The sequence below is a fragment of the Aotus nancymaae genome, unplaced genomic scaffold (genome assembly GCF_030222135.1).
Source record: "Aotus nancymaae isolate 86718 unplaced genomic scaffold, 86718_ANA_hifiasm-v0.15.2.pri h1tg000011l, whole genome shotgun sequence".
Taxonomy (NCBI): Eukaryota; Metazoa; Chordata; class Mammalia; order Primates; family Aotidae; genus Aotus; species Aotus nancymaae.
This window is the reverse complement of record NW_026988422.1, coordinates 41,248,958-41,318,092: the sequence shown is the minus strand read 5'-3', so window position 1 is coordinate 41,318,092 and position 69,135 is coordinate 41,248,958. Positions and strand designations below refer to the sequence as shown.

The 69,135-nt window shown below is 49.3% G+C and overlaps 3 protein-coding genes, 1 long non-coding RNA gene and 1 other non-coding gene across 8 annotated transcripts; all 5 read right to left on the bottom strand.

Annotated features, from left to right (window-relative positions):
• Nucleotides 1–1,870: 1,870 nt before the first annotated feature.
• IVD (isovaleryl-CoA dehydrogenase) lies at nt 1,871–19,236 on the bottom strand. Of its 4 annotated transcripts, none has more exons than XM_012462500.2 (12): nt 19,025–19,236; nt 17,086–17,175; nt 16,822–16,873; nt 13,347–13,516; nt 12,726–12,819; nt 12,392–12,528; nt 10,478–10,574; nt 8,667–8,760; nt 8,166–8,247; nt 7,460–7,564; nt 7,280–7,352; nt 1,871–4,899 (listed from the first exon to the last, which is right to left on the bottom strand). In XM_012462500.2, exons 1-12 carry the CDS (start codon nt 19,166–19,168, stop codon nt 4,766–4,768), a joined length of 1,272 nt encoding a protein of 423 aa, XP_012317923.1. In that variant the 5' UTR covers nt 19,169–19,236; the 3' UTR covers nt 1,871–4,765. The 4 variants fall into 4 exon arrangements, with proteins under 4 accessions (XP_012317923.1, XP_064230919.1, XP_064230918.1 ...); XM_064374849.1 differs by lacking the exon at nt 19,025–19,236 and adding an exon at nt 18,814–19,003; XM_064374848.1 differs by lacking the exon at nt 17,086–17,175.
• Nucleotides 19,237–27,440: 8,204 nt separating this feature from the next.
• Nucleotides 27,441–38,387, bottom strand: KNSTRN (kinetochore localized astrin (SPAG5) binding protein). Its single transcript, XM_012462503.2, has 9 exons — nt 38,200–38,387; nt 37,901–37,995; nt 34,392–34,524; nt 33,687–33,734; nt 32,099–32,204; nt 31,784–31,877; nt 30,032–30,093; nt 29,564–29,638; nt 27,441–28,269 (listed from the first exon to the last, which is right to left on the bottom strand). Exons 1-9 carry the CDS (start codon nt 38,385–38,387, stop codon nt 28,141–28,143), a joined length of 930 nt encoding a protein of 309 aa, XP_012317926.2. The 3' UTR covers nt 27,441–28,140.
• On the bottom strand, nt 32,775–32,881 carry LOC135274334 (U6 spliceosomal RNA). The gene has a single exon (XR_010342180.1). It is a non-coding gene; the product is annotated as a U6 spliceosomal RNA (small nuclear RNA).
• A 3,740-nt stretch (nt 38,388–42,127) lies between the features above and the next one.
• On the bottom strand, nt 42,128–61,132 carry DISP2 (dispatched RND transporter family member 2). The gene is made up of 8 exons (XM_064374854.1): nt 61,014–61,132; nt 55,485–55,814; nt 55,175–55,204; nt 54,890–55,013; nt 54,486–54,601; nt 54,169–54,296; nt 53,742–53,839; nt 42,128–52,403 (listed from the first exon to the last, which is right to left on the bottom strand). The coding sequence occupies exons 1-8, from the start codon at nt 61,130–61,132 to the stop codon at nt 49,143–49,145; spliced, it is 4,206 nt and encodes a 1,401-aa protein (XP_064230924.1). The 3' UTR covers nt 42,128–49,142.
• Nucleotides 61,133–62,986: 1,854 nt separating this feature from the next.
• On the bottom strand, nt 62,987–68,452 carry LOC105724142 (uncharacterized). The gene is made up of 2 exons (XR_010342044.1): nt 68,339–68,452; nt 62,987–66,458 (listed from the first exon to the last, which is right to left on the bottom strand). It is a non-coding gene; the product is annotated as an uncharacterized LOC105724142 (long non-coding RNA).
• Nucleotides 68,453–69,135: the final 683 nt, after the last annotated feature.

The window sequence follows — 69,135 nt, the reverse complement described above, 5'->3', positions numbered from 1 at the left end:
TCCCAGCACTTTGGGAGGCAGAAGCATGAGGATCTCTTGAGCCCAGGAGTTTGAGCCCAGCCTGGGCAACATGGTGAAAGCCTGGTTCTACAAAAAATACAAAAATTAGTCTGGCATGGTGGTTCATGCCTCCAGTCCCAGATACTGGGGGGCTGGCAAGGGGGAGGGCTGAAGCCAGAGGATTGCTTGAGCCCGGGAGGTCAAGGCTGCAGTAAGCTGAGATCATGCCACTGCACTCCAGCCTGGGTGACATAGTGTGACCCTGTCTCAAAAATAAATAAATGAATAAAAATCCTGGCCATTGTCTGAGTTTGTATCCTTTAACTTTTTTTTTTTTTTTTTTGAGATGGAATTTTGCTCTTCTTGCCCAGGCTGGAGCAACAAGCCTCAGCCTCAGCCTCCCAAGTAGCTGGGATTACAGGCATTCACCACCACGCCTGGCTAATTTTTTATATTTTTAGTAGAGACGGGGTTTCTCCATGTTGGTCAGGCTGATCTCGAACTCCTGGAGTCAGGTGATCCACCTGCCTTGGCCTCCCAAAGTGCTGGGATTACAGGTGTGAGCCAACGTGCCAACCCCTTTATACTTTTTGTTAGAAATGACCATTCTTGTCCAGGCACCATGGCTCAAACCTGTAATCCCAGCACTTTGAGAGGCTGAGGCTGGTGGATCACTTGAGGCCAGGAGTTAGAGACCAACCTGGCCAACATGGTGAAACCATCTCTACTAAAAATACAAAAAATAGCCTGGCATGGTAGCACATACCTGTTATCTCAGCTATTTGGGAGGCTGAGGCATGAGAATCGCTTGAACCCAAGATGTGGAGGTTGCAGTGAGCCGGGTTGCGCCATGCACTCCAGCCTGGGTGACAAAGTGAGACTCTTAAAAAAAAAAAAAAGGCCTTGTATGAAATGATGATAACAGAGGATAGCCTTCTCCTGCCCCCTTCCCTTTAATGTACTTATTGGCTAAAACAAAACGTCGTTGAGTCCTGAAATCCCAGACTGGGAGCCTTGGAACCAGAACTCCGGGCAAAGGCCAGAAAGACGGGCTCCGCGCGTCTGCAATCCTGTGGTCGGCCGGCAGGGGGCAGGCAAGCTCCATGCGGCACCTGAGCTGGGTGGGTCTGGTGAGCCAGTGCTGCGCTCCAAGAAGTGCGCTGCCGCGAGGGAGAGGGTCAGAGGAAGGACTCTGGACCCACCCTAGGTTGGGGGTCTCGACAGATGACCACCCGGGGCCTAGGTCCCAGCTCCTGCCCGGCAGGTGGTGGACTGGGCACCCCTCCCCAGACCACATACTGCGTTTACACCAGCTTTAGTCCATCCCGCCGAGGGCAATTCACCTTACCGGTCTTCTGGAAGGGGGCCTTGCGCGAAACCTTGCCTCCCGCACCGGTTGTGCAAAGATTAAGGAGCTCAGACTTGAGAGGGTTACACGGTTGTTATCATTAGATTATATGGATTTAGAATTAGGACACAGACTCCTGGGGAAGCCCGCTCTAGGACCCACATGGTGGTCGCCGTTGTCTAGAATCACCTGCGGGGATGCGATTAGGTCTGGGGCAGGATCGAGGAACCTGCATTTTTCTTCCTGGTTGCCAAATTCTGATAAGGGGTGTGCTCAGACCATGCTTAAAAAACATCCCTAGGTTCTGTTGCCCTTCCACAGGGCGGGCAGCATCAACAGCAGCACTCTGTCCTGAGAGTGTGACCTGCCTAAAACTGGAGTGGAATAAGAGGCAGCCGCGGCGGGAGCAGTGCTGGCAGCTGTGCTGCAGATTTGCCCAACGCGTGTAGACAACCAAACACACCCACCAGAACCAAAGCAGACGTGCCCCTTGCTCTTCCATTTACCACGCAGGCTACATGGTTCATTTTGGTTTTTTGCTTTTATTTTTAAAACATTTCTCTTTTGCGTCACACACAGAATCAGGAGAGCAATCACCTCCCCAAGTCGGCAGGGCTTAGACAAACTGGATGAATTCTGCCACATTGTATCTTAGTGTGTGGTCGCTCCAGCCACACACTAAGCCAGCGAGATGGCCCTTTTAGTCACATTCATCTCCAACACAGCAGGGGGCAAGACAGGGATGTGAAGGGACTGCCTATGAGCCCAGGATTTTGCCCTCAGGATGGGACTGAACTAGGGTTGGTGAGGAGCTAACCCCACCTGTGGAGACTTAAGCTGGAACAGCACTTGGCTGCAGGCCGGGACCAAAAGCCAGGATAGGCGCGGCTGGGCTGAGACCCAAGAAAACCAGTTCCCTCTTACAGGAGCTCAGGAGTCTAACAACCCAGACCCATTCCCTTCTCAGACCATCCTCTATCCAGACTCCTGTATAGTGGGGCCCCAGGTTGGAATTCTCAGAACACCCACATTTTTGACACTAGCAGATCTGGATTCTAGTTCCAGTTTAGACCTAAAGAAAGCCAAATTGTGTTGATCTTTTTAAAAACATAGAGGTGGTTTTCAGAAATTTGTAAGCTTCCTTCTGCTGTATGAACTTACCACTCTGGGCTCCCTGCTTCCTTGAAAACTCACTGGGAGATCTGGGAAAGGGAGGCTGAGACCTCTATCCTAAGGGCTGATTTTACCTTCCTGTCTCTCATGAAAGGACGGGCTGGAGGGCATGAATAGGGCCTGGACCAGCCACTCTCCAAGGACACAAGCTGAATCCAGACAGGAAGCAGTGGCGAACAGATTGTTTCTCCCCAAAAACACTGGTTTAGAAGCAGAGGGTTTGCTTCGCAACGTATTTAATACAAAATGGCAGCAGTCACTCTGCAGTTGTAACAAAATTAGCCATAGGGTGTCTGGAGAAAGGTACACAGGCAGCCTCAGCTGGAGTCAGGCCAGCCCACTCAGGCATGCTCGGGTAGGGCCTGTGCCTGCTGCCCAGTCAGCTGTGGGTGATCACATGGCCAGGACTGGATGGTGTCTGTGGCAGGGCAGTGCACAAGGGTTCAGAGGTGCTCCTCAGGAGGAGCCAGTCTCCAACAGCACACAAAAGCACGCTGCCTTCTGCTTTGCCCCACTGCAGATTCTTAGCAGCACGTGTGTTCATTTATCTTTCTTTTTTGAGACAGTCTCGCTCTATGGCCCAAGCTGGAGTACAGTGGTGCCATCTTGGCTCATTGCAACCTCTGTCTCCTGGGTTCAAGCGATTCTCCTGCCTCAGCCTCCCGAGTAGCTGGGATTACAGGCGAGTACCACCATCCCTGGCTAATTTTTGTATTTTTAGTAGAGACAGGGTTTCACCATGTTGGCAAGGCTGGTCTTGAACTCCTGAGCTCAAGTGATCCACTTGCCTCGGCCTCCCAAAGTGTTGGGATTATAGGCGTGTGCCACGGCACCCAGGCATCGTTTTTAAATTTTAAATTATTATTATTTTTTGAGATGGAGTCTCACTTGGTCACCCAGGCTGGAGTGCAGTGGCACAATCTCAGCACACTGCAACCTCTGCCTCTAGGCTCAAGCGATTCTCCTGCCTCAGCCTGCTGAGTAGCTGCAATTACAGGTATGCGTCACCATGCCTGGCTAATTTTTTTTGTATTTTTAGTAGAGATGGGGTTTCACCATATTGGCCAGGCTGGACTCAAACTCCTGACCTTGTGATCCACCTGCCTCGGCCTCCCAAAGTGCTGGGACTACAGGCATGAGCCACCACGCTCAGCCCATTTACTTTTATGTTTAGACACAGGGTCTCACTCTGTTGCCCAGGCTGGAGTACAGTGGCCTCATCATAGCGCACTACAGCCTTGAACTCCTAGGCTCAAGTGATCTTCCCACTTTGGCCTCCTAAAGTGCTGGGATTACAGGTGTGAGCCACCATGCCTGGCCAAGCACATGCGCTCACATGCTAGGAGCTGCTGTCTCTAGAAACTGGAAGAAACAAGGGCTAGGCTTTTTTTTTTTTTTGAGACAGAGTTTTGCTCTCATCACCCAGGCTGGAGTGCAATGGTGCAATGTTGGCTCACTGCAACCTCTCCCTCCTGGGTTAAAGCAATTCTCCTGCCTCAGCCTCCCAAAGTAGCTCGGATTACAGGTGCCTGCCACCACGCTCAGCTAATTTTGTTGTATTTTTAGTTGAGACAGGGTTTTACCATGTTGGCCAGGCTGGTCTTGAACTCCTGACCTCAAGTGATCCACCCACCTCGGCCTTCCAAAGTGCTGGGATTATAGGCATGAGTCACTGTGCCTGGCTGGGCTAGGCTTTTTGTATTTTTTTTTCTCCCAGAAAAGAGGCTGCAAGTTAAGTATGCCTTATCCAAAATGCTTGGAACCAGAAGTGTCTCAGATTTCAGTATTAGGGATATTCAACCTGTACCCAGTTCTAGTACCTGGAGGGGGCCATGATTCTGCTGTGCTTGAGCAGAGAGATCTCCCTGTCAGAGGCCTCACCCAAGAAGAAGAAGTGGGTACCTGCTTGCCCCCAGGTGCCTACCCTGGGAAGTGGGCTCGAAAGTTAGAGAGCAAGGGCACAGAGTCACCAAAGCCCATCCGAACAATCCCCCGACAATATGCTTCCTGCTGAGTCCATTTTAAATTACAGAACACTAGTCCTGGCACTGGCCTGGCTGTGAGGCCCATGTGCTTGGCAGCCGTTATGTAGAATGTTGTAGAATGCAACCTCATCCAGAGGCCAGAGGGTTGACGCAAGAAGAGCGGCTGGGCAGGAGAGCCTGCTGCGGGCAGGGTGGGAGAGCCGCCACATCTATACTTCCCAAGAAAGGCCTCTAGGTGCAAGGAAAGGGGGTCTTGGGACTAGTGAAAGTCCGCATTGAAGGCTCTGCCGATGACCAGCCGCCTCACCTCGCTGGTTCCAGCCCCTATCTCATACAGCTTGGCATCTCGAAGAAAGCGGCCCATGGGAAAGTCATTGATGTAGCCATTGCCACCTGCAACCAGGGTTTGGGCAGAGAAGAAAGGAAGTGACTGACAGTGGGTGTAACAAAGAGCAAACAGAAGGCCAAGTATATAGAACAGGCCACCGGAGGAGAGACGAGCAAAAGGGAGCGAGAGGGAGGGGTTTGGGGAATACACTAGTCCCTCCTTATCCTTGGGGGATACATTCCAAGACCCCAGCGGATGCCTGAAACTGTGGACAGTACCAAACCCCATATATATTTTCCCTATACATACATACTTATTAGAAAGTTTAATTTATGAGTTAGGCAAAGTAAGAGATTAACAATAATAATGCTAAAATAGAACTATTATAACCACATGCCAGCATCACTACTCTTGCACTTTGGGGCCACTTAGTAAAATACGGGTTACTTGGACACAGGCACGGTGTTACTGAGATGGCTGAATGGATACCCTAGGTGATTACCAACAGGCAGGTGGCCCACACAGCATGGATATGCTGCACAAAAGGATGACTCACTACCAAACATGACAGAGGAGCATGGCACAACACTCATCACGCTTTTTAGGATGGCGTGGACTTTAAACTTATGAATTGTTTATTTCTAGGAACTTCCATTTAGCTTGCTTTTTTTTTTTCCTGAGATGGAGTTTCGCTCTTGTTGCCCAGTCTGGAGTGCAATGGCACAATCTCGGCTCACCGCAACCTCTGCCTCCCGGGTTCAAGTGATTCTCCTGCCTCACCCTCCCAAGTAGCTGGGACTACAGGCATGCTTCACCACGCCTGGCTAATTTTGTAATTTTAGTAGAGACAGGGTTTCTTCATGTTGGTCAGGCTGGTCTCAAACTCCTGACCTCATGTGATCTGCCCGCCTCGGCCTCCCAAAGTGCTGGGATTACAGGCAAGAGTCACTGCGCCTGGCCTCTGGCTTTTTTTTTTGAGCCGGAGTGTTGCTCTTGTCACCCAGGCTGGAGTACAATGGTGCGATCTCCGGTCACTGCAACTTTCACCTCCTGGGTTCAAGCGATTCTTCAGCCTCAGCTTCTCGAGTAGCTGGGATTACAGGTGCCTGCCACTATGCCTGGCTAATTTTTTTTGTATTTTTAGTAGAGACAGGGTTTTAGCATATTGGCCAGGCTGGTCTCCAACTCCTGACCTCAGATGATCCACCTGTCTCAGCCACCAAAGTGTTGGGATTATAGGTGTGAGCGACCAAGCCTGGCCATGCTTTTCTTTTTTTTTGAGATGAAGTCTTGCTCTGTCACCCAGGCTGGAGTGCAATGGCGCAATCTCAGCTCACTGCAACCTCCGCCTCCCAGGTTCCAGTGATTCTCCTGCCTCAGCCTCCCAAGTAGCTGGGATTACAGGCACGCACCGTCACGCCCAGTTAATTTTTGTATTTGTAGTAGAGACAGGGTTTCTTCATGTTGGCCAGGCTGGTCTCCAACTCCTGACCTCAGATGATCCACCTGCCTCGGCCTCCAAAACTGCTGGGATTACAGGCATGAGTTACCTCGCCCAGCTCCATTTAGTATTTTTGGACCTTGGTTGACCACAGTAACTGAAACCATGGAGAGACAAGCCGAAGAAAAGAGGGGACTCCTGTGCCTTGTTGGGGGTAGGGTGGGTAAGAGGTTGTGGCTGAAAGGCCACCCAGAGTGTTGAGGATACCAAACAAAGAAATGGCGGAGCCACTGACAGACATGGCAAGCAGGGACGAGAAGACGCTGGCATAGCAGCTCGAGAATTCAAACCTCGGCTGCCCGGCTCAAGTCTGTGCTCTTAACCACTGCACTGGATGGAAACAAGGCTGGTCTACCTGAGACATCTCCCTTTCCCCATTTCCTGGTGTCTATGAGACCGGGCAGGGAGGATGAGATGGGGGTGTTGCCAAAGGCAACAGCAACTCCTGGTCTCTAGCAGTTTTCTCATTAGCTTTCCATTTCTTCCTTGCAACTGGGACAGAAAGAGCCTAAAGGTGCCAGCTCAGCTGGGCCTAGCATAAGCACATAGTGAGAATTGGAGAGGCAACTGCTTTTTCTTTTTTTTTTGAGATGGAGTCTCGCTCTTTCACCCAGGCTGGAGTGCAATGGTGTGATCTTGGCTCACTGCAACCTCCACCTCCCAGATTTAAGCAATTCTCCTGTCTCACCCTCCCAAGTAGCTGGGATTACAGGCATGCGCCATCATGCCCAGCTAATTTTTGTATTTTTATTAGAGATGGGGTTTCTCCATGTTGGCCAGCCTGGTCTCGAACTCCTGACCTCAGGTGATCCATGCGCCTTGGCCTCCCAAAGTGCTAGGATTAGAGACATGAGCCACTGCGCCCACCCTGAAACCGCTTTCTGAAGCAGCTACAGGCCCCACGAGCGAGGGAGCCCTAGGAATGAGGAGTGGGGGCCACTCACCGAAACACTGAATGCCGTCCAGGGCTACCTGTGTGGCACACTCAGCTGAGTAAAGAATCACACCTGCACAGTCCTACAGGAGGAAGCTCGGGTCAGCAGGGGCCTTCGAGGCACACAGACAGCAAGGCCCAGCAGCCGGCTCACTGCCCCTGCCTCTCCTCCACTGAGGCCGGCCCTCACCTTGGCAGTGCAGTGGCCCTCATCGCAGGCCTTGGCGACATTGTAGACATACTGCCGACACGCCATGAGGCGGGTGTACATGTCAGCCATCTTCCCCTGCATCAACTGGGCACAAAGGGAGGTCACAGGTCAACATGGTGGAACACTCTCCCAGTTACGAAAAGCAGGTCAGCAACGGCAATAAGACAGCCAAGGATGAGGAAGCAGGTGCATGGAGAGGAGATGGGATTTACCCAGGATGGCGGAGATGGATAGGCAGATGTGGGAGTTAGCATGGCCAGAGAGTGGCTGTTCCACGGCCCACACTGAACCCTACAGTGGCCATCACTGCCTCTGAAAGGCATGGCTCCCAAGGCACCATCTACTGCAATGCTTATTACCTTCCAGCAGCTTTTTCAGACCAGAAGGTCTAACTGCAAATGTCAACCTCTTTCCCTTCTGCCCCCCACAACCTGCATGCTTCACTCTCCAACCTCACAATATCTAGTTCATCCACCTTACACAGGAATCGAGGTGGCAATGTGACAAACTTCCTGATGACTTCCAGAGCCCAGCTGCACACTGAGGAAAACTGCATTCCAAGCAGTCAAGCTGAATTTGCTAGAGAAGATAGTAAACATCCACGGTGCTCGCCCCACTTCCTCTCTCTTCAAAGAAAACTTTAGCCCAGTTGAAGAGCACATGTCAGCAAAAGCACTCAGCTCACCTGGAAGTGGCCGATCTTCTGGCCAAAGGCTTCCCTCACGTGCAGGTAGGGAATGGTGTGGTCCAGGACCGCTTGCATGAGCCTACCAGAAAGGAGAAAGGCCCCATGAGCACCTCCTCATCCCACCACCAGGTGCAGAGGCAAAATGCTAGTGTGGGAAGGCCAGAGTCCCAGGGAGGAGAAAAGCAGCTTCAGAAACTCTTGCCACAGTTATGGCCTTGACCGACCACAGGTACAGGGGGCATTAGAGCCCAGATGTCGTTTCACAGCTGAGTAAATCACCCCCTGCTCCTCAGGCCTTTTGTCTGTCACTTAATGATGTTTCCCTGCGGTGGGAAGAAATTAAACACTGGAGGAGGAGGTTCTTTTTGTCTCCCAGGAGAGTGCAGGGCCAGGAGATGGCTCCCTTTGGCTACCCAAGGGGAAGGCTGCTGCTGCTCATGGTGGGTCACCCACCAAGGAGGACAACAGAGCCCAGCTTCCCCCAAGCCTCACACTTACCCAAGAGGCCCCCCAGCCAGCACCAGCCGCTCCAGGTCCAGCCCACTCATCAGCACGTAGACGCCCTTATTTTCATGGCCCAGGATGTTGGCAGCTGCCAGGATAAATGCTGGTCAGAGGGAGAGAACTGTGCACAGCCTCCTCACTTTTATCAAAGGTACTAGATTTGGAAACATGGCTCTCAAGTAAGGCAAATATGTCAACTGACCTTCAACTAAGGTTCCAGGTGAAAGAAAAGGAGCAAGTGTACCCCTTCCAGTCAGAAGTGGAGCTACCAGGACCCCCACCCCATCCACAAGGCCAGCCACAAAGCCCAGGGTTGTTAGATCTTTCCCTTCCCTCTCTGAATTCCCTTGGACAGGAAAGAAGAAAAGCTAATTGGTCTAGAAGTCGCCCAACCCCTCCCTGACTCTTTCTACACAGGCACCTATAAAGAAACCAGAGAGTTACTCTTTCCCCCAGGTAGAGTCAGCTCTGATCCAATGTCAGCTCCCTGCAGGGTAGTCCATGAAAGCTTCTTTGTCCAGGAGACAGGCCATTCAGAGCTAGTGACAGAAGCTGCTGAGCACCTCTCCACCCAGTAAGCCAGGACATGGGATGGTCTTGGAGGTGTGGGCAGGAAAATGAGTTGACACCACTGACCTGTCTTTAATGCTCACTGAATTCTTCCCTCCAAAGAAGGAGCTGAACAGATCCCCTTCCCTGGATGCTCCTTGTAATTAAAGCACACTTTTCTGGGCTGTCAGATTATGGGCATTAGGCATAGTATATGGCTGAGGAAGACAGCTAACGTGATCAAATCCATGCCCCTGGTCAGGCATGGTGTCTCACGCCTGTAATCCTGGCACTTTGGGAGGCCAAGGCAAGTGGATCACCTGAGGTCAGGAGTTCGACAGCAGCCTGGCCAACACGGTAAAACCCTGTCTCTACTAAAAATACAAAATTAGTTGAGCGTGGTGGCACGTGCCTATAATCCCAGCTACTCGGGAGGCTGAGACAGGAGAATCATTTGAATCCAGGAGGCGGAGATTGCAGTGAGCCGAGATCGCACCATTGCACTCCAGCCTGGGCAACAAGAGTGAAACTCCATCTCAAGAAAAGAAAAATTAGCTGGGCAGGGCGGTGTGTGCCTGTATTCCCAGCTACTTGGGAGGCTGAGGTAGGAGAATCGTTGAAATCCAGGAGGTGGAGGCTGCAGTGAGCCAACCTCATGCCATTGCACTCTAGCCTGGGTGACAGGGTGAGACTCCTCAAAACAAAAAAAAACCCTAAACAACAAATCCATGCCCCCGGTCTGGTTAGTACATGATGGCTGCACTGGTTCTCCCACAGCGCTCCACCACGTCACACTTCGGTTCCTTAGGAGAGAAAATACTCACACCCAAACAGAACTGCCTTCTCTTCACTGAGTCTGACTTCCATCAGTGGATTCAGATGTGTTTTTATAGCATCATTAATACTAAAAATGAATAACTCATTTAAAAAACTTTTTTACAAAAATATGAGTTGATGAGTTACATGCAGCGGACAGGCAAAAGAGAGAAGGACTGAAGCACATCAGTGGGAAAGGGTAGGTCTGACCCTTCTCCTCTGGCTACTGAATACAGACCTCATGCGGAGTGTGCGATGCCAGTCAGGCATGCTGCTGCAGGGATCCTTCCTGCTTGCAGGAAGGAGTGCTGTCCAGCAGCCCCAGCCCAGCGCCACAGTGCCGAGCCTCTCTAACCCAGAGGCTTTCTCAGCTTGAGAACAGCCACATCAGCCTGGAAGGGGGTCAGGAGAGGGGCTCACTGATTCTCGGTGCTACTTACCAGGAACCTTGCAGTCTTCAAAGATGAGCTCACAGGTGTTAGAGCCCCTCATCCCCAGCTTGTCCAGCTTCTTAGAGGTACTAAAGCCGAGCATACCCTTTACAGGAAACAAAGGGTGGTCCTGGTTACAGATTAGCCCCAAGGGGGCCTGGTAAAGGAAAGAACCCCTGGGAAGAACGCATCCACTTTCCTATCAAGTCCCCGTACCTGCACGGCATGGCAGCATCCCAGTCCCACGCTCCCCTCAGGGCCTTCCGGTGCTACTAACACCCCAGACTGATCCCAGCCTCCTCTGCTGCTAGCTTATGTTCTCCCCAGTTCTCACGGGGACAGTTCTTTCTCAATCATATGCTCAATTCTCTGAGCCCTCCTGACCCCACTGGGCCTTGTTTCCCTCCCCCAGGGGACATTATTTTCAAGACACTCTCACCAGCCCAGTCAATTCCCTTATCCTCTGTTGTTCTCCTGTCTGTACCCAAAGGGATCCCACCAGGGCTGAACTGAATCACCTCTGTGCTTTGACCTGGACTACTGGGTTGCAGCGTGTTGGTGCCCAGCAGAGTGCTGGCACATGCTGCCCTTCGCCTGTAATGAGAGTGCCCTTCACCCTGTAATGTAGGCAGAGTTATGCAACCTTGAGATTTCCAAACTCAGCCGGGCACGGTGGCTCATGTCTGTAATCCCAGCGCTTTGGGAGGCCGAGGCGAGTGGATCACGAGGTCAAGAGATCGAGACCATCCTGGTCAACATGGTGAAACCCCGTCTTTACTAAAAATACAAAAAATTAGCTGGGCATGGTGGCGCGTGCCTGTAATCCCAGCTACTCAGGAGGCTGAGGCAGGAGAATTGCCTGAACCCGGGAGGCGGAGGTTGTCGTTAGCTGAGATCGCGCCATTGCACTCCAGCCTGGGCAACAAGAGTGAAACTCTGTCTGAAAAAAAAAAAAAAAAACCCAAAAAGATTAGCTGGGTGTGGTGGCGGGTGACTGTAATCCCAGCTACTTGGAAGGCTGAGGCAGGAGAATCACATAAACCTGGGAGGCGGAGGTTGCAGTGAGCCAAGATTTCGCCATTGCACTCCAGCCTTGGCAACAGTGCAAGACTCTGATTCAAAAAAGAAAAAAAAAAGAAAGATTTCCAATCTGAGCCAGGTCCCCACTGCTCCAACCCTAGACAGCTACTTTCCCCCCGTCTCTATGGAGGGTACCACAGACCTTTACAATATTCACTCAAGAAACTCTCTGCCAACTCCCCGACCCCTGTGACCCCAGCCTTTTCAGGGCTCTGGCTTCCTCCTGATTGTTAGGCAGGTGGTTCTTGCACCATCACCTGTAACCCATCCTTATCTCTCTTGCTCCCGCTTACCACTGTGTTCTGTGAACTCTTTCCCACACATCTCAGTTCCTACCTCCGTTTTCCTTTTTCTTTTCTTTTTTTTCTCCTTCTGACAAAAGATTTGCTGTTTTTTTATTCCTAAAAACAAACCCGAACTCCCAACTTCTCCTCTGAACTCCTGCTGTGCTTCCTTCTCACTTTTGCTGTCAAGGCTGCCGCAGATGCAGGCTCCGCTTGCATCCCCCGCACACCTCAGTCTCCCGTGGCCACGCTCACCAGGTCCACCAGTGGTACCCTGACTGTCACATCCCGACCTCCTTTCAGTCCTCCCCTTCCTAGACCTCCCTGTGTGGCCTGGCGCTGAGGATGGCTCCACTGTCTTCGGAAGTGAGCTATCTGCCCTGGACTCCCTGGACTTTTTGGTCACCCTCCTTACAGTCTGCTCTCTGCCTCACCCCACCTCTGGGGACCTTGCAGAACACATAACATTGATCACATTTGAGATCAGTGGAAGGGGCCATCTCTGGTACCACTGTCAGGAGGCAGAAGCCTCCCTGGCCCTGCACCCACCTATACTCACCTTCTCCACAATGAAGGCCGTGATGCCCCGAGAAGCCGGCACAGCAGCCAGATCTGTCTTGGCATAGACAATCAGGATGTCAGCATCAGGGCCATTAGTGATCCAGAACTTGTTGCCATTCAGGATGTAGTGATCTCCTAAGGGCAGGTTGTTGGCTATTTGCTCAAGCCATCTTGGCCTGTCTCAGCCAGGCCATAGAACTTCTGCTGCGTAAGAAGCTGTCCAGCTCTGAAAAAGTTCTGGAAACCCAGCAGGGGCCACCCCAATTGTTGCTCCCTCACCCTGATGTCTGTACCTCTGCCCATTTTGGCTCCCAAGTCAAGAGTGGCCTTACCTTTCTTTTCCGCTTTGAGCTTCATAGAGACAACGTCAGAGCCTGCATTGGGCTCACTCATGGCCAGGGCTCCAATGTACTCACCACTGATCAGCTACAAGGAAAACCCCCAATAGACCTTGTTATAACCTTGGAGTACCCTAGACCACTGATACTGCTTCTTCCTGTCCACATTACACCCCTTCAAACTTCTCTCTCAGACCAAGGTATCAGTAAAGTCCTAGAAGTCTCTTCTAAGAAGCCTGATGACAAGGCTGAAAATACTTCTCCTTTTTCCATTCCCTTTGCAAAGGAAGCTAGTCCTACTCTTCCATTTCTGTGTCCAATGCAAGAGTTCTGGTCCTATTTTTAATATTTTTGGCTCAAGTATTTTAAAGTAATCCATGGCCCCTTCCTTGAACTCTTGACCTCAGGTGATCCACCCACCTCGGCCTCCCAAAGTGCTAGGATTACAGGCGTGAGCCACTGCGCCCGGCCCCATGGCCCCTTCCTAACCACATTTGGTTCATGGCAGCATGCTACAGAAAGCAGGTCTGACTGGCCCCCACCAAGGGGAGAGGGTGTCTTTCAATTGGCGGTTGCACTGTGAGATTAGCATGTATTTAACTTGCATTTCCTCACCTTGGGGAGATACTTCTCTTTCTGGGCCTCGTTCCCATTGCGCACAAGCTGGTTGAGGCAAAGGTTGGAGTGGGCACCGTAACTGAGCCCCACTGCTCCAGAAGCTCGGGATATCTCCTCCATCACCAGCACATGCTCCAGGTAGCCCAGGCCAGAGCCGCCATACTGAACTGGGAGTGGTGTGGTACAAGGGAGTGGAAAAGGCAGCCCAGATTAAATTGGGACATTTGTAAGAATCTTACATTTGTTGGTAGAAGGGAAACACCTTGTAGCATCTATTCCAAAGTCCACTAGCAACATGAATAGGCTGATGACACGAACCTGCTTACAAGCTCACTGGACTGGTTTTGCCTGCTGCTGCCGGTAGGCTGAGGGGTGGTTCAGAAGGCAATCATTGCAACTCCTGCTTTATCCCAGAGAGAACTCTTGATGTAGATACATGAGCAACTTGAGCACCCACTACTCACAAAGTTACAGAAATGCAGAGGCAGATGAATAAATGAAGAAAGAGGGCCTGGAGTTTAACAGAGGAAAAACAAAGGCATCGGGGTAGGGGTGGAGTCCAAAACACCAGGAACAGATGATACAAAGCCAGAGGATGTGATGTGTGTGCAAAAGGCTAAGGAAGGTGAATTTTTTTTTTTTTTGAGATGGAATTTCGCTCTGTTGCCCAGGCTGGAGTGCAATGGTGCAGTCTTGGCTCACTGCAACCTCTGCCTCCCGGGTTTAAGCGATTCTCCTGCCTCAGCCTCCCAAGTAGCTGGGATTACAGGCACCCTCCACCACGCATGGCTAATTTTTGTATTTTTAGTAGAGACGGTGTTTCACCATGTTGGCCAGGCTGGTCTTGAATTCCTGACCTCGTGATCTGCCCACCTCGACCTCCCAAAGTGCTGGGATTACAGGTGTGAGCCACCGTGCCCGGCCAGGAAGGTGAGATTTTATAGCATAGGGCTGAACCCAAAGAAGAAGGACTGGTAACAGGACAGGAGAGCCACAGCCTCAGGGAAAATCTGGAGGTGGACTGTGCAGCAGACGGCAGATGAGATGCTGGCAGAGAATTTAAGAATTCCTGCCAGAGTGTTTTCCTTGGCAGCAGATCCAAACTCAAAGTGGGTGGGTCACCTGATACCACCCCCAGCCCTGCTGATGGGGTCAAGCCTAGCAAGGTCCTATGCACATGTTCACTCTGACCAAGAAGTCGGGCTGGTCCTAGACTCTAAGGAAAGCTTGATCTGCCCCTACAACTGCAGGAAGGAAAGCCTGAAGGCAGGTGACATTAGAAACAGCCACCAGGACATCATGCAGAAACCAGAACTAGCATTGTCTTTCTTTTTCAGGTTCCCCCTTGAAAGAGTTTTCATCTGATTTATTTTCTTTTTTTTTTTTTCCAAGAGCAGGGCTCTCACTCTCTTGCCAGGCGAGGGTACAATCATGGCTCACTGCAGCCTTGAACTCCTGGGCTCAAGCGATCCTCCTGCCTTGGCATCTGGAGCTGCTGGGATTACAGGAGCCCAGTACCACACTTGGCCATTTTCATCTGATTTCTAACTGCCTCTTTCTTCCATAAAATACAGTCTGATTCAGAAGTATACTGTCTGCAGGGAGTGGGGCACATAAACCCCCAAAACACAATAGGAGAGTCTTGCTTAGGAGTGCCCAGCAGCCTTTCCCCCAACACTTTTACATTAAGATGGTCTCAATTAATCTTTAAGTGTTTTCATTTTATCATCATCTATGATGAAACTTTCTAGGAGGTAAGGAGAAGTATATTTATTGGGTTCCACTCCTACTCTCATGCCCAGGGTGAATACAGGCCCAAGCAGGGTGGGCTTTCTCTCTTTTTATTTTTTTGAGATGGAGTCTTGCTCTGTTGCCCAGGCTGGAGTGCAGTGGTGCAATCTTGGCTGACTGCAACCTTCGCCTCCCAGGTTCAAGCGATCCTCCTGACTCAGCCTTTCAAGTAGCTGGGATTACAGGTGCTTGCCATCATGCTCGGCTAATTTTTTGTATTTTTAGTAGAGATCGGGTTTCACGGTGTTAGCCAGGATGGTCTCGATCTCATGACCTCATGATCTGCCCACCTCAGCCTCCCAAAGTGCTGGGATTTTAGGCATGAGCCACCACACTCGGCCCACAGGGTGGGCTTTCTAAGCTTTGGCTGGTGAGGCCACAGGCTCATCTCTTTACTGTGTACCTCAAGCCAGGCTGGGCCTCTTTCAGATTCAAACTAGATATTCAAACTAGAGGCTGCCAGTTCCCTGCCTTCTCCCTCCAGAGAGCCTATTAAACACATCACCTGACCACCTCACCTGGAAGCCTAGACAGACATCTCTCTTCCCTGCCCACCCCTCTCCCCCTCCCCCTGCCATCTGCTCCCAAATGAGCTCTAACCTGTGGGCAGTAGAGGACACAAGCAATCCCCACAGGGACACACCTGCCCAAGTGTTCCTGCCTAGAAGCCACTGGTAGGGCAGAGCTTACAGGGATTAGGGGAGGCACTAAGGCTGAGGTACTATGAAGACAATCACTTGATCCAGAGTTTTCTTTTTTCTCTTTTTCTTTTTTTTTGGGGGGGGACAGGGTTTTGCTCTGTCGCCAGGCTGGAGTGCAATGGCGCGATCTTGGCTCATTGCAACTGCCGCCTCCTGAGTTCAAGCAATTCTCCTGCCTCAGCCTCCCAAGTAGCTGGGACTACAGGGGCCTGCCACCGCGCCTAGCTAATTTTTGTATTTTTAATGGAGACGGGGTTCACCATATTGGCTAGGCTGGTCTTCAACTCCTGACCTTGTGATCCACCTGCCTCAGCCTCCCCAAAGTGCTGGGATTACAGGCGTGAGCCACCACGCCCAGCCTGATCCAGAGTTTTCTAAACTTCCCAAATCACCTGGGGGAACCTATTAAGTATGCAGAGTTCAAGAGTTGGACTGATCCTGATCCAAGTGAGCCACGCTAACCTAATTAATCTCTCTGCCTTCTCCACATCACTGTCTAATGACATAGAAGAGTGTCCTCTTCTCTGGGCTGACAGTTAATGGGTGCTTTCACAGGTCCAAAGGAGGCAGTTCTGGGTTTTTTTTTTTTGGAGATGGAATCTTGCTCTGTCAACCAGGCTGGAGTGCAGTGGTATGACCTTGGCTCACCACAACCTCCGCCTCCGAGATTCAAGCAACTCTCCTGTCTCAGCCTCCCAAGCAGCTGGGATCACAGGGGCCTGCAACCACAACCCAGCTAATTTTTGTATCATTTAGTAGAGACAGGGGTTCACCATGTTGGCCAGGCTGCTCTCAAACTCCTGACTTCAGGTGATCCACCCACGTCGGCCTCCCAAAGTGCTGGGATTACAGGCATAAGCTACCACGCCCGACCCAGTTCTGGGTTTAAGCACAATCTTTCCCTTCCCTACCTGCTTCTTTTGGGAACTGTCTTAAAGGGCACATAAGAAAATTTCTCCTTAGGGAGACACTATACTCACCAGGAGCTGTGATGCCCAATACGCCCAGGTTCCCCAGCTGCTTCCAAAATTCCTGCCAACAGAATGGAGTGGAGCGGAATGAGTGTTGAGGGGAAGGCAGACAGTCACATGTGGCTGGAACAATGAGATCCAAACACTTCAGAGAGAGGGACTGCATTCTTAGGGAGGCTTCATTTACCACAAAACTGTGTGAGCTCTTCCAGGCAGCAGCACAACTCAGCCCCACTCCCAGACTGCCCCCACTGCCCGGGCCTCCCAACTCACTCGCAGGTTCTTGAACTCATTGCTGCGATCAATCTCCTGAGCCTTGGGGGCCAGGTGCTCCTGAAGGAACTTAGCCATGGTCTGACGAAGCTAACAGGAGAAAGGTAAACAGATGCCACTGTGGACAGCATCTCCATTACCAAGGGCACATTCAGGAGAAAAGGCCACAGTAACTTCACCAAACAGCATAGGACTGAGAGGCCTCAGTACTTTATGCCTCCTCAGAGATGATCTTCACCCCTCTTTCTTAAGGTCTTCGGCCTAGAGAGCTTGATGGTACTTTTTAAAACATCACTCCCCTACATAAAAATCAATCTGGCTGGGCACAGTGGCTCACACCTGTAATCCCAGCACTTTAGAAGGCCGAGGTGGGTGGATCACCTGAGGTCGGGAGTTGGAGAACAGCCTGACCAACAAAGAGAAACCCCCTCTCTACTAAAAATACAAAATTAGCCAGGTGTGGTGGCTGTAATACCAGCTACTTGGGAGGCTGAGGCAGAAGAACTGCTTGAACGTGGGAGGCAGAGGTTGTAGTGAACCGAGATAGCGCCACTGCACTATAGCCTGGGCAACAGGAGTAAAACTCCATCACGAAAATAATAATAATAATAATAATAATAATAATAATAATAATCAGGCCAGGCGAGGTGGCTCACACCTGTAATCCCAGCACTTTGGGAGGCTGAGGTGGGTGGATCACAAGGTCAGGAGTTCAAGACCAGCGTGGTTAATATGGTGAAACCCTATCTCTACTAAAAATGCAAAAATTAGCCAGGCGTGGTGGCGCATGCCTGTAGTCCCAGCTACTCGGGAGGCTGAGGCAGGAGAATCGCTTGAACCTGGGAGGTGGAAGGTGCAGTGAGCCAAGATAGCACCACTGCACTCCGCCTGGGCAACAGAGCGACTCCATCTAAAAAAAAAAAATCATTAAAAAAAAATCATTCCACTAGTTTGCACTGTGCCAATGAAACAGAAGCTCCTCAACCAGGCCTGCAAGGCCCTGAAGGAGCTGACCCCAGCTGACTCTCCCAGCTTCCTCAGCACCTTCCCACCTCCCACCCACTGTGCTCTAGCTGCACTCCAGGCGCCTCCAGATCCACAGGTGTCAGGCTCTTTCAAGGCCCTGAACCTTTGACTAAAAGGGACTGAATACTCAGAGAGATTACAAACTCCTCTTGGCAGGAAAGCTTGAGAATAGGGATTGAACCCTTTCTGCCTGAAGTGGTTCACCGAAGCTCTGAAACATAAACTGTGAAGTTGCTGAAAGGCTCATAGTTCCACCAACTAAATCCAGACTCCAAGCGAAGCCTCAGGAAGGAATCTGGTTCCGCTCGATTTCTAACTTCTTCTTTTCTACTTTTTATGAGATGGGGGTCTGGCTACGTTGTTCAGGCTGATCCCAAACCCCTGAGCTCAAACAATCCTTCCACCTCGGCCTTCCAAAGCGCTAGGATTACAGGCGTGAGCCATGGCACCTGCCCTCTAACTACTTCTTTCAAGTACTTGTTGAACTTTGTGCTTTAACCCAATGGGGTGAAGAGCGACAGGAGATCTCACTGTGGCTTTTTAAATGAAACCCTCTAGGTGTTTATACAAAAAAAGACTCCCTGGTGATTACGAGGATCACCCAGGTGTGAGACGCATACTTCAGTGTTCAGGGGTAAGTGGGCTACTACATACAGATTGAGGACCCTTGTACCACAAGCGGTAGCCTGGTCAATCACCCACCAAAACGCCATCATGCTCTCAGGAGCTCTCCCAGCCTCGACTCCTCTCTACTTCCAGCAGTCCTGCCTTGCGGTCGCAAGTCTTCACTCCACAGACGAGGCTCCGGAGGCCCCGCGCCCTGCCCTCGAGCTAGCGCTCCCAATCGCCCACAGGCAAAAAAGCCACGGCTGGAAGGAGGCCTTGGGGCCAGGAAGGGGGTCAGTCTCCTCACCTGCTTCTGCTCCTCGCTTAGCCCGTTGATTGCATCGTCCACGGGCAAAAGCGAGTGGGCCCGCTGGGAAACGAAGCTGGCAAGCGACGGCCGCAGCCTCCAGCTCCCAACATGCCGCCCCAGCAGCCGAGTCGCAGACGCCATTTCTGCCCCGCACCAGGAACGAGAAATGCAACTGAGTGAGCTCTTCCAGCTCCACCAATTCAGGCTTCGCCTCCCCGCTAACCGGCGAGGGGGTGGGTCTGTAGCAGCCAATCACCTTCCGCGGTCCGCCGCAGGCGGAGCTGCCCTTCGGCCTCACCGGAGCCAATCAGCCGTGGTCGCCCGCCAGATTCCAGCCAGTGCAACAGCATCAGGCCTTGTGGGCCTGCCCCGACCGCTGGAAATACTGGCGTGCTCCCTAGGGTGGGTCGTTCGTGTGATAGACGAGCAATTGTTTTTTCCTTTTTATCTCCCTGCGTTGAAATAGTAGCCCCTAACTGCGGAAATCTCTCTGTGGGAAAGCGAAGTGTGGAAACAGCAATCAGAAAACTGCCCACGTGCCTAGTAAATTACTCAAGCATCTCTGGAATAAACAACGGGAAAGTAGTGCTTGCTCTGATGTGTACACTGATTATAACTTAGTCCAACTTGCTTTATTATATAACAAGGTTTGTAGATTTTGATTCATGTTTTATGGGAAAGGGGTTACTAAGTGGTAGCTGCCTTCCAGGTTGGAGATGCTCCTGGATTTACAGTAGGGTCACTTCTCGATAAACCCATCATAAATTGAAAATACTGTTGGGCGCAGTGGTTCACACCTGTAATCCCAGCACTTTGGGAGGCTGAGGCGGGCGGATCACGAGGTCAGGAGTTCAAGACCAGCCTGGCCGACACGGTGAAACCCCGACTCTACCAAAAATACAAAAAATTATCGGGGCGTGGTGGCAGGTGCCTGTAATCCCCGCTGCTCTGAAGGCTCAGGCAGGAGAATCGCTTGAACCCTGGAGGCCGATGTTGCAGTAAAAAGAGATTGTGCCACTGCACTCCAGCCTGGGTGACAGTGCAAGACTCTGTCTCAAAATAAATAAATAAGAAATATGGGTATAAACCTAAGAAAAAATAAGAAAATACCAAACTTATTATTTTAACTAATTTTATGAGGCCAATATAACTCTGATACCAAAAACCTTACAAGAACCATTACAAAAGAAAATTGCAGGCCGGGTGAGGTGGCTCACGCCTGTAATCCCAGCACTTTGGGAGGCCAGATCACAAGGTCAAGTGATCGAGACCAATATGGTGAAACCCCATCTGTACTAAAAATATAGAAATTAGCTGGGTGTGGTGACACACGCCTGTAGTCCCAGCTACTCGGGAGGCTGAAATAGGAGAATCACTTGAACCTGGGAGGCAGAGTTTGCAGTGAGCTGAGATCATGCCACTCCACTCCAGCCTGGCAACAGAGCAAGATTCGATCTCAAAAAACATTTTTTTTAAGAAAGACACCCTTGAACAAGATTTCATGAGCTTCTGGGTTGAACACAGAGGGCATGGAAGCTCTGCACACCTTTCCCCATACATTGCCCTATGTATTTCTTCCATCTGGCTGTTCGTGTGTACCCTTTGTAATATCCTTTATAATATGCCAGTAAACTTAAGTGTTTCCCCAGTTCTATGAGCCACCCTAGCAAATTAATCGAACCCAAGAAAGCGGTAGTGGGAATATTGTTTTTTTGGCTTGTTAATCAGACATATAGGTGACAATCTACTTGTGATTGGCATCTGAAGTTGGGGGCAGTCTTGTGGGATTGAGCCCTAACCTGTAGGGTCTGACTCTAACTCCAAGTAGATAGTGAAAGAACTGAAATTATATTTTTCTGAGACAGAGTTTTGCTGTTTCCCAGGATGGAGTGCAATGACGCCATCTTGGCTTACTGTAACCTCTGCCTCCCAGGTACAAGTGATTCCCCCATGTCAGCCTCCCAAGTAGCTGGGACTACAGGTGTGCGCCACCACACCTGGCTAATTTTTGTATTTTTAGTAGAGACGGGGTTTTGCCATGTTGGCCAGGCTGGTCTGGAACCCCTGACCTCAGGTGATCCGCCCACCTTGTCCTCCCAAAGTGCTGGGCTTACAGGCAAGAATTGAAATTAACATAGAACACCCAGTTCGTGTCTGCTGGAAAATAGTTTGGTGTGTGGGGAAAAAATTCCCCACATCTGGTCACAGAAGTATTCTGTGTTAAGTGTGTGAGATAAAAAAGTCTTTTTTTCTTTAATGACCAAGTGGGATTTATCCTGGTTATGAAAGTATCAAAAACCAAAATTACAACAAATTTAAATATCTTAATTGGCTTTATTTCAGATTCTAGTTACTTTTCTTATAAAGGGAAAGCAGAGAGGACTTCCATATCATGCCTCTAAACCTGGTCTGTTTCAGGATTTGGCTATTTCTTCTCCTGATTTCTTTATTTTTATTTTTGACACCACTATCCTGAAGGCATCTTCTGATTTTTTGAAAGGTCAGTTAAAGATCTTAGTCTCATATACTAGCATGACAACTTATGTTAGAGTAAAAGAAAAAAAAAAATCTTAGTTTGAGCTTTGTGGCATGGACCTTCAGCATGAGTGGCTCCATGATGATTTAGTCTGCTGGGCCTAGTGCAGTTCAGTTCAAGCCAGTGGACTCCTATAAGTTTTATGTAATGAAGGGTTCAAATTCAATCAATGTAATTCTACACATTAACAGAATGATAAAAACCACATGAACACATCAATAGATGCAGAAAAAGCATTTGACAGAATTCATCTTTTTATTATAAAAACTCTCAGCAAAGATATAGAACTACCTTAATCTAATAAAGTATATCTATAAATAAACTACAGCTTATACTATACTTGGTAATACAATGTCGAATCACTTTCCCCTGGAGGTTGGGAATGAGACATGGATGTATACTATCACCACTGTGCTTTTCATTGTACTGGAGATTCTAGACAGTGCAATTAGGCAAGATAATAAAGAAAATAGAAATGTACAGTATATAGATATGTGAAGGAAGGAAAAAGCATAACTCATTATTTGCAAATGATATGACCATGTATGTAGGAAATGTTTTAAAAAATAGAAAATAATCTATTATAAGCTATTAAAATAAATGAATTTAGCAAGATAATTGTATACAAAAACACTATATAATAGGTATTACTAGAAACAACACTTGGAAAATAAGATTTTAAAGATATAATTTGGGAGTCTCTCTGAACCTATTCTTGTTTGGGAGACAGCCTGATTTAAATAAACATATTTAAATATATAAAAAATATATATTTAAATATATAAAATATATAAATATATAAAATATATATTTAAATATATGTATTTTTGTAAATTATATATATACATATAATTTACAAAAGCAGTAAGAACTTCAATCACATGAGAATAAATATAATGAAACATGTGCAAGATCCCTACTCTGAAAATTATGAGAACATTGGTGAGGGAAATTAAAGACCTAAATAAAGAGTTATACCATGTTAATAGATGATTGGCTCAGTATTGTTAAGATGTCAGCCCTTCCCATGTTGATCTGTAGATGAACTATAATCCTAATCAGTATCCCAACAAGGCTTTTAAAAATAGAAACTGCAAAGCTGATTTTAAAATGTATATGGAAATGCAAAAGACCTAGAATAGCTATGGCCAGATGCAGTGGCTCACGCCTGTAATCCCAGCACTTTGGAAGGCTGAGGCGGATCACCTGAGATTAGGAGTTTGAGACCAGCCTGGCCAACATGGTGAAACCCCATCTCTACCAAAAATATGAAAATTAGCCAGGTGTGGTGGTGGGCACCTACAATCCCAGCTACCCAGGAGGCTGAGGCATAAGAATCGCTTGAACCCAGGAGGAGAAGGTTGCAGTGAACCGAGATTGCCCCACTGCACTCCAACCTGGGTGACAAGAGCAAAACTCCATCTCAAAAACAAAATAAAACAAAACAACAACAAAAGACCTAGAATAGCAAATAAAATTCAGAAGAAGTTGGAGACTTAACACTACCAGAAACAGATGTTTGATAAATATATGTATATATATTAATATGCCATGGTGTTGGTGATAGAAATCAATGGAATGGAATAGAGTTCAGAAATAGACCCACACGGCCGGGCGTGGTGGCTCACGCCTGTAATCCCAGCACTTTGGGATGCCAAGGTGGGCAGATCACGAGGTCAAGAGATCAAAATCATCCTGGTCAACATGGTGAAACCCCATCTCTACTAAAAAATACAAAAATCAGCTGGGCGTGGTGGCGCGTGCCTGTGGTCCCAGCTACTCAGGAGGCTGAGGCAGGAGAATTGCTTGAACCCAGGAGGCAGAGATTGCAGGGAGCCGAGATTGTGCCACTGCAGCCCAGCCTGGCTCCTGGCAACAGAGCGAGACTCTGTCTCAAAAAAAAAAAAAAAAAAAAAAGAAAAGAAATAGACCCACACATAGAGTTGCCTGATTTATAATGAACTCTACATTACAATTCAGTAAGGAAAAAAATGGTCTTTTCAATAAACAATCCTAAGGCAATTAGATATGTGTATGGAAAAAAAGGAACCTTAAGTTATATATTTCATATCATACAAAAGATTAGAGAGGTAGATAATAGACCTTAATATGAAAGGTAAACAATAAAGCTTTGGGCAACAAAATTAGGTAAAAACTGAATAACAAAGTATAAAGTAAAAGCAAAGTACTGCATATTCTCTCCTATAAGTGGGAGTTGAGTAGTACATTGAGTACACATGGACACAAAAAAAGGAACAACAGACCCTGGGGCCTACTTGAGGGTGGAAGGTGGGTGGAGGGTGAGGATCAGAAAACAACCTATCAGGTTCTATGCTCCTTACCTGGGTGACATGCAATTTGCCCATGTAACGAACCTGCACACGTACCCCTGAACATAAAAGTTGAAAAAAAAAAAAAACAAAAACAAAGTAAAAACATGCTCACACAGGTCAGGTGAGGTACATGATTACTCACACCTTAATCTCAGTACTTCGGGAGGCCGAGGTGGGCGGATCACCTAAGGTTAGGAGTTTGAGACCAGCCTGGTCAACATGAGGAGACCTCATTTCTGCAAAAATACAAAAATTAGCCAGGCACGGCGGTGTGCACCTGTAGTCCCAGCTACTCAGGAGGCTGAGGCAGGAGAATCACTTGAACCTGGGAGGCGGAGGTGGCAGTGAACCAAGATTGCATCACTGCACTCCAGCCTGGACCACAGAGTGAGAATCTGTCTCAAAACAAAACAAAACAAAACAAAACAAAACAAAACAAAACAAAAAAAACAGGGCCGGGTGCAGTGGTTTATGCCTGTAATCCCAACACTTCAGGAGGCCGAGGCAGGCGGATCACGAGGTCGGCGGATCACGAGGTCAAGAGATTGAGACCAACCTGGCCAATATGGTGAAACTCCATCTCTACTAAAAATACAAAAATTAGCTGGGTGTGGTGGCATGTTTCTGTAGTCCCAGCTACTCAGGAAGCTGAGGCGGGATAATCGCTTGAACCCAGGAGGCGGAAGTTGCAGTGAGACAAGATGGCGCTACTGCACTCCAGTCTAATGAGACTGTCTTAAAGAAAAAGAAAACAGCCGGGCACGGTGGCTCAAGCCTGTAATCCCAGCACTTTGGGAGGCCGAGGCAGGTGGATCACGAGGTCAAGAGATCAAGACCATCCTGGTCAACATGGTGAAACCCCGTCTCTACTAAAAATACAAAAATTGGCTGGGCACGGTGGCGCGTGCCTGTAATCCCAGCTACTCAGGAGGCTGAGGCAGGAGAATTGCCTGAACCCAGGAGGCGGAGGTTGCGGCGAGCCGAGATCGCGCCATTGCACTCCAGCCTGGGTAACGACTGAAACTCCGTCTCCAAAAATGATATAGCAGATAGTTCTCACTCCCCTTGAGAGTGAGCTGGAATTAGTGATCATTTCTTTTTTTTTTTTTGAGATGGAGTTTCACTCTTGTTACCCAGGCTAGAGTGCAATGGCGCGATCTCGGCTCACCGCAACCTCCGCCTCCTGGGTTCAAGCAATTCTCCTGCCTCAGCCTCCCGAGTAGCTGGGACTACTGGCACCTGCCACCATGCCCAGCTAATTTTTTTTTGTATTTTTAGTAGAGACAGGGTTTCACTGTTTTGACCAGGATGGTCTCGATCTCTTGACCTCGTGATCCACCCGCCTCGGCCTCCCAAAGTGCTGGGATTATAGGCGTGAGCCACCGCGTCCGGCCATTAGTGATCATTTCTAAAGAGAGTCTGGAAAGAGAACACTAAGTTTACAGTGGGGAAACCTGGCAAACATTGCCTTAACCAAGTGATCAAGGTTAACATCACTAGTAACAAGTCAAGTTGATATTATATACCTGTAATATGACGTGTTGCGTATACTTTACTTATGTGGTATTCTTTTCTAAAACACAAAACCACAGTCTAATCACCAGAAAAAAAAATCAGACAAACCCAAATTGAGGGATATTCTACAAAATACCTGACTGCTACTCCTTGAAATGTCAAGGTCACGAAAAACAGACAGACTGAGACACTGTCATTGGCCAGGGAAGACTAATAACTAATGACTAAATACACTATGGCATTCTGGATGAGATCCTAGAACAGAAAAAGGACATTAGTAGACAAACCGATGAAATCCAAATAAAGCCCCGAGTTTAGTTAATAATGATCTACTGGGCTGTGTGCGGTGGCTAACGCCTGTAATCCCAGAACTTTGGGAGGCAGAGGCAGGCAGATCACCTAAGGTCGGGAGTTTAAGAACAGCATGACCAACATGGAGAAACCCTGTCTCTACTAAAAATACAAAAAATTAGCTGGGTGTGGTGGTGCATGCCTGTAATCCCAGCTACTCAGAAGGCACTGGGTTAGGTGCTGGACATAATTCTCTTTCATAATAACCCAGCAAGACAGGTATTACTGGTATGAACTTAGTTTGTTCATACCAGGTTTTTTTTTAAGACGAAGTCTTGCTCTGTTGCTCAGGCTGGAGTACAACGGCGTAATCTCGGCTCACTGCAACCTCTGCCTCCTGGGTTCAAGCGATTCTCCTGCCTCGGCCTCCTGAATAGCTGGGACTACAGGCGCCTGCTACCATGCCCAGTTATTTTTTGTATTTTTAGTAGAGACAGGGTTTCACCATATTGGCCAGGCTGGTCTTGAACTCTTGACCTCCTGATCTGCCCACCTCGGCCTCCCAAAGTGCTGTGATTACAGGCATGAGTCACCACCTGGCCTGTTCATACCAGTTTTACTGGTATAAACTTAGTTTGAGAGAATTGGCCAAAGACCAGTTTTTAGTGGATAGGCTCAAAACGTTTGAGACATAACCAGCTTTGTGAATGTCTGTGTTGGAAGGCAAACAATTTTGGCCCTTTAGCTCGGGGGGGTGTTATTGGCTTCACTGTGTGGCTCTGGGCAGCCTTAAAGATGCTGAAGGATGGGGGTGGGAGCGTTTGGTGAAGAAATTAAGAGGTGCAGAAGGAACCGGAGATGGCCAAAGCCAAAATCAGCCTAGTTCAATTTAGAAAAAATTTGGCCATCCCTTTGGTAAGCCAGTGGGGAGACCGTCATGGACTTCAGGCCATGGACTAAAGGATAAATGGGACCAGGCCTAAGACTGGCTGTGCAAAGCAAACAGCAGGCAGATAACCATGCTTAAGAGTGCAGAGAGAGCTGGGCGCAGTGGCTCATGCCTGTAATTCCAGCATTCCTGTAGGCCAAGGAGGGCGGATCACTTGAGGTCAGAACTTCGAGACCAGCCTGGTCAACATGGCAAAACCCTGTCTCTACTAAAAATACAAAAATGGCTGGGTGTGGTGGCACACACCTATAATCCCAGCACTTTGGGAGGCTAAGGCAGGCAGATCACTTGACGTCAGGAGTTAGAGATCAGCCTGGCCAACATGGTGAAACCCCATCTTTCCTAAAAAACAAAAATTAGTTGGGCATGGTAGGGGAGGTGCCTGTAATCCCAGCTACTCAGGAGGCTGAGGCAGGAGAATCCCTTGAACCCAGGCAGCAGTGGTTGTAGTGAGATGAGATCATGCCACTTGTACTCCAGCCTGGGTGACAGACTAAGTGAGACTCTGTCTGGAGGAAAACAAACAAACAAACAAAAGACTCTGGTCTCAGGAGTTGTTGTAAAAAAAAAAAAAAAAAAAAGAGTACAGGGAGAACACAGGCAGCAAGTGACCACAGACCTGGTGAAACCACTGCAACAAATGGGCAACACCATCAGGAGAAGACAATGCTCCTGGGAAACAGGGGGACTAGCCACAGGGCCCTTAAAGAGTAGAAGAAAAATATTCTAGATTAAGTTAGAATATCTTGGACTTGATAACTTAGTTCAATAATGATCAACTGACATATATAGGTTAAAAGGCTCTTTTCATTCCTCAATATTAGAGTCACAATATTTACAGAAGTATTTATTTTTTAAGTAGCACTTAAAAAAAAAACAGAAGTAATTTATATTTAGAAAGCTCCAAGATGTATTGTTTCATGTAGGTGTTATTACTACCGATACTTTCACCCCATTTGTTAAGCCCAAAACACTTCAAGCAACTTCAAGTTCATAAATTAATAAGGAGGCACAGACTCCAACCAGGATTAGACAGAATGTGTTCCAGGTTAGAAGGGGACAGCATGGCTCAATGATGTCTCCCATGGAACACTTGTGCTCTACTGTAATGAAGATTTTCTTCCCGAAAATCTGAATGTGACGTTTTAGATCATCTGGTTGTTGGTGGTTAGTAGTCTCCTGATTCTAATGGTGTGCTGGAATCAGGTGGTTGCCTAGAAGGTCAATACAAGCTCTTAGGCGCCCCCACTCTTATAGGCCTCAATTATCCACCTGTGAGGCTCAGGAGGGCTGAGCAACCTGAAGGTTGAGAAAACTTGATTAAATGAGGAATGGTCATTTCAGCATAAACTGTACTTAATTCTAGTGTAGAAACTGTTTTCATTCTGAAGATGGTGAGTCCCAGAAGATTATGGCCAAGAAGATGTCCTAAGTGGCTTCCTCCGAGAGTTTATGCCCAAGAGGGAGCCATCTGGCCACTTGCTGCTGCTTACATTTCTAATAGCTGTTCCATTTCCTTAAGGGCTGCTGTTAAATCATTTACTTGATTGTTATATATGGTTTGCTGTTCTAGGAATCGGACTCTTTCTTCTTTCATATCCAACTTTACCTTTAAGGCCTGCATGGAAAGACATTCCAAAAGAAAACAACACATACACAAAACTCTTGACTAACAGGAAACACAATACCCACACCAGAACATTATGGTTCTATTCTACCGAGGAAGACCACTGGAATATCAACAAAGACTGTACCTTCTATTTTAGATTTTGTTTCTATGTGCTGGTTTTAGGAATTGTCCCTCCAGTAGTAGAGAAGGCCTAGACTCCTGTATCTAAATTGGAGCAATGAAATCCTCTAGGTTTGGTACAATATCCATGATTCATCCAAGCAATTCAAAGCAGTCCAGACCAAAGAATCTGTTTCTTACTACAGGTCTTCTCCTTGAGTTATCAAGTTTCTATAGAATGGAGAATGGTCTCCATTCTCAACTCTGAGCAACCTACTGTGTTACACATTGCCTCATGCCTTGGCAATGTAAATATTTCTAAGAGGCCTCAGTAACAGAAAAAAAAAATAGTGGAAAAAACTGGTAAAATCCAAATGAAGACTTGGAATATAGTTAATAGTAATGTACTGATGTTGGTCTTTTTTTTTTAAAGGTTTCTATTTTTAGAGACACAGTCTCACTGTCACCCAGGCTGGAGAGTGGCGTGGCATGATAACAGTTCACCATAGCCTTGCCCTCCTGGGCCCAAGTGGTCCTCTCGCCTCAGCCTCCTGAGCAGCTGGGACTACAGGTATGTGCCACCACATATGGCTATTTTCTAAATTTTATTTTGTAAAGATGGGGTCTCGCTATGTTTCCCAGGCTGGTCTCAAACTCCTGGCTTCAAGTAATCTTTCCACCTCAGCCTCCCAAAGTGCTGGGATTATAGGCGTGAGCCACCACACCTGGCTGATTTTTTAGTTTTGACAAAGGTACCAGGATAATGTAACATGTTACTACTGGGGGTTGGGGGAGGGAGCACATCAAGAAGGATAGCTCATGGAGGCTGGGCTCAATATCTAGATGATGGGATGATCTGTGCAGCAAACCACCATGCACAGGAATAAAACACACACAAACTTGCATATCCTGCACATGTACCCCTGAACTTAAAAGTTAGAAATTAATTGATGACATTATGCTGATTAGATCTAGTAAACAAAAAAAAAAAAAAAAGAAAGAAAAAACAGAAATTTAAAAAATGTTACTATTAGGGTAAATTTTCTGTATTAACTTTGTAACTTTCCTATAAACCTAAAATTATTTAGAAAGTTTATTAAAAATAAATAGAAAAACAGGAAAGACTCCACCATAAATCTACCTATCATAGTAGGAAATTGTCAGGGTGATGTCTGCCTCTCACCTGTAACTCCTCCATCTGCTTTTTGGCTGTTTCATTAAAAAGCTTCAGCTCCTCTTGCAAAGTTTCTAACAGCAACTAAGAGAAAAGTACAAGGTTGTAAACAATCTTCATATAAAACCAGAGTTGCATTAGATCATGGCTAACATCCCTTCCATACAGTTCTCAGCAAAGGAGTCAGGGGAGAAATTTGGTAAAGTGTAGAACAGAGGAACCAGAAAGCTCTCTCTACATATTTACCTATTATGTGTTTCAAATTTTCAATTCAGACTCACTTAAATTTGCAAGCACAAAGCTACCTTTCGAGTAAAATATGCTATTTTGAGTACATGTCCCATTTTTCTTTTCTACCACCACAGATAATCGAAGGCTGTTTCTTAGGGTTTGCGGAACATGCAGCAGAGACCTTCTTAGGTTTACAGAGCCCCACAGTCACTCAGCCCTTTTGCCCTTTCACACCCATGCCCTCACCATAGAGTCCGTATGATCAGTAGCGGATTCTTGTTGTGATGCCAGGGTCTCACTACCTAAAGCTGATGAATACAACAAAGTCAACTTCACTTAGGGAACTACACACCTTAAACAAAAGAAAATAAAAACCCTCCGTAGACAAGTACAGGAATATTCATGAGGGGAATTTCTCTAAGTGTCTGATCCTGGACTTTCTCCCAAGTTTTCACCTTGGCAGGGTCACCCACACCTGCCCTATAGAACTGTATTTTAATCTCCTTTCAATCTAGGTTTGGATATGGCCAAAAACTCAGTATACTTTCTCCTTAGGTCAGTGGAAAATTTGTCCAAAGGAAATGTGTAGGTTGGATTTTTTTTGTTTTGTTTACAATTCACAAAGCTATTTTAAAAAGCCTTTCAGGCCTTAACAAATTATTACTTTTGGTAACATCGTATGCATGTAATAAATTAAAATCATGCAAAATATTTATGGTGTCGGGTATGGTGGTGCACACCTGTAGTCCCAGCTACTCGGGAGGATTGCTTGAGCCCAGGAGTTGGAGGCCAGCCTGGGCAACATAGCGAGATCCCATCTCAAAGAAATAAACAATGTTATATTTAAAAACATATATATTTATGGTGACTATAATATCCTAGGCTGGGCATGGTGGCTCAGGTCTGTAATCCTAGCACTTTGGGTAAGCCAAGATTGCACCACTGCACTTCAGCCTGGGCAACGGAGTGAGACTCCAACTCAAAGAAGAAGAAGAAGAAAAAAAAATATCCTAAACAGTAACCTAAAGATTAACAAGTACCATTCAAATTCAAAGTCAGTATTCCTTAATACAAAAAGGCCTGGCCCCCTTTCCTGGGCATTCTCTGGCTCTCTGACTCAGCCTGAGGCCCTCTTTGGGCAATTCCTTCTTCTGCTCTCTTTGCTACAGATTCTTTTTTTTTTTTTTTTTTTGAGATGGAGATTCGCTCTTGTTGCTCAGGCTGGAGTGCAAAGGCACGACCTTGGCTCACTGCAACCTCCGCCTCCCAGGTTCAAGCGATTCTCTCTCACTCCAGCCTACTGAGTAGCTAGGATTACAAGCATGCACCACCCTGGCTAATTATTTGTATTTTTATAGAGATGGGGTTTCTCCATGTTGGTCAGGCTGGTGTTGAACTCCTAACCTCAGGTGATCTGCCCACACTGGCCTCCCAAAATGCTGGGATTACAGGTGTGAGCCACCAAGCCTGGCCTTAGAGTCTGCTCTCTGAGGAACAGGGTCAGAACAGTAGTCATATTTTAGTCACTGTGATTCTGCTGATTAGCCAGGTTTAAGAATGCTTGAAATAGTATTTTCTCTCTCTTCCCACTTGGAAAAGTTACTAGTATGCTTGAAAGGAAGAAAATGTTCAAACAAAATGTTTCTTTCAAGCGTACTAATAACTCCCAAATGGGAAGAGGCAGAAGATGTTCTCCCTTGAAAGGAACAAAATGTTTCTCACCAATTTTCAAGGCATATCTGTTGGGACTAAATGAATGGCATAAAGTGTTCAGGTAAGAAAGAGATAACCCTCTCCCTACAATCATCTGAAATTCTGTTGTCCAGGCAAAAATCAACATCACATGAAAACAAACAGAAGCTCCCCAAAATCTTTAGGGCTTTACTAAGTAACCCCTGTACTTACTGGTCTAACTGATGCCATGCTGCCAAGATCAACCCAGGAAGGGGCACATCCATCAATTCCTTCAAAGGCAGCTAGCTGTGTGCTGTCTCTTACCTGGATCGAGGCCCTTGCTCTCCAAAATTGCCAAACAATTGTCCCGAAACTTCTCTAGCAGCTCTACCTTCTGGGTCAGGTCCTTCAGCTCTCCCTATTGGAGTACCACACAGACGGATCAGGAACTGTTCCACTCCCCAGGGGTGGTCACCCTTTCTTGCCCTTGCTCTTGGACAGGCATGGCAAAAGCCTGGCTTTTTTCTGCTCTTGGGCAGCTGTGCATTAACAAGTTTGCTCACCCATGGGGCCATCTATCAGGATTCCATGCGCATCGCCCAGTGGCAGCTGGTAACAGAGCTCTAGTGGGTCTCCTACCTGAGTTTCAGTCAACTTCTGGTGCAACTGCTTGTTGACGGCTTCTAAGAGCTGGTTCTTGTCCTTGAGCTCTTCCTCTGATTTTTGCTTACTTAGTGGTTTGTAGCTATAATAATAATTATACATACATGAAAAGATAAAAGGGTTAGGAGTATGGCCTAGAGAGTTATACAAACATGTTCTTATCCTGACAGTTACTTAGTGGTGTATGACCTTCACTGAGTTGCATAACCTCCTTGAGGCCCTGTTTCCTCATTTTTAGAATTGGGACAATACCCACATATAAAAATATTACCATTATGAATAATAAGAGAGAAAACACGTGCATTTCTGAGCCCAGTAGCTGGGCTAATAGCTAATAAAATATTCTAATTATTAGTCTATCATCTAATAAACTCTAATATCATCAATATTAGAGTTTTCTTAAAGTTCTCAGTCTTTCTTTCTAGTATTTTGTCTTCAAAAAAAATTTTTTTCCATGTCCAAAATGCGTATTAACGATATATTTGCACACAACATTCCAAGTGTGACTGTGCTCCGTTTGCACTTCATGTATCTCCTTAGACAAATATTTTTGTAATGAAATCACAATTTCGTTATTGGGTGTCACCCATTTTTGCTTAATATTTCTTTAGTGCTAGATTAGCAGATACTGAAATTATCTTCGCAGACTGTGTAAAATATGGAACGCTTCACGAATTTGTGTGTCATCCTTGCGCAAGGGCCATGCTAATCTTCTCTGTATAGTTCCAATTTTAGTATATGTGCTGCCGAAGCGAGCACAAAACATTTTTTTTTTGAGTCATAGTCTCGCTCTGTCACCCAGGCTGGAGTGCAATGACGTGATCTCGGCTCACTACAACATTTGCCTCCCAGGATGAAGCAATTCTCCTGCCTCAGCCTCCTCGTAGCTGAGATTACAGGTGTGTGCCACCATGCCCAGCTAACTGTTGTATTTTTAGTAGAGATGAGGTCCCACCATGTCTCCCCAGGCTGGTCTTGAACTCCTGACCTCAGGTGATCTACCTGCCTTGGCCTCCCAAAGTGCTGAGGTTACAGGCATGAGCCACCATGCCTAGCTGTCTTCACATCTTTTAAGACGTGCCCAAATAATAGATCTGGAACTAAAACCTATTTGTATAGACTTTTCTCCTTATTATTTCTATTTTTGATAGCACAGCACTTGCAAGCTAGTCTCTGAGAGATGAATCCTTCTCCAGGATTTCACCACCACCACTAGAATCTTCATCTCGAGATCACTAACTACATGCAGCCCTTCCTCTCCTGAAGGCTTCACCCTTCTGTTGATGGGCCATAGCTAACTGTGACTTCCAGTCAGCAGGGGTCCAGGCTTGGAGTCCAAAAAGCTCTTGCCTGAGACTCAAGATAGTAGCACCACTGATTCTTGTGCTGACAATGGTTCTTACACCTAGCTGTGCCTCACCCCTGAAAATTCCACTCAGGTTCCTGGGATGGAACCCAGATCCTAACATATTAAAAAAGTCCCACTAGTGATTCTGACGCAGAACCAAGCATTGAGACCCACTACCCTAGAATAGTGACCAAGCTGATTTACCCTGATGCTTACCCTTTTCTGACATTCCTTCTGGTGGCGGTGTCAGTAGCTTTCATTTGCCTAAGAGGGCAGAAAGAAAGAAATGAATCAGAGACTGACAGTACTGTTGTTAAGTGTGTTGTGAACAGGCAGAACAAGGAGCATGAGAGTCTCAGCAAAGAACCAGAGATGAAATACAAGGAAAATAGCACAGGCTTGAGAGTTCTGAGGGGCTATGCCTACTGTTTCAGCAGACTACTGAAAAGGCTTATTAGTAGCAAAGGGGCACTCCCCCGACTACCCCAACAATCTGATAGAGCTGCTGCTCTCAAGATGGCATGGCTATCTCATGTCAGCCTCACTCACCTGGTAACTGAATGCTGGCTGGGGACACACACACTACATTAGGGCTGAGATGTGTGGTCAGACCAGCAACCTAGGATAACAACTAGTCCCCACCCACCATGACCATCTTTGGTGTATGACCACAGAGCTGCCACTCACACACTCAGAGCAAGTGATGAAACAGGAAAGAACACCTGTTATCATAACCCTGGCTGTGTCTCTTCAGAAAGATCAACACAGAGTTCTGGCAGAGCTCAGCAATGCTGCACTGCTCTGGACCACAGGCCAAAGGTCAGTTGTTTGGGAGCCTCCCCAAAACCCTGTTTTCTAATTCTTTGTATTGAGCAATTTCTAGGAAGATGTTCTAACTGGATATTAATGATCTGTTCTCACCCATTCTCTCGTCTCAGTTTGGTGATTTTTGTAACATCATTCTCTGGACCTCCTGAATGAAGCTGTTTGGAAACATCAACTTCTTTGGACCTAACAGGTAAGAGACTCTTAGAAGTGGCCCGAGTTTGTGTGTCTGCAAAGGAAAATAAGAGGTAAAACTTCTGGCATGATGATCCAACAGCTGCAAACCTGTAACAAACAGAGCCCCATTCTAAGTTGTCATAAATCTTTATTTTACTTTATTTTTTTAAATATTACTTATTTATGTATTTATTGAGACAGAGTCTCACTCGGTAGCCCAGGCTGGAGTACAGTGGTGCGATCTTGGTTCACTGCAACCTCTGCCTCCTGAGTTCAAGCGATTCTCCTGTCTCAACCTCCTGAATAGCTGGGACTACAGGCACCTAAAATTTTTTTTTAAATAAAATTTAAAAAATAGAGACAAGGTCTCACTATGTTGCCCAGCCTGGTCTTGAACTCCTGGGTTCAAGTCATCTTCCTGCCTTGGCCTCCCAGGAGTGAGCCACCATGCCTGGCCAAATCTTTATTTTCATTCTGGCAAATTTCAACATGTGAAGATTGATTCAAAAGAATAAGACTTCCAGGCTAATTGGCAATAAAAACCAAAATTCTTTAAATGTGATAGTACAGAATGTTTGAGGGTAGCCAAAAGTTTCATTGAACTGAAAGGCTGGAAGCTGTAAAAGTGAACCTGGAGATTGGTATCAGCAGAGAACAGGGTGGAAGTTAGCAGGTAAAACATGGCTGAATCCTTGTAGCATCTTGTTAAGCTCCCCAGACACTCTGCACACTCCCCTACAGCATGACTGAGCTGCTCTGAAACTTACTTTGTTGTTTTTTTTGAGACAGAGTTTTGTTCTTGTTGCCCAGGCTGGAGTGCAATGGCTCGATCTTGGCTCACCGCGACCTCTGCCTCCCAGGTTCAAGCAATTTTTCTGCCTCAGCCTCCTAAGTAGCTGGGATTACAGGCATAGGCCACCATGACCAGCCAATTTTTGTATTTTTAGTAGAGACGGGGTTTTTACATGTTGGTCAGGTTGGTCTCGAAATCAGCCTCAGGTGATCTGCCCGCTTTGGCCTCCCAAAGTGCTGGGATTACAGGCGTGAGCCACCGCGCCAGGCTACTTTGTTGTTTTTACCAAAATGTCTTCCTAACCACTCTATCTTTGTGTCCGCATTACCTAGGAGAGTATCTGGCATATGAATAGGGGCTCAATAACTGCTTGTTGAATAGAGGAAACACTTCACAGTTCCATGAGTTGTTTCACAGACCATGTCTAAACTGTCTGTCTGGTCTCTTCCTCTTCCATGCTGCCTGCCTCTGCCACCAGCCCTTTTGTTTACCCTTCTTAAGTTTAGAGGTTCCCTATTAGGCATTCTAATCTGATCTTCTTGTCAGACAACCAGAGAAATGGCCCTGCCATAACACTCTTCTTTCTCAAAGGAGAGCATTTTTCTCTATCCTTGTGCCAGTCCACCAACCACAGTCTATCATTTGTGTTCTATAGCAAATTCAAGTAACTTATCTGGAATTAAGCACCCCCACCCTCACATGTAGTCTTTTCTGGACTTATTCTCACTTTGTTCACTGTAAAATGGCCTCCTTAAGCTTGACCTAACTTAAGAGCCATTACAATCAAATCAAATTGAAGAAATGAGGTACAAATGAGGTATTAAAAGGGTTCTTTCTGAGGTGGCTGTCTGAAGTAAAAGGTAACCTTGGAGGGATATCATTTTCTCCTCTCTCAAGTATTATTAAGTTATAAACAATAATAAATCTACTATACGTAAAATGGAGTTAACAGTCAATTGATCAAAATTAACACTCTTGGGCTAGGTGTAGTGGCTGATGCTTGTAATCCCAGCACTTTGGGAGGCCTAGGCGAGTGGAACCTGAGGTTGGGAGTTCGAGACCAGCCTAACCAACATGGAGAAACCCCCATAACTACTAAAAATAGAAAATTAGCCAGGCATGGTGGCGCATGCCTGTAATCCCAGCTCAGCTACTTGGGAGGCTGAGGCAGAAGAATCACTTAAACCTGGGAGGCGGAGGTTGCAGTGAGCTGAGACTGTGCCATTGCACTCCAGCCTGGGCAACAAGAGCAAAACTCTGTCTCAAAATCAATAAATAAATAATAAATAAATAAATAAAAATAAAATTAACATTCTTCATTGACTGGAATTGGTTCCAATAATTCTTATTTGCTAAAACCTCAGGATTGCATTGTAGGAAAAATTTAGGAGGATTTAACAAAGTTGTCTCCTAAAAATGGGAGATGCTGGGAGGGGAAATGGATAGCTGGTGTGAAGGAAAGGAAGGAAACTTGCTTACCATTGTACATGGTTTTCCAACTTTTTTTTTAACATGTGCATGTATTATTCAAAAAGCTGAAGCTTAAAAAACAAGCAGCCCATGCTCAAAGTCAAAACAAAAAAACCTGGGAGGCGGCCTAAACAAATTAAACTGTTTCAGTTACACATGATCATAAAGTTAGGACAAAGACAGAAATCAAAGAGATTAACACTTCCAGCTTGGCTGGGAGAGCCAGTCACTGCCCACTGACTGAGTCACTGCATCTAAGGGAAAGACACAGCAGCTGAGACCTGGCTCCAGTTCTTCCAGCAACTCCTAATCCCTGCTGGTGCAAGGGTTACCATTCAGGTGTTCTGTGGCAACACGAGGCAACAAACAACCCGTTAAGCCTTTGGAGAAAAGCCTATTTACTTTAGAGCTCAATCCTGCCAAGCTTTATGTACCACCAGCTGAGTGGAATCATCTGGGAAGGGATCATAAATAGCTGCTCCGTAATCTCCCACAACAGTTTTCTGATGTCTGAAGCTTATTCTGTACTATAATCTCTAGATTAGACAACTCCCCGACTGCAGACCCCATGAGATGACTTTCGACCACAAGCAAAGCAACACAAAGCAGATTGCAAAGCAATTAAAAACTCTGTTTGTAATCACGTTTCTCTCTTTGCCCGTTTCTCAAGTATTTTGTCTAGGTGTAACCCCTCTCTCCCACTTCATTCAACAAATGTGTATTAAGAATGTGCTAATGAGAGACACAGTGCAGATATAAAGGTGAACGAAGAACCCTAAGCATTCCACTTCTCAAATGACTCTCCTCTTTCCTCCCTGAAAACAAACCCAATCCCTCAATATAGCCCACGTCTGGAAATAAGACGGATAACCCGTTAGAAGGGGCTTAATGGGAATAACACTGTACGATAATCAACAACTTGAATCTAATTGATGAATACAGTACATATACGGGCAGAAAAATCAGAGCAGGTCTAAAATCCTACCACATGGCCCTTCCTGTAACTTCCATCATAAACCTACATAGCTTGGTTACAGGGGGCTCACAGGTCGTCGGGGCCGACGAGACGCCCTCCCTCTGCCCGCGCCACCCAATCAATCTCCACATTCCCAGGACCATCCCCGGCCGGGCCGCAGTGCCCTGGGCGCGGGGTGGACACTCTCACCTGCGGGCTGGCCGCCGCTCTGCGCAAAGGTGGGCTGCAGGCTATACACTGTTTTAGACACACTGGTCATCATAACGAGGCGGCACAGCTGAGCCCTGGAAGGTGCAGGGTGAATGTTACCCAGCGCTGGGCCACTGAGCCCGAGCGAGTGGAGAGGCTGGGGATAGCGCGAACCGACAGGCCCCGGCTTGGGGTTGGAAAAGAGAAAATCCTCCTTTCCCAGCCCATTCCGTCCTTCCTCCCATCCAGCCCAGTCCCTAGCCCCAGGAGAGCCCAACCCAGGAGCCCGCCAGTCCTGCCTGCAGTCCTTGTTGCTCTCGTTCAAAAGATGCTCAGCATCAACTGCCGCGTCGCGGGCCAAGTCTGCCGCCACCGTTTCAAATGGCAACTTCCGGTAGCTGGGCGGAAGTGGGCGAGATTCACACTCTGTAGACAGCCCTGTTGTACGGAAGACTCCGTCCTGGGCCGGGGCTTCGGGAGCCGCCATGCTGCACGGAAGGTTCGCGCAGAGGCCCTGGCCTGAGCTCACTAGCAAAAAGGTGTCGGAGCGAAACTCCGTCTCAAAAAAAAAAAAAAAAAAGGTGTCGGAGCCCCCAGGTCTAGGCGGAGGAGGAAGGTGATGCAGTTTGCAGGCTTGAATCGAGCTAATGAGCCACTAGAGTCATATTCCGGGATGGGGACGCAAACGTGGCCACGTTTAGTGTCCGTGTCACAATCCTCTTTATTTGGTTTGGGATTGTTAGGGATATTGCCAGGAGCACAGGTTATTTGGATGAAAATTGCACGTTAGAGGTGGAGAGTGGCAGTGGCAGGTGAGACTTGAAGAAAGGGACCTGTGGGCTGAGATACCTGAAGCACCTACCTGAGGTCCTAATTTTAATAGCACGGATCCAGATTTTAAATAGCGATTCAAAGCTATTCCCAATAAACAAGGTAGTTTCCATCACTAAATGCACTAGCTCATTCATTTCATCCAGCATTTATTGAGCACCTGCTGATTACCCAACACTATTCTCAGTGGGTAGGAGGGACCGAGGGAGAGCAAATATCACGGTTGACCTTGGCTCTGCCCTCCTGGAGTTTACGACTTAGGAGACAGACAGTGAACAAATAATCACATAAATAAATATATATTTATGGATTGTGATGAAACTGTGAAGAAAGCTAGGTGCAGTGGCTCATGCCTGTAATTTCAGCACTTTCTGAGGTGGAGGCAGGCGGATCGCTTGAGTCCAGGAGTTCCAGACCAGCCTGGGCAACATGGTGAAACCTTGTCTCTACAAAAATACAAAATTAGCTGGGCACCATAGCATGCTCCTGTAGTCCCAGCTACCCTGGAGCCTGAGGTGGGAGGATCATGTGACCCTGGAGCGGGGCAATATCTGCAGTGAGCCGAGATCATGCCACTGCACTCCACCCTGGGTGACAGAGTGTGATCCTGTCTCAAAAACCAAACCAAACCAAAACACACACACACACACACACACACACACACACACTATGACGGAAACGTACAAAATTCTATAAGAGAGAAAAGCAGGGAAACTTAGATTTTATTGGGGGCTCAGGGAGGACCTCTCTGAGAGGGTGCTTAATTAAAGAAGGATGAGAGGGAGTTGATCTCATTGGGGAAGGGGGAAATGCAAAGTCCCAAGGCAGAAAAGGATGACTCCAGGCTTGAATAATAGTGTGGGTAGAGTGACCATTTTCTGCTGCGGGAGATCGAGAGTTCAGTTTTGAACTTGGAAAACCTGACATATCTTTCAGGTATTCCAGTGGGGTGGTCATGCAGGCAATTGAAAATATAGGCCTTGAGCCCAGAAGAGAGTCTGGGTTGGAGATATACTCTTGGGAGTTATTGACATATGGATGTACTTAAAACCTTGATATTTAGAAGTTCAAGACCAGCCTGGCCAATGTGATGAAACCCTGTCTCTACAAAAAATACAAAAAAAAAAAAAAAAAAAAAATGGCTGGGCTCAGAGGCTCACACCTGTAATCCCAGCACTTTGGGAAGCCAAGGTGGGCAGATCACTTGAGGCCAGAAGTTTGAAACCAACCTGGCCAACATGGTGAAAACGTGTCTCTATTAAAAATACAAAAATTAGCTGGACATGGTGGTGCATGCCTGTAATCCTAGCTACTTGGGAGGCTGAGGCAGGAGAATCACTTGAACATGGGAGGCAGAGGTTGCAGTGAGCTGAGATGGTGCCACTGCGCTCCAGCCTGGGTGACAGAGCAAGACTCTGTCTCAAACAAAATAAAATAAAAAATAAAATAAAATAAAATAAAAGCTTGATATTTGATGAGATCAAGAGAAGTGTGCAGAGAACCTTAGGACCAAGGACAGGGACGCCAACATTTAGAAGCTGCAATGATAATAAGGTACCTGCCAAGAAACCTGATAAAGAGGTGCCAGATGGGTGAGAAGAAAAAAAAAGGGTGGTGTTTCAAAATTCAAGAAGGAGGAAGTGGCAAGCTGCTGAAGGCGGGAGTGGAGAACTATTGAGAATAGTTGAAAGGGCAAGCAGAATGAGAATGAAAAGCATCCAGTTAATTTAGCAACAAAGAAGTCATGGTGAGTCTAGCAAGAGGAAGGTTGGTGGAGTGTTTGGAGTGGGTGGCAGTCACATGGGCATGGGTTGAAGGGTATGTGGGAGATGAGGAAGCAGAGATGGCAGGTTTAACTCCATCTGAGGTGGGAGGATCATGTGACCCTGGAGCGGGGCAGAGGCTGCAGTGATCTGAGATCACGCCCCTGCACTCCATTCTGGGTGACAGAGTGTGATCCTGTCTTAAAAACCAAACCAAACCAAAATACACACACACACACACACACACACACACACACACACACACAATGAAGGAAAAGTACAAAATCCTATAAGAGAGAAAAGCAGGGAAACTTAGATTTTCCTGCTTTTAGGGGCTCAGGGAAGATCTCTCTGAGAGGGTGCTCTGTTGCAAAAAGGGCAGAGCAACTGGGCAATAACTGGAGGTGGGTTATGGGGGTCAAAGGAAGATTTCCTTAAAGCTGTGGTGTGATGATAGGAACAAGCCAGCACAACAGAAGGAAAGGATGCTCAGGAGTAAGGAAGAAGGAATATGGGATCCAGTTAAATTCCTTTATTCATGTGCCCCGAGAACCCGCTTGCCTGTTTTCACTTGATGCCCAAATTTTAAGTTTAGTTTTATATATATATATTTTTTTTAGAGGAAGGATCTTGTCTCTAGTCTGTCCTGTAGGCTAGAGTGCAGTGGCTATTCACAGGTGTGATCATAGTGTACAGCAGCCTTGAACTTCTGGACTCAAGCCACCCTCCCACTTCAGCCTCCTGAGTACCCAAGACTGTAGGCATGCACCATCTCGCCTGGCTTAAATTTTTTTCATAAATTTAAATCATTGTAAAGGACCTACTTTCTGCCTGTTATATATTGTGTTTCCTTCCTTCATTCCTTTGTTCGTTCCTTCTTTCCTTCTCTCCTTCCCTCCTTCCTCCCTTCCTCCCTCCCTCCTTCTCTCTCTCTCTCTCTCTCTCTCTCTCTCTCTTTGCCTCGCTTTGTTGCCCTGGCTGGAGTGCAGTTATGCAATCATAGCTCACTGCAGCCTTCAACTCCTAGGTTCAAGCGATCCTCCTGCCTCAGCCTCCCAAGTAGCTGGGGCTACAGGCACATGCCACCATGCCTGGCTAATTTTTAAATTTTTTTTGTGGAGATGAAGTCTTGCTATGTTGCCCAGGCTGGTTGGGAGCTCCTGGTCTCAAGTGATTCTCCTGTCTTGGCCTTCTAAAGTGCTGGGATTACAGGCATGAGCCACTCACTCAGTCATATTGTGTATACTTTGTATTCATTTCTTTCTTTTACATGCCAGGCTATTTATGTTTTGTTTTGTTTTTGAGACGGAGTCTTGCTCTGTCACCCAGGCTGGAGTGCAGTGGTGCCATCTCGGCTCACTGCAACCTCTGTCTCCCGGACTCAAGTGATTCTTCTGCCTCAGCCTCCCGAGTAGCTGGAATTACAGGTGTGAACCACCATGCCCAGCTAATTTTTGTATTTTTAGCAGAGATGGGGTTTCACCATGTAGGCCAGGCTGGTCTTGAACTCCTGACCTCAGGTGATCCACCCGCCTCAGCCTCCCAAAGTGTTGAGATTACAGGCATGAGCCACCTCGCCCAGCACTTTATATTCATTTATAAAATTCTTCTTTCTCTTGGTGTTTTTGGATAATTTCTATTGTTATGTCTTCAAGTGCACTGCTGTTTTTTCTGCAATGTCTAAACTGTTGTTAATTCCATTCAGTGATTTTTCATCTTAGACTTTTTTTTAATTTTAAAAACACTTTTAAATTCTTTATTTTGGAATTGTTTATAATTGCACAGGAAGTTACAATGAATGATAGCACAAGGAGGTCCTTTGTATTCTTCACCCAGTTTCCCCCAATGGTTTTGTTTCAGTACAATTTTAACAGCTTTATTGAGATATGATTAACATTCCATAAACCACATATTTTAAGTGTACAATTTGATAAGTTTAGAAATGACAAATACCTGTGAAACCATCACCACAATTAAACTAATAAACACACCAATCATCCCCAAAACATTTTTCATTCCCCTTGGTACTTCTTCCTATCCTCTTTCTGCCTACCTTACCCAAGCCATCTCAGACATTTTAGTTTTTTGTCTCTAAAGTTCAAAGTGGGTATTTAAGAAATATCTTCCTAGTCTCTATTTAGTACATATGGAATACAGTTATAATAATTGTTTTAATGTCCTTGTCTAATTCTCACATAGGTGTCAGCTGTGGTGGTTTCAATTGATTTTTCTCCTTATGAAGGGTCATAGTTTGCATGACTGGTAATTTTTTATTGGAGAACCAGACATTGTGAATTTTACATTTTCGGGTGCTTATTAATTTTGGATTTCTGTAAATCTTCTTGGACTTTGTTCTGGGATGCAGTTCAGTTATTTAGAAACAGTTTGATTCCTTCAGGTCTTGCTTTTGAGATTTGTTAGGTGGGATCTAGCAATGTTTGAACCAGGGCTGACAAATCCCCACTACAAGGCAAAGCCCTTCTGAGAGCTCTGACCAGTGCTCCATAAATTATGAGGTTTTCTGATTTGGCTGATGGGGACAGGCACTGTCCAGGCTCTGTGTGACTTCTGGCTATTGTTCCAGCCCATTGTTTTTGGGTGATTCTTTCCTCGGCCTCAAGTGGTTTCCTTACACTTGTATGATGAATCATGCTCTGTTGAACACTCAAGGGGGGCCCTTTGCAGATCCCCAGAATTCTCTATGTATCCACCTTTCTCCTCTCCACTACCCTGTCCTGAGCACTCCAGCCACCTTGGCTACTCCAAACTCTCAGCTGTCGCCTCAGCTCAGAGTCACTTGCTTTGCCTGGGTTTTTCCTCCCTGAAATACATCCTCCCAAGCAGTAAGCTGGGCAACTGAGGGGCTCACTTTGCTTGTTTCTTGCCTCAGAGGGACTGTCTTTTGTTACCTCACGTCTGGTGTCTTGAAACCGAGAGATGAAGAGATATAGAGACGAAATCTTGCTATGTATATTTTGCAACATAACATGTTCAATGAATTTGAATTGTTTCATGTGTTTTCTGTTTGGTTGGTTGTTTCAGGCAGGAGGGTAAACTTGGCCCCTGCTCTTCCATCTTGGCTGAAAAGAAGTTGTATCTGTACTTTCAGTCTGTTTTTGTTCAAACTTTGGAGCTGTAGATTAAAGTTATTACATTTTAGGGAAAATATCCATCATATATCCTACCTGCAAAGACTGTCCTCTCTGTCAAACCTGTGAGCCAAATCTGACTTTCTAACAGCAAAAGTCTGATTTTATTTTTCCATTCAAATCAATCTGGTTATTATATATCCTGTGTCAACCATCTCACTTGCAATTTGAATTGTCCTTTATTTCTTTTCTTTTTCTTTTCTTTTTTTTTTTTTTTAGCATTAAGGCTCTGTTGCTCAGGCTGGAGTGCCATAATGTGGTTATGGCTCACTGTAACCTCAAACTCGAGCTCAAGTGATCCTCTTGCCTCAGCCTCTGGAGTAGCTGGATCTACAGGCGTATATCACCATGCCCAGCTAATTTTTAAAATTATTTTTTGTAGATATGGGGTTGTAGATACGTTGCCCAGGCCGTTCCCGAACCCTTGGCCTCAAGCTAGCCTTCCACTTAAGCCTTTCAAAACATTGGTATTACAGGCATTGTGTCTTGCCTGAATTTGAATTCTTTAAAAAATGTTTTTCTTTTCTTTTTTTTTTTCAATATAACATGTTCAATGAATTTGAATTCTTAAATGAAGAAGGCACAGAACTGACCCACAAGGCTGCCCCTGTGAACTTTCTCAAAGAACTTCTCCAGGCTTTGCTCTTTTGAGGACTTCCTCAAGCAGAGCATTCTCAAGTAGCCCTTTCATATGTTTTTTACAGCGAAGAGCAAGGTGCCAAAGTAGGATTCAGAATGAGGTAGGGGAGGCAACTGGGAAAGTGCAAATTGGGAAGGAGAGCTGCCAGACCTTGGGCTTCTTCTTAGGCCCGCCAATATGAGGAGGGGGAACATATGGAGAAGGCGGCTCTGGAAATGGATTACTTTAAAACTATCTGTGTCCACCTATCTTCTACAAAGTCTTCATGACCCTGTAGGACAGTGTGAAGGCCTCTGACACAAGGTGTAAGAAGCCATTGATGGAGCCATCACTGCTTCCTTCGTTGTAATAGAAGGGATGGGGAGAGGAGCAGGCAAGAGCAGGGGTAGGTAAGTTGGCGCTTTGGTGCCTTGAAAGTGAAGAAATTCCTATTTGAAGGTTTCAGTTTTCTTCATGAAGAATGCATTTTTTTTGGTCCCTGAGGGATGGGGGAAGGTGACGGCATCAGATATTTGAGGAAGGTGGAGAAAATATAACAGTCAGTATAAATAATCAAAACTAGTAGCTAGAATGGATACTAGTTAGGCAGAGCTGAGGGTCCAGTTAAGATAAGTGGTCATGAATTCAAATCTATATCAATCTGCTCAGGTATGTGGTTTTCTTTAGCAATATTAAAGCTCTTGTTTGTTTGATGGTTGTGGATTTGGTAAAATCTGATCTTCCCCTTTATTGACAGAAATCTGAGTCATCACAAAGAGGCCTGATAATAATTATGAGAACTGTATCAAGGCCCTTCCAGGGTTCCTCTGCGTAGGGTGGCTTTGGAAGGGAGGCATTTACATAGCACATAGTGCCTTTGTTTTGTTTCTCATCTTCCCGGTGAATTGAGTAACAATTTCTTCTCCTAAGCATAAATACCTGAAGACCTTAGTTACAGTCATCCCTACGAACAAGGGTGAGGGTAGAAATGGTGAGGAATGTCTGTGTTTCCTATCACCACGTAAAGGGGATCTTGATGCTTGGCACGGAGTCCCAAGAGCTTGCCATTACCCATGCGTATTATCAAAAAATGAGATCATGCCACCGTCAAAGAAAAGATCAGAAACTAAACTCTCTGGACAATAGGCAAAGGTTGTAAACCAATATATCCTCTTTCTTAAAATCTGATTTAAAGACTTCTTCCCTTTCTTGTCATGCATTGGGAGAAGGACAGAATGAGGTGGAGGGGGTTAGGGAAGTTTTGGCTTATAAATCTCTTGAGAAATGTCTCTTTCAAAATTGTCTCAAGCTGTAATATTGCCTGAAGATCATGGTATAGGATATGCCATATATCAGTAAAATCTAAGATTCAGCCGGTAAAATCAATCTATTTAACATTGTCACTCTAAAAGTCCCCAAACCACCACAACCATGGAAGGATAGGTTTTCCCATGGTAACAGACTGTACCAAGTTTATATATATATTTTATTTATTTATTTATTTTTTTTTGAGACAGAATCTCACTGTCATCCAGGTTGGAGTGCATTGGTGTGATCTCGGCTCACTTCAACCTCTGCCTCCCAGGTTCAAACAATTCTCCTGCCTCAGCCTCCTGAGTAGCTTGGACTACAGGCACTCCCCCAACCATATCCAGCTAATTTTTGTATTTTTAGTAGATATGGGGTTTCACCATGTTGGCCAAGCTGGTCTCAAACTCCTAACCTCTAGTGATCCACCTGCCTTGGCCTCCCAAAGTGCTGGGATTACAGGCATGAGTCACTACGCCCGGCCTCAGTTATATTCTTAAAACATACAGCATACATACTCATACTCTGAATGTGAGTTCAAGGATCAGTGGCACAAATAGAGGAAATGACCTCAAGTCCCAAATGAGTATTAATGTAGTTCTACTAAAGTGTCTCAGTGGAGAGATTTCTTGAATTTTGCAGGGCAAGCATGAGTGCTTTGACTCGTTTTTGCATGCCTCACAGCGTGCTCTTAAGCCATGTCTCCAGGGCCATACACTCATTGTAAGCGCCCCTAATGATAATAAAGTGAAGGATCTGCTGCAACTCAAAGGAAATTGAAAGTGCTTTAAGTTCCACATTCCCGAGTCAGAGCTAGAGAGGCAGGGTAGATTTCCCACTGATGTGGATTGCCTGCTGTTGGTTTGGGCCATTCTAGGTATGATGTAATGTTTTAGATTACTGTTGTGTTCTTCTGGGCCTGGCAACATAAAGAACAAATCTAATCAATGCATCAGCTTCTATGGCTCATTCGCCTTCCTGCAGTGCTGTGTGGTCACAAGCCTGCAAGAATGTGATCCAGAAATCCCCAAGTAGGGCCCTCGGGTGTGCCCAAATCCCTCATGCCCACCCATCTACCCCTCTGCATTCTAACATTTCAGTGGTTGTGTTCCGGCAAAGTGTCTTCTGCTCATGCTTGGGAGGAAGAGTTCCCTTGATCTCCCTGTGGCTCATTGTCCCTAAGGATACCAGGACTCTCTCAGCCTGGCTGTGTGATAACAGAGGGACACTATTATCAGAGAAACCAGGGCTGATGAGCAGCTCTAGGCCAGAGAGGCCGAATGCTACCTGCACATGAAGAGAGAGGTCCCAGCAGACCCCCAGAGGATAGGTTCAAATTAGGTTCCAGCCTCCCCTTTCTGGTGTCAGGAGTTAATCATCTTGATTTACTTATCCTGCAAAGGAGCCAAGGTAACCTGCCATACCTGCCTACTGTCTTCTGTCTCTTCTGCAACTCCCATGTCTTGTTTAGATTTCTGCTCCACTTCTAGTGGGCTACTTGGAGTAGAACTAAATAAAACAAAAATATCTCATTTGCCTCCAGCTCTGCCACAGACTATTTGGCCCTGGAAAAATCCTTCCCTCTTCTGATACTCCTCTGTAAAATAACCTGGATCAGTAGTTTCCATACTACATTCTGTGAAGCTGCCAGGAGCCTGAGGGGTTCCCCAGGTCCCCGGAGAGGCTGCAGTGGAAAGAGAGTCTGAGCTGACTCCACCCCCAACACCCAGCGCCCACCAAAGTAGTTGCTTTTTACCTGTTTTATATATTGTTTTTCCACACAGAGGTTCTCTGAAGAAAGTCCTGAGGTCACAAAGTTTGAAAACTGCTGGAATAAATGATCACCAAGGCCCTTTCCAGTCTGAGATGCTTGGTCTTCTGAAGCCCAGCTCAAGTTTTTCTTCCTCCAGAAAGTCTTTCTTGTTACCCAGTCCTGGGTACTTGAGCTTCGACAATGATGATGCCAGGCATATGGCGCTGTCGGTGAACCATCCGATTCCTGCGTGCGTATGTAAGCTGTCTCCCCAGCTAGAAGGTGAGCTCTTTGAGGGTGGTGTTCAGTTTTTCTTCCACACCTCTGTCCCCTGGTAATACCACATGCAAAGTCGGTGTTCAATAAACCTGTTGATGCTACCTGGTGTCATGAGCTCTCACATGGGATAAAACTTCCCCACCAGACTCTGCTTTGGGGAGGAGGAGCCAGCTTTTGGTCTACTTAACACTCTACAGACTTGTCCTTAAAAAGCTGGGGATCCTGACCTGGGAAGCAGCTTCAGACTCATACACTCCTCAAAGGGAAGATATCAGTTCTTGCCTCGAATGGATTTGCCTCTTCTGCCCCTCAGTACCACTTCTGGTGGGGCCTCTCCATACACTGTGGCTGTAGAAGAGGCATGCTCCTGAAGCCTGGGAATCAGGTCAGCCAGGATGCCCCAGGGGCAGCAGGCATCTCAGCCAGATTCCAGAGGGATGCACAGGTGAGATGGAGAGGAACTCCTGGGTTTGTTCGGAATACAGCTCTCTCAGAAAGTGGAGGCCCAAAGAGGGCGGCTGGGTTCACTCGGAGACACCAGAGAAAACAGGTTGGAGGAGGATGCTAGAGGTAAAAGATCAAGACAGCCATATGCCAATGTCCCCAAGGCAGGTAGCCAAGGGGAGACTGGAGGTTGTAGTGGTGGAATGAAACCTCTCTGCCATTTAGTGGCTAAGTGACTCTGGGGTCAGTTCATCTTACTTAGTCTCAATGTCTTTACCTACAAATTGGAGGCAAAAGAACCTAACCAACATCAGGATACCCTGTAATGAAGCAGTGAGATAGACTCCAAGGAGACTAAAATGTACAGGGATGTGGAGGATTCTTACTGTTTATTAACACAGAAGAGCACAGGAGCCTGCTTCCAAAGAGGGACTGTCCTGTAATTTAGAGATGCTCTGAGGCTGACCATCCTCCTTCTGCTGCACTCCCAGCAGCCACCTATGGCTGGATTTGGAGAATTTCTGGTCAAACCAGTGAGTGTGAGGAGAGCAGGGCAGTTTGGGAGAGAGGTCCCCAGCCCAATTTTGCCCAGAGAAGCTCCCCAAAGAGAGGGAAGTGTCCTTATGAAGAGCCCATGAAAGGGGTGAGACCCAGGAGGCTGTGGAGATTCCTGCAGGCTCTTCTGGTCGGTGAGGAACCTGACAAGATCCCGAGGACAGGGTCCCTTAGTCTCACTGAAGTTCTTGGAAGTTGGGATGGGGGCCAGGTCACCCTCCTCTGATACCAGAAGCTAGACATCTGGCCTTCCCCACTTCTAGAGGACGGGTCTTAGATGGTGCTATGGGGGCAGACAAACCCTCACCAGGTCACAAGCAGGTCCCCTCCAAAATCCCTCTCACTGGAATCCTCCAGATGTGAGGAGTAGGAGCAGACAGATCAAGGCTGGGACATTTGGCAGGGTTTAACATCCACAGTTGGAGGGTGAGACCTCTCCCTGTGGATCTGGAGAAATACCTTTCGGCTGCAGCCAGGTGCTGCCCCTGCCGTGTCATCCCTGACAGGGTTCTACGCCCCGTCCAGCCTCCCCCGGTCCCCCTCAGCTGCTGTAGCCTGACGTGTGGGTGCTGGGCCTGCGCAACCAAACATCTGGCAGGTCTGGCTGGCTATTGGGCAGTACCACAGGGCTGCCATCCCCTGGCCCCCCTCGGCCCTTCCAGGACAAGCTGCTCTGGTGGGAGGCAGGCAATGATGGGTCATACACTGTCTCCCTCAGTGCCAGCCACAGTGTGTCCCGCTTCCCATTCAGCTGGCCCCGCTCAAGGACTGGCTGCCCAGTGTCATCCAGGTCATCTGGGGACACACCCACAGAATCTGGTACACGGGCACTGGGCTCAGAGGTGCTTAGGCAGGTCTCATCAGAGACGCTGAGCCCCTCCAGGGTGCTTGCTGAGGAACAGAAGCCATCAGGAGGTTCTGCAGCCTTGGCCTTGGGGGAATGGGCTGGGGCTTCTGGCGAGGCAGGCAGGGGCTCAGCCTCCTCCTCTTGGGAGTTCTGCCTGGCCCGGGTTTTGGGGCTGGGGCCAGCCTGCTTATAGGGGGAGGAGGTCTGCAGGGCAGGGCACTGGCTGAAGACTGCCTGGTGGTCCAGCAGCAGCTCCCTTGGGGAGGCAGGGGCTGGTGGGGGCCGGGAGCAACAGGGGCCATCATGGAGCTGCAGATCTTCAGAGAGTACTGAGGGCCGGTGGGACAGCTTGCTGGTGGCTGTGCTGGTGTCAAAGCTGGGGCTCCGACGCCGTGCCAAGGGCTGTAGCTCATAATGGTCTGAGCAGGACCCGGGCATCCCTCCCACTGACCCTGGTCGTGGACGACCTGCCTTCTCCCCACCAGGGTCTCCAGTACCAGCATCCCATGGCAAGTGGGCGCAGGGCCAGAGGATCTGCCCACAGTTCTTCTCTGGCCCGAAGAAACAGCAGAGAGATTGGAAGAAGAAGCTGGCAAAGCCACAACTGACGCATTTGACCATCATGAGGATGATGCCGAGTTTGCGATAGACCAGCACCGTGGCGGGCAGCATGAGCACACCTGCTGCAAAAAGGGCTGCAGCCCCCACTGCTGTGGCGCAGCTGGTCTGGCGCAGAGAGAAGGCCACGCGGCTCAGGCGGTCAGGGTGTGGGCACAGATGATAGGAGATGCAGTAGTTGACCGTGAAGTCCACCGAGAGACCCACTGAGGCAGAGAGAAAAAGGGCCTCGGCAGTGTTGAGCTGCCACTCGAGTAGAACCAGGAGTCCTACCGTGAGGAGCACGGTGCCTGCCACAGCTGCCACGGAGAATAGGCTGAGTGGAACATTCCAGGTGCCCAGCAGCAGTGTGGCAAAGGCTAGTGCCAAAGCCAGGCCCAGCACTACAGCAGGCTCAGTGCTCAGGCTATGCTGCAGGCTGTACAGCTCTAGACGGCTGGTGAACCAACCGCGGCGGAGACCTGGAGGTGCCATGCTCAGCTCTGCTGCTAGCCAGTGGCTGACCTCATTGTAGAAGAGTTGGGTCTCGTTGTAGTCCGGACTATTACGGAAGTTGGTCTGGAATTGCAGGACCAGGGCGGCCAGGCTGCCGTGGGCATCAAAGCGAAGTCCCAGGTCGTGGGTGCCATCGGGGCTTTGCTCCAGAGCCATCATCTTCAGGCAGTGCAGGAAAAACTGGGGGGACCAGGGGAAGTCTGAGTGGCCGCAGCAGAGGTCAGGCCCCAGGTGGGCACAGCTGGGGCTCTCCATCCAGCGCTGGAGAGTCTCCACGAAGCACAACGTGGGCCAGCCCTCCTGCAGGGTGTCGAAGAAGCTCTGATTCCTGGCCCGGTGGCAGAGTGCTAGCAGCCAGCGCTGGGCCTCGGGGCCGCTGGCCGAGAAGGCAGGGTCCCTTACCAGGCTGCTGTTGCTACGAGGGTCCAGAGGGTCGCCAGTGTCCACGGGCAGGACGCCCCACACCAAAACTACAGGCAAGTGGCCGCCCTCGCTCTGCGGCAGCTGCTCGAACAGGAATAGCTGGCGGTACTCCGCGTCGAAGCGCTCGAAGGGGTGGCTGGGCCGGAAGACCTGGCCGCCGGGCGGCGGCAGCGTGGGCAGCCGCAGACGGGGGCTGACGCCTGCGATGTAGGCGCCCCCTGCCGCCAGCGCCGCGAACCAGCAGATCCAGATGTAGCGGAACTTGATGACGCCGCAGGGCAGCAGGCGCTGGAAGAGCAGGCGCGAGGTGCCGGTCGCTGCTCTCCGCACGCCGCGGAGCCGCCGGTGCAGCGCCAGGAGCAACCGCCGGGGCGCGCTGCCTTCCCACCTGCCCCGCGCCCGGCGCGCACAGCCGCGAGCCAGGTAGCGCTCGTGGAGCACGGCGGAGGCGGGCAGCCAGACCAGCGTGAGGGCCAGGTGCACCAGCACAGCCGTGCCCATGAAGAGGGCGAGGCAGCGCACGGCTGGCAGGCGGCTCAGGTAGCTGGCGTAGAAGGCCGCGCTCGTGGTGAGGCCGGAGACCAGCAGCAGATAGCCGAAATGATGCATGGTGCGGGCCACGCGCTGCACCAGCCCCCCGGACGGCAGCTGACTCTTGCTGAGGCGCCACAGGTCGAAGAAGATGAGTGTGTGGTTGGCGGAGACGCTGCTGAGCAGAAGGAGGGCTGCCAGATTGACGAAGGGGAAGTAGGCCATGCGGAAGGCCACCTGGTAAAGGAAGAAGGCCACCAGCAGTGAGCCCAGCACCCCCAGCAGCACCATGAGCGTGAGGAAGACTGAGCGCAGGTACAGGGCGATGCCAAAGAAGATGGCAGCCAGAGCCAGCAAGGGGTACACCGTGTCCTGGACCAGGAAGTGCCTCAGCAGCTCCTGCTTGAGGCCCAGGTCCATGCCAGTGACAGAGGTGTAGTTGTCAGCGAGCCCCCAGGGGGTGGCCAGCCGGTCCAGGTAGATGTCCATCAGGGAAGCACCCTTTGGGGTGGGCAGGAAGAGCAGGCTGTACTTGAGGGAGGGCACCTGGTAGTCAGTGGTCTGGGGACTCAGAAAGTCCCTGTCAAGCAGAAAGTGCAGGAGTTGGTAGATGGCACTACTCTGGGAGCACTTGGTGGGAACCTGGGCACAGCGTGGGGACTTGTTCTGCCCGGGTCCCAGACAAGAGGGTACCAGAGCACCACTGTGGTAGTAGAGGGCACAGGTCCGAAGCAGGGCCAGTGTGTGGGCTGCGTCAGCTTGAGTAGTGTCCAGGCAGGAGGAGCGGTTGGAGAGCACAGCCAGATAGTTGCCCAAGGACCAGCTGGGACAGCACTCGTTGGCTGCTGTCCGCTGGCATAGAGCCCCAAAGCTGGTATGGGAGCGGATCTGTAGGACACACACAGGAGAGAGCTCAGGGCAGTCCAAAGGCCCAGGTTTTCCCAGTCCTGTACGAGGCTCTCTCACCTCCCTTCACAATACAGGGCAGGCACAGAGAGGGATCTTGACAGCCTAGTGAAACCGGCTTGTTTCCCAGCTGCCTCTGGCTCCTGGCCCAGGTGCCAGCACCTACAGCTTGACTTCATCAAAGAAGAGCCTAGGGATGCTGCCGGAGGCTTCAGCCTGCTCTAAGAGCCCCTGTAGGTCACACACCCCAACTCCTCGTGGCCTAAGCTAGGAGTAAAAGTGGAGGTAGCAGCCACAGATAGATAGGGCCAAGGGTCCAAGGAGCTGAAGCAAGTAATGGGAAAAGTGGAGACTAAAACATTCCAGGTTCAGGGTCACTGGCAAACCCCAGCCTCCCACCTCTGTCCACTGCACTGCTTAAAGCCTCTCAGGGCCACACTATTTCTTTTTCAAATCTCATGCCTCCTTTTTTCTCCTTTCCTCCTGTTGACATCATGACAGCTGATGTAGTACAGAGAGCACTGGCGTGGGAGTCAGGGGCCCTTACTCTGCCACTAACTGGCTGTGTGACCTTAGGCCTGAGATCATGGCGACAACACGGTAACGCTTATTGAGATATGACTATTGCCAGTCATTATGCTGTAATTTTTCAAATTCTATCTCATTATCTGTCCTCACCACATTCCTGTGAGGAAAGTACCTTTATTATCTCCATTTAATGCTTATGAGCCTGAGGCACTGAAAGGTTAAGAAACAGGCCTGAAGTCACACAGCAAGACAGCCTTAGAGCTGGCCTTGAATTCAGGCATCTGACTCTAGAACACATGTTCTTAACCAGTCTTTTGGTACTTAGGATATCCTCATGTGAAGTGGGGGGTTGGGCTACTGCGTGGTTTTCACACCGTTTTTAGCAGCAAACCTTTCTTCAGATGTTATTGTGTATGATTCTCCAGTTAGCATAATTGGATTGGCACTGCTGAGGTTGATGGGGGCAGGGGCCTTGAAGCCCACAGTCTCAGCTCCCTGGGCCAGGGCCTCCTCACCCAATCTGGAGGCCCCTTTCAGGACCTTTTGGAAACCCCCAGGCTCTGCATGGGCTTGCTTCCAGCACTTCTATCTTGGCTCTTCTAAAAACAGCCGATTCTTCTTTTCCCACCCCAACCTGGAGCCTCTCAGCAGGGTTGGAATAATTTTCTAAGCAGGGAATGCTCTTCCCCAGTCCACCCCCTGGCAGTCCTGGCTCAGCTGTATTTCTCTGGGATCAGTTCCCTCGTGTCCTTACTTCCCCCCAAACCCCTGGCAGCTCCCCAGCCGGCTCACCTGGTCCTGTTCCATGCGACACATGGAGTGGATGGCATGCAGGTTCCATAGGCTGCCCGAGGAGGTGGACATGAACACCAGCTTTGCGTAGCTCTTCTCTGCAACATACCCCCATCAACCGGAGCTCAGTCCTTGGGTCTTCCAAAGGGAAGATGCTTACCCATGCCATATGAGGTTCAGATTCTCAGGCATCTCAAGCCTCTACATGGGCTGCCTGATCCTGTCCCTGTGCCTCACCCCAACCCAGCTTGACCCTGCCTGGTTGGAGCATCTGAGAACTCTCCCTCAACCTCCTAGCTGTAACCCGGATTCCTTGGCTTGACCACCTTCCCTTCGTTTCTGCCTAGATTTGTTCCGGGCCTGCCTGTCCTACTAGGTGGGGTGGGGACCACTATTAAAACCAGGAACTGGCCAGGTTGCCACTTACCAGGGGGGCCACAGAAGAAGTTCTCTTGCCTTCTGTCCTCCAGGGGCTCCACCATCCTCCGAGGCCGGACAACGCTCTCCTGGGCACTGCCCCTGGGTGCAGATCTCAGAGCGTTGTGGGAGCTTGAGCTGAAGTGGAGAGAATATCTATGCCAGGCACCATTAGGGTTGGAAGACTCAGAGGAGGCCAGAGACCACTCCCCAGGGAGCCCTGGCAAGCCCCTCTGACCTGCCTTGGAGTGGGTCACCCAATGTCTCCTTCCTGGAGGTCTCATTCTTTCCTCTCCCACCCACAGTGGAAGAATGAGAGCCTGTTACCTGTTCAGCTCAAGGTCTGGGGAAAGGAAAAGCAGCTTCCTGGGGCCTGTGAGGGCTTGCAGTGCTCTCCAGACTACTAACTTGTTCCCAATGTCCGTGTCCCGTGGCTCAAAGCCCTGTAGGGAGGAGGGTGGAGAAGAGCAGCTGGGCAAGGGAGGAGTTCTCTGGGTGCTTCTCAGCTCTGCCCCTTTGACTCCTCAGAGCAGGGAGGGCAGCCCACCTGCTTGAATTGTGGATGTGAGTCTGAACTTTATACCATCTCCCCAACTCTCTCTGGAGGTCAAGAGCCTACCATGGCTATCCTAACCCCAGTCCAACATGGCTACCCTACCTCCAACTTTCTGCCCCAGGCTGGGCTGAGGTGGCCAGGCCTGGGGACCCTCTCCCACCCCTTGGCTCCTCACCAGTAAAGGCTTGGAGAAGTCAGGCAGCCGGGCCCCCAACAGTCCAGCCAGGGTGCAGAGGAAGATGACAGCCAGACATAGCAGCAGCACGGCCACTGGCCACTCAGCAATCAGCTGGGAATAGCTGGGAAAGAGGGAGGAGCCCACGTGAGTTGGGTGGGTGGCAGTGAGTGCTGGGCTCAGGCTCCACCAAGAAGGGGTGGTAGAGCAGAGAGCACGTGGAACAGGGTTAAACTGGGCACCAGCCTGGTCACCCCTAGAGGTCCAGGGAAGGCCCAGGCCTACCTCTTTGGCATCTGGAAGGCTCGTTCCTGCCTGTGGAAGAGAAAAGAAGAGAAGAGAAGCTGCTTGCTTGCCAGAGTCCTCTTGCAGGGTGTGTGTCGGGGATGGAGGTGGGGTGGGAGTGGGCAGGTGAGGGATAAATGATGATATTAACCCTTTTAGGGCTTTGCCACTCCTAAGTTCCAACCCTTACTTCCTATTGCATCTGTGCTGCCTCCTAACAAAGGAGTCCAGAGCCCTGGGGGTCTGCCCCACTCTTAAGCCCTGCCCCATTTTCCAGTGGCAGCTGGCAGGCTGCTGGGCCCCTCCTTACCTGACGCTGACCACGTGGTGCTGCACAGCGGGTGGCTTCCAGGTCCCATCACGCTGTGAGGGGGCTGGGGAAGGGCTGAGGCTGGAGCCATGGGAGCAGAGAGCTGCCCGATCCCCAAGTCCTGGCAGGGAACTGCCCCCCGGGTATTCCTGCAGTGCCCGGGGATAGGGGAAGTGGGCAGGGGCCGAGGGGCTGGATGGACGCACAGGCTGGAGGGTGGAAGTTGTTGGTGGGGGTCCCGAAGAGCTGGAAGGGTCCTCCTGGGGGCAGCTGTGGAGGGAGCAGCTTCTCTCTGGGCTTGCCTCAGGGGCCACAGCCTTGGTCTGGGTGCTAGGAAGAGAGAAGGCAGGGAAGATTGGGTTGGGGGAAGGTAGTGAGCTACCCCATGCCCCAGCATTATTCAGTAAGACAAGACAAGGGACAGGAACTCAGGGTTGATGTATCAGTAGTCCTGGGGGAGAAGTAAGAGGTAAGGATGCCAGGGGCTCGAATCTGTGCCCTCAGCCTACCTCTTGGATACCATTCTCTTATTCACTCATTTTCCACACCCTCAGAAAACAGTTGGCAGCCTGCTACATGCCAGGCCCTGTGCTAGACACTGAATGTGCTTTCACGTATATGATCTTACTCACTCCTTACAGAAACCTCACAAAGGAGGTATTTTCTTCGACTGATAGATTTGAAAACAGGTTCACTGACAGATGAAGAGCTGGTGCTTGAACCCAGTTCTTCCAACTTGCAGTCCTGTGCTCTTTCTGCTGCAGTCATTTGCTCTTTCTCTTGCCAGACAGATTACTGAGCACCTGCTGCACTCCTATTCCCATCTTAGAGCCTTGGAACTTTCTCTTCCTTCTGCCTGGGTTGCTCGTCCCCCAGATAATTGCATAGCTCTCTTTTTTACTCTGGTCTTGTTTCAACTAGTACTTCCTCAGAGAAGCCTTCCCTGACTACTCTCTCTAAAATAGTTGCCCACCAGCTCTCAATCCCCCTACCTTGCTTTATATTTTTTCATAAAATTTGTTGCAATTTAATATTCTATTATAGTGTCGTCATATTTATTGCCTGTCTTTCATGTGGAATGTGAATGCTGGGAGAACAGGGACCCGTTGCATTTGTTCATCTCCATATAGCCAGGGCCTCGAATAGTGCCTTCCACACAGAAAGGCTCCTGGAAATGTTTGTTGAATGAGTGTTAGGCCGGCTGCTAATAGTGGTGCTAGGATGAATAAGACCTGGTCCTTGCCCTCTAGGCACTCACAGTAGTTGGGAAATGTGAATAGTCCAACATGTTGAATGCTGCGAGTGGGGAAGTCACAGAGGGCTGAGGGAGCCCAGAGAGGGTCCCACTTTGACAGGGGTTACGGTGGTCAGGGGAAGTTTGTGGAAGCAACTGCTACCCTTCCACCTACCCTGTCACTGGCCATGCGCAGAGCAGTTTTACTTTGTAAGGATGTGCACAGTTGGGAGAGGAATTGGGACACCCTCCTCACCCCAAGGAACTTGCCAGAAAAGAGTCAGCATAGATTCTTCTCCCAAAATTACTCAGGGCAATGCTCAGGGCAATGCTCTATGCATGCGCCCAGCTCCACTCCTTGGGTATGGGGGAGGTGGAATATTGACCCCAGTGGCAGGATTGCAGACCCAGATTAGGAAAAGATGGCCAGAGAACAGAGTGCCCAGGGCCATGAGGGTTCCCAGAGGGGTTCTGGGCTGAGGAACCCTGTCTCTTTCTCCCCTGCTTCTGCCTGGCTCACCCAGTCCGCTCGCGAGTTTGCATAGCTTCTAAGGAGAGCCAGATCTATGCGGAGCCAATCCTGGCTTCCAGTCTTGGTTGCTACACTGCTGAAGGGGCTGTGAGCTGCAGTCCTGGCCTCAGTGGCAGCTAGGCATTGCCCACAGAGGCTGAGTTCTGCCCAGAGACCGAGGAGAGGAACTGGCAAGGATAAATATGCTCTTTCTCTTTTTCTCAGAAGGATGGCAGACTGGCCCAGCAGTCCAGGAGAGAATGACCCTCATGCTGAGGGTGAAATGGGGGAACAATGGAGGTGGGTTCCTGACTCCATCACCCTTTAACTCTGGGGCCTTGGGAAAGACACACACTTCTTGGAGCATTGGCATCCTTGTCTGTTGAAGATATGGGATAATGCCCACCTCTTGGGTTTGGTGTGGGGATTAGCTGATATAACATATGTGAGGTGCCTGGCACAGAGTCTGTCATATGAAAGACACGTTTGCTTTCCTGCCTCTTCCCATGGTCAGTGCGGCAGGGAGCATATACTTTTAGGAGTGTGTTTGTATTTACAATTTGTCCTCTTTTGGCACCTCAGATAATATATCTCCGTTTTAGAACTTCTCACACCTTGAGAACCTCGCTACATGTACAAATACTTAACTTTTGATTATCTAAAAGCTGGATCAAAAGTTGATCTCATGATTTTAATCACTTATTTTTTACAAACTCAACATTTAGGAAAATAGGAATTTGACCAAAGTTGTTCTAAAGCAAGACCTCAGATGACTCTATAAAGTTAATGACAAGCAACCAGTGTCCTGGCAGATAAAAGACCCTGTAAGGCCAATCCCTGTGGGCCAGAGAGAAGCTGGATAAATGGTCTAAGCTGTGTGTGTAAGTGTGGACACTGACTTCTTTAAGATGTTCAATTCTGCAGGTTTTTCTTGCACACCCATCCTGTGCTTAGCATTGTGCTTGCTCTGGGTTGGGTCCTGGAGGCATGAAGATGATCCATTAGCCTTGGTATCCCTCTTCAGAGCAGGGCTTGCCTTCTAGGGGTCAGGAAAGTGGGGCAGCCCGGGTGGAGGTGGGGGGCCTATGCCAGCCTGCCCATGGCCTTAGATAACTGAGCACTGGGCTTGTTTTAGGAGCCAGGGCACCACGTGGAGTGTCAGTTTCTTTTGCATTAGGGGAAACTAGCATTCCAGAGGATACTGGAGAATAATGGGTGCACTCCTGCTTACCCAGTTTGCCAAACCTCCTAAGTCCACCCTTTTCCTTAGCTGGCTTTTCTTCAAGGGGGATCTTTTTTTTTTTTTTTTTTTTTTTTTTTTGAGACGGAGTTTCGCTCTTGATACCCAGGCTGGAGTGCAATGGCGCGATCTCGGCTTACCGCAACCTCCGCCTCCTGGGTTCAGGCAATTCTCCTGCCTCAGCCTCCTGAGTAGCTGGGATTACAGGCATGCGCCACCGTGCCCAGCTAATTTTTTGTATTAGTAGAGACGGGGTTTCACTATGTTGACCAGGATGGTCTCGATCTCTTGACCTCGTGATCCACCCGCCTCGGCCTCCCAAAGTGCTGGGATTACAGGCTTGAGCCACCGCGCCCGGCCTCAAGGGGGATCTTAACCTCCACCACTCGTTTGCTTCTGCTGGAGTCTCCCTGGCCCCAGCTCCTTCCCTTTAACCCCTGCTATTCCTCTTCAGCGACCTAGGATCAGCTGCCCCCAGTCCCACTCTTCCTGACTGTGCCAACCATTATCAATGTGGCAGAACTTGAAACCTTCCATATTCTGACTGCTGTAGAGCCAGGCCTTTTCCTCAAATCTCCCAATGAGAAAAGTCACCTCCACTCTTCTCAGAATAAAAGCTTTCTCCTGTCAGCTCCTGCTGCCCTCTGCTCTCAGGAGGCTCAGTAGTAATAGGAATTAAGCATCCCAGACCTACACAGGGGTTTTTTATTTTCACTTCCTCAGTTCCATGGCCCTCACTGGAATGAGTAGCTTCCTGGGCTGCCTGCCTGGGCCTGCAGGCCCATAAGCCAAGTGAGTAGGGCAGGCAGTGGGATGGAACGTGGGATGGAAAGTGGGGATGCAGGCCTCACTCAAGAGGCCAACATCCCTGCAATCAGAGCCTGGCTGACAAGATCCCAGACACAGAGGCCTAACCTGGAAGCCCGATAAGGGGCAAATTTATATTGTACTAACCATGCCCTCAAGCCCACAGACACACAGCCATATGAACATCAATGTGATCCCACAGAGTGGGCAAGACAGATGGGGGAGCAGCTCATACAACTAAGAAAATAAAAAGGTAATTTTAAAAACACAAAGTGTGGCCTCTTTCAAATTCCTCTCTAGCCAGTGTGTTGGTAAGGGTGTGCACACACGCACATGTGTGTGTGATTCACTGTGTATCTATCCCCAGAGTGCTACTCAGCTCAGCAGGAGCATGTTTCTTGAATCACATAAGCAAGTCCCTATTCCCAGTTAGTGTCCATGGTCTCTGGAGAAGTGCAGCGAGGGGCCAGAGGTCCCAGGGCATTTCTGGAAGACAGCAAGTGGATCCTATGCCCAGGGGAAATGAGACTGGACACGGCTGATCCTTGGCAAGATATCCGAGACAGCAAATGACTCTCCTGCCTCTTCTAGGGATGCTTCTGGCCCCAGGCTCCTGCTCTGCCCTGTCACTGCTCCATCCTTGGTCTCTTTGATCAGGACATAGTCCCAGGCAGGTCCCTGGTTTGGTGAATACACTCATCCTGTGTCTCACCCTGTTGAAGGCTTTGTGACTTTCAGACTGAAGGATGGCTAAATCTATCCAGGCTAATATGTTCACAATAAAGGGAAGAAAACATTTCTCTCTACTTGTGGGGCTTTCTCTCCCTCTGGGGTACAGAATGTACATTTTAACTGGGGTAGTCTGGAGACGATGTGTCCACCTCTGCTATTGCTACCAAAGAATGCCTTTTATTTCAGTCCAGGCAGGAAAGAGGCAGTGTCATGTCAGAGGAGGGATTCTGGGGGCGGCAGAGCCAGGCAGGGCACAGAAATTGCGCCATATTGCTACCTAGCTGGGCTGTTCCCTCACACGTATGGTGGAGGAAGGGAGAAGAGGTACTGAGATCTGGGTCCTCAGCAGGAAGGTGTCCCTCCTGTCCCAGTAGCCCGGGGCTCTTCCGGGGTGGTACAGGCCAGCGGCCTGAGCACCAGAGCCTTCCCATCTTAGCGGCTCCAGCCAGTGTGGCTGCCACATGCAGGGACTGGAACCCACACGTGCACAGCTGGGGGCCATGCAGGACAGGCAAGAGACTGACGGTGACAAAGACAGTCCCTGACGTGCCTGCCGAATGTCTGCCTTCCCCAGGACACCCGCCTCGGCGATTCTCCTGTCCATGATTCACGAACACCCTCATGAACACTGACACGCTGAAACCCGGACTGAGGTTACTGCGGGCTTGGGGCTTCCGGAGAAGACGCAGGGGCAGGGCCTAGAAGGAGGGGCCGGAGGAGCCAGGGAGTCCTGGCCTTAGAGGAGGGGCAGGAGCCGTGGGTGGGGCAGGTTCCCTAAGCGGGGAGGGCGATGGGGGCTGACACTAGGGGGTGTCAGGGAGCGAGGAAACTGACCCGGCAGGATGAGGGCGTGGCGAGGGGGGCCTGGAGCTTGGCGACCCCGGGGAAGGGGCTCCCGGAGGGTCTGGGGAATGAATGGGGCAACCTATGGCGGCTACTGGGGATACCTGGGGCGGGGGTGCTCGGAAGGTCTGTGATCTGGGTCTGCGGAGCGGTCCGCCCTACCTGTCCGGGGAGCCGCCGTCTGGGGCCAAGGGCTCCCCCTCGGGCCGTTGCTCCCCTTCCGGACCCGGGCCTGGAGCCGGACCGCTGCCGCCGCTGCTGCTGCTGCTGTCACCGTCCATGCCCGTGGGCGGCACCGCTGTCCCGGCGCTGGTGCTGAAGCCGCGGCGGCTGCTGCGGCGGCGGCGGCGGCGGCGGCGGCAGCGGGCTCGTGCGCATGCTTTGGCTCCGAGCGGGCCGGTCGCTGGGCGGGGCAAGGAGGAGCCCAGCCAATGGGCGCGGCGCCGCGGCGGGAGCGGAGCGCCCTGTCTCTAAGACCGCGGGGCTGCGGGTGTGCGCGCCCCTTTGCTCCGGCCAGGCCTGAGAGTTTCTGCTAGGAGTCCGGCAGTCCAACCCTTCCTAGCGGCCTCGGCCTTCCTGTAAGGAACCAGGGAGCGCGGCCCATGCAGACATCCTCATAAATCGAAACGCAGACCCTTCCATTCGGATAGAGGGCGGGCTCCATGTCCGTACCAGGGCTGGACGCTCCGGGTGGAGAGGCCAACGGCTTCAGGCCTGCGAGGCACCCGGCTCGCTAGCGCCCTCCTCCCCTCCCCAGTGGTGCGAGGCATCAGGTTGGGTCTTTCTTCCCATCCTTCTGGACCTCAACCTGGACCTAGGTGTGCACCCCTCAGATGTGGAGTCCTGACTCCGTTATTCAAGTGCGGAGTCTGGTGGAGGAGGGAGGAAGAAGAGAGATGCTCAGATCATCCCCAGCTCCTTCTCTTTCTTTTTTAAGATTTAAAAGGTTTATAAAGTGAAAAAAACAGTTACAGTAAGCTAAGGTTAATTTTTGATTCAGGAGGTACATGCGCAGGTTTGTTATAAGGGTAGATTGAGTGACCCCAGATCCTTTTCTATAGTCACCCCTGCCCCCCTACCCTAGCCTGGGAGGTGCCCAATAGCCACTGACTCCACCAGGGAGTGGCCGTGAGTAGAGCACATCTGGGTATGATGGACTGTGGACAGGCCTGGCTAAGGGGCCTGGATCTAGAATAGATATTGGCAGTATGAGAAGCCTGGGGTGTGGGGAGTGGAGAGGATCCCGGATGTGGGGTTTGGATAGGCAGAAAGGGTTTTACAGCAAGCAGGCTGTTCAGGGCCTAGTTATGTGTGCAGGGAGAGGCCTTGGTTGAAGACGGGGCTGGGGAAGAGTCAGGAACACTTGGACTGTAGGTATCACTAAAATGTGGGCCAATGCCAGTCTGTGTAAGACACAGGTCATAAGCAATGGTGTGGGAGAATCTAGAGGTGTTGAAGTGTTGGGTCTGCCCTGAATAGCCTATAGTTTGGTTGGAGAGATAAAGGGCCAGCCCATCAATTGGTGCCAACAGGCAAGATGTGGTCAGGCCCATGAGTTGATTGACAGTATCTCTTCTCTGTAGCTTTGCTGCAGAGAAGGGGCAGTATGCAAAGAAAGAGGACCTCTTTCTTCCTAATAGGCCTCAGGGAAGACTTCGTGGAGAAGGTGGGGCTTCAGCTGGCTTGGAAGAAAGACTAGGCTTTGAAATGGGGAGGCAGGAGAGAGGAAGACATTCCTGACCAGGGGGTTGGGGCATTCTTCCTTACCTGTGCAAACAAAGGTAAGGAGGCTGGAAAGTTCAGTGTATTTTCAGGGAATGGTGAGAAACCCATCTGGAGTGGAGGGAGGCTTCTGGTCTGTAGAGTGAAGCATGCAAGCTGCAACCTCGGAAGGCCCCCCAGATCTGGATGTACAGGATGGCATAGAGGTGATGAGGCCACACTTGAGGTCCCTCGATGGGAGGGGCCAGGAGTGAAAAGGAGAGGAGAGGTGACCTTACATAGCCATTTATAGTGAACACCATGGTGCTAAGCTTCTGAGAATGCCTGGCTGGTTGCCCCATCTTCACAATGAGGAAGCTTGGAGACAACTGGGCCCTCTGACAGCCAGGGTGGATATGAAGGAAGACAGGCTCTTTCAAGAATAGAACAGGGCCTCTAGGAGGCTGTTTATTAGGAAAAGAAGATTCTGGTTCGGGTCTCCTTCCAGGTCAGCTGGGAAGTTCTCTCAGGCTTGCCATCTTGTGTCCTGTTTTCTTCTACTTCCTCAGTGATGTGGACCAGGGTGTGGGTGCCCTGGGCCATGGCCAGGGGGTGGGCCACTGGGCCCTGGGCCATGGCCAGGGGGTGGCGCGCCAGGCCCTGGGCCATGGCCAGGGGGTGGGCCACAAGGCCCTGGGCCATGGCCAGGGGGCTTCCCGCCATGACCTGGAGGATGGCCATGGCCATGTCCCCCGTGGCAGTGTCCCTGTGAAAAGTCAAATGAACAACGTCAGAGTCAAGAGGTCATGGCTAAGCTTACCTAAGATCAACTCTCCATCTCCCTACTTCCCTGGGGGACTCAGGATTCCTAGGCAAGCAAGGGGTTGTGGTGGAGGGCGGGGGGCACAGATAGCAAATGACTGCTTCTAGCCCTCTGCCTTGTATCTTGGTGAGGCCAGAGCACTGAGCAGATAGAAGGGGAGCAACCTAGATTTATTGGTTTCTATTCTTTGAGCTGAGATATGACTCCCACTCCCTGGACCTCGATTTATTTTATTTGCAACTAAGAAGCAGAATTATTTCATCTTCTCCTTTCTCTCACCCAGGAACCCTTGCAGAGTGATTAGAGGCTTTGCCATGCTAGGAACTGCAGGCTCATTGTACTTAGCAAGGGTGAGGCTGGAGGAGGCTACATAAGAACTCTTTGAAGGCCAGGGACAAAGGGATACAGGAGGCTGGGTCAGGGGAGATGCAAGAGCTGAGGAGAAGGAGAAGGTGGACAGTTGGAGGATGAGAGGAGATGGAGGGTAGGAGGTAGAAAGGTGAGGATGTATGTATTCTTTTTATAGGTTGTGTGTGTGTGTGTACAGGGTGTGTGCTGCATTTACATAAAATAGCTATGTTTGTGTACATGTGCGTGGGTGGGTTCATATACAAACCTGCTATGTGTACAGATACGTGCATGGAGTGCATGGTTCTGTGTACATGAGTATGTGTGAGCTCATACCTGTTCCTGAGCAGATGCCAGACCCAAGAAATCAGGAAGAATACAAAGTAAAGTCAAAGCTTTTCTGCCTCAGCCAGAAGAGGCCTGGAAAAAGTGTGCTTTGACCTGCTATCTTGGGGGGTATCATTCCTGAAGCTCCAGGGTCAGAGGAGTTTCTTTGCCTCTTGCCACAAGCCCGGTGGGGGCTGGGGGGAGCGGGAGCAAGAGACACCACCTTGCTTCTATGGTAGGGGACTGGGGGCCTGGGACCCTGTGGAGCAGGGAAGGGCTATGCTCCCACTCTTGGGGCTGGATAACTCCCCAGTCTGCTTCTGCCTCCTAGGGTTTCATTAGGGCTTGGTACCAGTGGGGAAGAGGCAGGCTCCAGGGCTTCGCGCTTTCCTGTGACCATGGTAGAGTAGGCCCTGCCCCATCCAGGCTCAGTGAGGCCTGGAAACAGCCACTTCCCACCACACCTACTTTTCCACTTATGGCTCTTTTATTTGGGGGTTGGCGCACAGACCCAGGCCCAGGAACTGAGTCTGCTGGTGGTAGCCAGTGGATGAGGTGGAGAGGCAGTCTCCCTTCCCTGGCAGAAGTAGGTCCTAGGGGCCCCATAGTGTGGTTGGGGTTTGGGAGCAAGCCAGCCATCCAGCGAGGCTGTGAGGGTAGCCAGGAAAGCAGAAAAGCATAGAACAGGCGGGGAAGCAGCAGGAGAGAGGATGGGCTGCTAGGGCAGGGAGGGGATGCGAGGAAAGGAGAGAGACAGATGGGAAAACAGAGGAGAGAACGCCAAGAAGAAGGCTGCAGCCGGCAGGGGGTGGAGGAGTGCAGCCCCTCCCCCATGGGCTGATGCCTGAGCCTGCTCCCTTCTTTTCATTTGGGGAAGTGGTGGCTGCTCCCTGAGAGTCTAGGAAGGAGGCTGGCAGTCTGGAGAACATGACAGTGGGGAGGAAAAGGGGGAGAGCGTTGGGGGAACTTTCTTACCTTTGGACCTGTGGGAAAGGAAAGGAAAAAAAGCAGCAGCTTTGGTCATTTGGTTCTGCAGTAAAAAACCTATCTTTTCCCTGGCGCTAGGGATTTTGTGCCCACACCCCTACCCCAACAAGACCTCTCAGACATGGTCACTCGCTTGACAATCACTCCTTCATTCTCTCAGCAAAGATACATATTGGAAGTCAATATAAGGTTCAGTGGTGTGTCCCTGTGTGCTCAAGGGCTGGCTGAGCCCTCCTGGGTGGAGTGGGGCCAGTTAGGAGGTATGGGTTCTTGTCCCAACTCTGTCAGCCTGGAGGTGCTCCATGGTGGCCAACCCTGTCATTCACCTGATTTTTCTGCTTCTGCCTTCGTGCCAGCGACCCTGCCAGCCTCTCCATCTGTCACTGTCTCTGTCACACCCCACATATCTTGGCCCAATCTCTGCTCAGCGTCTCAGAGCTGTTTGTTGTCTCCTGTTTATGACCTTCTGTTCTCAGCTCTTGGCCTTTGCTCATGCCTCCTGCCACCTGGAAATCTCCCTGGCTCAGCTGTATGTTGTCCTCCTGCAGGAAATCCACATGGGAGCCAACCAGGCTGCCCAGCTGTGGGTCTGGTGGGCTCCTTCTGCAGCACCCACCTGAGTGGTCCTGTGTGTTCTGAAGTGCCCCGATGGTGGGAATCACCTGCTACTTCTTAAAGGCTAGGATGATCTTTTGTTCATTTTGAGGGGAAGCCAGTGGCACAGCTCCCAAGAGCTGGATTCTGGATTCCGACCCAGCCGAACTTCCATGGCCTTGCCCTGAGCGTGACCTCTAGTTCCCCTGGGCCTTGAGTGTGCAGTGGGAGAAGCATCTACCCTGTTAAGAAACATGGGTAAGCATGTTTCTTTTTCTTTTTTTTTTTTTTTTTTTGAGACGGAGTTTCACTCTTGTTGCCCAGGCTGGAGTGCAATGGCACAATTTCTGCTCACTGCAACCTCCACCTCCTGGGTTTAAGCAAATCTCCTGCCTCAGCCTTGCAGGTAGCTGGGATTACAGACATGTGCCACCACGCCTGGCTAATATATGTATTTTTTTTTTTTTTTAGTAGAGGCGGAGTTTCACCATGTTGGTCAGGCTGGTCTCAAACTCCCAACCTCAGGTGATCCACCCGCCTTGGCCTCCAACAGTGCTGGGATTACAGGCGTGAAAGCATGTTTCTTAAACTGTAATATGCTGTACAGAATATAAGGGCTTGTTTTCATTGTGGACCCCTACCACCACCTTCATACAAACACACACACACATATACATTTTTGGCACGCACTAGTTATGGCTGACTGATAGCCCCTGCTTTCACCACTCTCCTCCCTCTTCCAGTTCCCAGCCTCCCAGCCTCCCAGTCACAGCGCTTACCTGGGTCCATCTTTCTGGGGCAAGAGCAGGGAATGACACAAGGAACACCTGTGTTCAACGGGTAACTTTTAGTTTACTGTAATCAACTCACAGTCTTTCTCTTCTCCTTCCCAGGGCGTGCATGCGCGCGCGCGCGCGCGCACACACACACACACACACACACACACACACCCTTCAAAGGATGAAAGAGAAAAAACTGCCTCCTCTGGCTTAGCTTGGCACCAGTATAGAGCTGACACCATAGGTGCCAGGCATGGGGGTTAAATGAACACAGCGGGTTCACCTACATGGTGGTAGATGGAGACACAGCAGCACATGTACCAGCCCCTACACCCCATACTCTTAAACTTGCCCCCCTAGACTCACAATTATGTGTTAATCCGATTCTACTTGGGAAGATTTCAATCTCCATTCAGTCACTATTATGTTGTGTGCCAGCCATGTGCCTAGTCATGATACCCCTGTCCCTACAGACTCTTTTCCTTTGTAAACACCTGGCATGGGGTGGGAGCCGGAAGCTTGGCATGATCAGTGTGCCCAGAGCAGGGAAGGGGAGGATAGGGTTGGTAGGACAGGAATGGGTTGGTGGCCCCTGAGGAGTCCAGGGGACCCTGTGATTTTTGCCCTGAGGTACAAGCGAATGGAAAACTTCCATCGGGTCCTAGCTGCGTGTACCTGTCTCCTCCCATCAGGATTGGAAGGGAGTGGAGCTTGGGGTCTGAGCCAACTTGTCATTCACCAACAAGCCGTGCTGTCATGAGATGGAGCTGCCAAGGTACCCTGGTGCCAAGGCTGGCCATATCTTGCTTGGGGCTGGCATGCAAGTCACAGTGGACCACCCCAGAATGGACCCAGTGAACACACAGTACATTTTTTTTTCAAACCACGGATGGAAGTGTAGTATGTGATGTCAGGAGAAAATATACTTGACATCAGGCCTCTCTGGTACTTATAAGATTGCTGAGCATACAAGGACAAACAGCCCCTGCAATACAACAACCCCAACCTCTTGCAAGACACGGCCCCCTGAACCTTTTTTTTCTAGGGAGCCTTAGTTCCTCTTTAAAAAAAGTTTTTTTAAGGCAGACTCTCGCTTTGTCATCCAGGCTGAGTGCAGTGGCGCAATCGCAGCTCACTGCAGCCTTGACCTCCAGGGTTCAAGCAATCCTCCCACCTTAGCCTCGGAGTAGCTGGGACTATAGTCATGTGCCACCACACCCAGCTAATTTAAAAAAATTTGTTTTGTAGAGACAAGGTCTCACTATGTTGCCTAGGCTCAATCGATCCTCCCACCTTAGCCTCCCAAAGTGCTGGGATTACAGGCATGAGCCACTGCACCCGGCTTCCTGCACCTCTTGAGCCACCCATTTTCACTGGCTTCTACTTGTACTAAAAATGTTCAGCGGAGGTCAGCCTGTGAACTATACCCTTGGTCTTTTCTGCTCCCTCATCCTTTCCCTTAGTGAGTGATGAGGCTAGAAGAGACCCATGGGGCTGGGCTTTGCAGGGAGAAGAGGTAAAGAAAACCTTAGGGCTAGTCACGATCTGGGTAGGACAAAAGAGAAAAGACAGTCCTAAGACTGTCTTCCCCAGTTCAGGCCTAGGTGTTTGAGTTGGCAGTTCTGGAAGGGACCTCATGCAATTTCTTCCCCTCTCAGCTAAGCCCCCCTGCCTGCCATGGCAAAGACTGTAAATTAATCATAACTGAAGAAGAGAGCAGAAGTGCAGGGGCCCAGCCCAGGAGTGGGGACAGGGCAAATGGACAGATATGCATGCACACAGACACACACCTCCACGCAGAGACACGGAAGCACAGATACCGATTCAATGCATATACACACACAGAGATCCTGACCACACGGACACACAACATACCCCATAGAGACCCTACTGTCCCCAGCCAACAGCAAGCAGAGCCAGGTCCCTACCTGAGAGTGCAGAGCAGGGGCAGGAAGTCTGAGGCACTGTCTGTCCTCAGGTGTATTTGTACAGGTCAGGGAGGGGCTGGGATTGACCAGTTGCACTGGGAGGGCCAGGTACAGAAGGTTCGAGGGAATGAAGAGGGATAGGCTAATCCTTATCTGGGCAAAGGACAGTTGAAAGCAGGGTGTGTGTGTGTGTGTGTGTGCGCGCGCGCGCACGCGTGCACACATGTGTGTGATGGGGAGGCTGGGGAACAAGCCGTTACCAGATTGGTGTGGTAATGAGATGCCACAGAATCCAGGCAGAAGTCTCCAACGCTGACAAGGCTGTTTACACTAGGGACTGGCTCTGAACATTTGTAGAGCTCCTACTGAATGCCAGGCCAGGCATGCAGTGCTTCACACACATTAGTCAACCCACTGACTCCTACAAGTGGGTTGGAGGAAGACACAGTGACCCTAGTAGGGGACCTGGTGGAATCTTTGCCCTGGGTGCCAAGCCCCAGGCATGAATTGTGATGTGCTGCCCAGCCCAGGGAGCTAGCCTGATAATGGAAATCACACACAGAAAAGGGAACTTTTGGAATGGACCTAGGCAAGCAGGGAGGGAGCCCAGGCTGCCAGCTGGCTCTGCACTCTGAAAGCCCCTGTGGTCTGGTCTCCACTGACTCCTGTGGCCTCTGCTACATGCCACAACCTCTTGCCTGGTGTGCTCTAGCCACAGTGGCCTTCCTTAGTCGCCTGCAGACAGACCCAGTGCCCTTGCTCAGCTCTCCTGTCTCCCTGGGTCCTTACTCCTGATG

Coding starts and splice junctions, on each gene's coding strand:
- IVD (XM_012462500.2), bottom strand. CDS start 19,168: ATGGCGTCTGCGACTCGGCTGCTGGGGCGGCATGTTGGGAGCTGGAGG. Junction 13,517..16,821: donor ATTGGGCATCACAGCTCCTG/GTGAGTATAGTG, acceptor CACCACTCCCAG/TTCAGTATGGCGGCTCTGGC. Junction 4,900..7,279: donor GGACGGCATTCAGTGTTTCG/GTGAGTGGCCCC, acceptor CCCTGGTTGCAG/GTGGCAATGGCTACATCAAT.
- KNSTRN (XM_012462503.2), bottom strand. CDS start 38,387: ATGGCGGCTCCCGAAGCCCCGGCCCAGGACGGAGTCTTCCGTACAACA. Junction 37,996..38,199: donor GAGAGCAACAAGGACTGCAG/GCAGGACTGGCG, acceptor TGCACCTTCCAG/GGCTCAGCTGTGCCGCCTCG. Junction 32,205..33,686: donor AGAAGGAATGTCAGAAAAGG/GTAAGCATCAGG, acceptor TTATTATTATAG/CTACAAACCACTAAGTAAGC.
- DISP2 (XM_064374854.1), bottom strand. CDS start 61,132: ATGGACGGTGACAGCAGCAGCAGCAGCGGCGGCAGCGGTCCGGCTCCA. Junction 54,297..54,485: donor CCAGACCTTGAGCTGAACAG/GTAACAGGCTCT, acceptor TCTCCACTTCAG/CTCAAGCTCCCACAACGCTC. Junction 52,404..53,741: donor GTCGCATGGAACAGGACCAG/GTGAGCCGGCTG, acceptor TGTGTCCTACAG/ATCCGCTCCCATACCAGCTT.